This window comes from Manihot esculenta, chromosome 7, assembly GCF_001659605.2.
Source record: "Manihot esculenta cultivar AM560-2 chromosome 7, M.esculenta_v8, whole genome shotgun sequence".
Lineage (NCBI taxonomy): Eukaryota > Viridiplantae > Streptophyta > Magnoliopsida > Malpighiales > Euphorbiaceae > Manihot > Manihot esculenta.
This window is the reverse complement of record NC_035167.2, coordinates 13,906,480-13,978,568: the sequence shown is the minus strand read 5'-3', so window position 1 is coordinate 13,978,568 and position 72,089 is coordinate 13,906,480. Positions and strand designations below refer to the sequence as shown.

At 41.1% G+C, this 72,089-nt stretch overlaps 1 protein-coding gene across 1 annotated transcript; it reads left to right on the top strand.

Annotated features, from left to right (window-relative positions):
- Positions 1-13,039: 13,039 nt before the first annotated feature.
- On the top strand, positions 13,040-71,596 carry LOC122723983. The gene is made up of 3 exons (XM_043958127.1): positions 13,040-13,058; positions 70,995-71,193; positions 71,254-71,596. Exons 1-3 carry the CDS (start codon positions 13,040-13,042, stop codon positions 71,594-71,596), a joined length of 561 nt encoding a protein of 186 aa, XP_043814062.1.
- Positions 71,597-72,089: the final 493 nt, after the last annotated feature.

Sequence of the window (72,089 nt, the reverse complement as noted above, 5' to 3'; positions counted from 1 at the left end):
GTCCATGCTCCAGCAGTACCCCCATCTGTTTTGAGGTGAGTGTTAGTTGTTCTATGTGTTGCATGGATGATATGTTGTATGTTATGATTGATGCCATGCTTTATATGTTAGTTGAGGAACATTCGGGGACGAATGTTCTTAAGGGGGGGAGAATGTAATACCCGGCTAGACTCCGGTATCGGAATCCCTACCGTCCGGTGGGACCTCGGATGTCGGAAACCTCTAGAAGGGTAAAACCATGATTTTATGAAATGTTTTCATATTTTTTTTAAGTAAGAATTAAATGAGTTTTTGCATGAAAAATCTTTGGAGGAAAACCCAGGTTCGGCCGCCGAACTTTGAGGTTCGGCCGCCGAACATGCATGCTTTCGGAGGGACTTTAGGCGCCCGAAAGTTTTGAGTGAGGGAAATGCAGGTTCGGCCGCCGAACTCCAAGTTCGGCCGCCGAACCTTGCATGCATGCGGAGGCACCTTCGGCCCCCGAACGTGGCCTGGCCAGCCACTATAAAAGGGACCCTTAGCCGAAATGGGCGAGGTTTTCTCCCATTTTCGGCCACAACAAGCTTCCGATCTCCCTCTCCTCAAATCTTGTGTTCTTTCACTAGATCTCCTCCATCTTTCTTGAGTTTTAAACCCACATTGCAAGTTTTAAGCTTTAAAGGCAAGTTTTGGAGCTTTGGAAACTCAGGAGCTCTCGTGCTTGGATCTCCGAGTTGAGTCGTCTCTTCCTTGATCTTCAAGAGGTAAGAGCCGATCTTAAGCTCAATGTATGTTTTAAATGAGTTTCATGAAGTTTTAAGGGGTAGAGAAGCATGTTAGAGTTAGTTGAGCATATGTTAGGTTTATGTGATTTTTGAACAATGTGGCTTGCTTGATGTGTGTTTGAAGTGTTGTAGTTGGGGTATATGTTTGTATGAGGCCCCTAGGAACTGGTATGATGTGTATGCATGAGTAGAATCAAGTTTATGCAGGTTTTTGAGGCGTTTCGGAGGCTGTGGACACAAGGGAGCCAAGTTTCTGCCCTTCGGCAGAAACTCAGGTTCGGCCGCCGAAGTGACTTTCGGCCGCCGAACCCCCTTGTGGAGGCAGTTTCGGCTGCCGAAGCCTGCCCCCGAAACTCAAGGTTCGTCTCTGTCTGGGAGGTTCGGCCGCCGAAAGTGCCGCCGAACCTGCATGACTTTCGGCTGCAGAAGGACTTTCGGCCGCCGAACCTGCCGCCGAAAGTGCCCTGTTCAGCCATTTCTGGCATGTTTTCATGTGATGTTTTCAGGATGTTTTAGGGGGTTTTTGGGGAGCTTTTCAGAGTCACGTTCATGTATGTTTGGTGCCTCATTTGAGTCCACCTGTGTAGGTTCGGACCCGAGGAACCGAGATCCCCGGTTGTGAGATAGTTGTTCAGAGTTCGTTGCCAAGCTTCAGTTACCAGGTGAGTGGAACAACCCCTTAAGTTTTAAAGTAATTGAATAAATGAATGAATCATAAAGCATTGCCCATGCATCATTATGCCATGCAATATTAGGTTGCTTGCATTAGAATGCACGAATATGTTGCATTGCATAATTTGTTGTTGATGTGGATGAACATTGAATGATCCATTAGCCCTCGTATGACATGATAGCCTATGTGAGTCCAGGTGTGCCTGCTACGGCTCTACGCCCCTGGCACTATGATTGATGATGGAAGTCCGGGTGTGCCTGCTATGGCTCTACGCCCCCGGCATGTATAAGTAAGAAGGATAGGGGCTAAATGGTGACAAGTTCATCCTTGTTGTGAAATGTTTGTGTTATGGCGCATACATGAAAGCATGAATAAGAAAAAGAAAGAAAATAAAAGTTATTTGATTATTATAATAAAATGAATAATAATGTACCTAAAAATGGAGGAATTAAAACAAATGTTTTTAGTTTCTGCTCACTGGGCTTTTAGCTCACCCCACTCCCATTATCCCCAGAGTTGCAGGTACAGGAGAGATCAAGAAGTCGGCTAGAGTGAAGTCAAGTCTTATGTATGTAATGGCTAGAGTATGTGGACATGACATATGATAAGAATGTAGTGTAAAGTTTGAACAGTTATGTTTATGTAACTATGTCTTTAAGGATAGATTTGTGCTTGACCATAGTATATGTTAATCCCTTGGTATGTACATGATCTTATTTTATGATGTATATGTGAACCAACTCAACACAGATTATATCTTGCCTTTGAGGCTTTGATGAAATCCCACAGAGGGATTAATGTTTATGTATATGATGAATACAGTGCATGCACAGGTTGAGTTTGGTGTATGAAGAAAAAGAAAAGTTTTAATTCTTATGTATGTTTGTTGATCATGTATGGGATTAAACAGGTAAACAGGATGTATGTAGGCTTGCTACGGGTCCCGGCGGCCTTAAGCCGATCTGGATCCTAGCGCCGGTAACGGGTCGGATTTCCGGGTCGTTACAACCCCGGAGCCACCAAGATGTATCAAGATCTGAAGAAGGTTTATTGGTGGCCAGCTATGAAGAAAGAAGTGGCACAGTTTGTGTCAGCCTGCGAAGTGTGTCAGAGGGTGAAGTTGGAACATCAGAAGCCGGCTGGAATGCTTAACCCGCTACCTATTCCGGAGTGGAAATGGGAGAATATAGCTATGGACTTCATAGTGGGGTTACCGGCGGCGTCCAACAGATTGGACTCCATATGGGTGATTGTGGACAGACTCACCAAATCTGCTCACTTCATCCCTGTCAGGAGTGGCTATTCTGTGGACAAGTTGGCGCAGGTGTATGTCTATGAGATCGTCAGACTGCATGGGGTTCCTGTTTTGATAGTGTCCGATAGAGGGCCCCAGTTCACCTCTAGATTTTGGCGGAGTCTGCAGAACGCCATGGGTACTAGGTTGGATTTTAGCACTGCTTTCCATCCACAGACAGACGGACAATCAGAAAGGACCATCCAGACCATAGAGGATATGCTCAGAATGTGTGTGCTGGATTTTGGCGGTTCTTGGAGGCAGCATCTACCTTTGGTGGAGTTTGCTTACAACAACAGCCATCATGCTAGCATCGGGATGGCTCCATATGAAGCTTTGTATGGGAGGAAGTGCAGATCACCTGTTTGCTGGGAAGAAGTTGGAGAAAAGGCCTTGGCAGGGCCTGAGCTAGTGGAGATTACCAGCAGGGTAGTACCCATAATCAGAGAAAGGATCAAGACTGCTGCAAGCAGACAGAAGAGTTATGCAGACATCCGCAGAAGACAGGTAGAGTTTCAGGAGGGGGATCTGGTATTGCTCAAGGTGTCTCCTATAAAAGGAGTGGTTCGCCTCGGGAAGAAAGGTAAACTAGCCCCACGATACATATGACCCTTTGAAATCTTGGAAAAGATTGGGAATGTATCGTACAAGCTGGATTTACCTGCTTCAATGGAAAGAATCCATCCGGTTTTCCATGTTTCAATGTTGAGGAAGTTTGTGTCGGATCCGAGCAAGGTTCTTAATGAGCCTGATATGGAGGTCCAAGAGGATCTCACCTATGTTGAACAGCCAGTACGGATCATAGACACCCAGATCAGAAAGCTAAGGAACAAGGAAATCCCGATGGTGAAAGTCCTGTGGAACCACCACAATTTGGAAGAATGCACTTGGGAGACACGGGAGTCTATGCTCCAGCAGTACCCTCATCTCTTTTAAGGTTAGATCTCTATGTGTTTATGTGCTATGTATGTATGTTATGTTGTATGCTTTGCATGTGCTAGTTGAGGAACATTCGGGGACGAATGTTCTTAAGGGGGGAAGAATGTAATACCCGGCTAGACTCCGGTATCGGAATTCCTACCGTCCGGTGGAATCTCGGATGTCGGAAGCCTCTAGTAGGGTAGAAACATGTTTTCATAAAATGTTTTAATGTATTTCATGGTTTTAAGTAAGAAGGAAATGAGTTTTTGCATGAAAACAACCTTGGAGGAAAACTCAGGTTCGGCCGCCGAACCTCAAGTTCGGCCGCCGAACATGCATGCCTTCTGGAGCGCTTTTAGGCCCCCGAAAGCATAAGTGAGGAAAGTCCAGGTTCGGCCGCCGAACCTCAAGTTCGGCCGCCGAACATGGCATGCATGCGGAGGCACGTTCAGCCCCCGAACGTGGCCTGGCCAGCCACTATAAAAGGGTCCCTTAGCCGAAAACGGGCGAGCTTTTCTCCCCATTGTCGGCCAAGGTAAGCTCTCCGCCGTCCCTCACCAATCTTTGAGTTCTTCCTTCAGATCTTTCAAGATTTTCATGTGTTTTTACTTTGTTTTAAAGATTTTCAAGTTTTGAGCAAAGTTTTGGAGTTTTGAGGTTCAAGGGAACTCAACCCCTCCCATCTCCGAGTTTAGGTCGTCTCTCTCTCGATCTCCACGAGGTAAGAGCCGATCTTAAGCTCATTGCATGTTTTAAGTAAGTTTTAAGTAGATCTATGGGGTAGAATGCATGTTTAGCTTATGGTTAGGTTTATGGGTTTTATATGTGATTATGAGCAATGTGGATGTTTGATGTGTTGTAGATGGGGTTTTAGATAGTTTGAGGCCCCTAGGAGCTTATATGCTTGTGTATGTGTGTTGTAGAATAGGTTTATGCATGATTGGAAAGTTTTGGAGGCATATGTACATAGAAGAGCTGAGTTTCTGCCACTATGGGAGAAACCAGGTTCGGCAGCCGAAGGAACTTTCGGCCGCCGAACATGCTTGTGGAGGCAGCCTTCGGCTGCCGAAGCTTGCCCCCGAAAGAGGACTTTCGTCTCTGTCTTGGAGTTTCGGCCGCCGAAAGTGCCGCCGAACATGCATGAGTTTCGCCTCTGTCTGGGAGTTTCGGCCGCCGAAGGTGCCGCCGAACCTACCTGACTTTCGGCTCTGGAGGGACTTTCGGCCGCCGAACCTGCCGCCGAAAGTGCCCTGTCCAGCCCTCTCTTGCATGTTTTTCTATGATTGTTTCATGATGTTTTAGGGGGTTTTTGGGGAGTAGTTTAGAGTTATGTTCTAGTTGTTTGGTCCCTCATTTGAGTCCACCTGTGTAGGTTCGGACCCGAGGAACTGAGGACCCCAGCAGTGAGTCAGCTGCTCCAGTGTCTGGTCAGAGCTATCCAGAGGTGAGTAGAATAAACCTTTACGTTTTAAAGTAAATCAAATTGTAAAGTTTTGAGCATGTTCATGCATCATGAATGCCATGTGATGATTTAGGTTGTTTGCATTAGAATTCACGAATATGTTGCATTGCATATTTTAATGTTGATGTGGATGAATGTTGGATGATCCATAGCCCTCGATCTATGATGCGACGATGTGATATGTATGGTACGGAATGTAAGACCAGTGGGACCCATTCTACGTTCACTGGCACTATGTAAGAGAAAGACCAGGACCCATTCTACGTTCTGGCACAGTTGGACTGTTATGTTATGTTATGTAAGGGAAAGACCAGGACCCATTCTACGTTCTGGCACAGTTGGACTATGTAGAGGGCTATTGGTGACAAGTTCATGCTTGATGTGATTAGCTGTGATGTGATGCATTCCATGTTATCATATGTTTTAAATGTTTTATTATTCTGCTCACTGGGCTCTAGTAGCTCACCCCTCTCCCAATTTCCCCAGGCTTGCAGGTACAGGGTAGACCAGGAGGTCCGCAAGAGTAATGAAGTCATGTGTATGTAATAGATAGTGTGGACATGATGAATGTATTAATGTTATGTAAAAAGTACAGGTTTAGTCATGTAATGATATTGAGGATTAGAGATTGTGTTTGACTATATGTATAAGATATCCCTTTTAATACATGATCTTAGATATTTTATGATGATTATGCAAACCAACTCAACTTATGATGTATCGCCCATTAGGGCATTGATGAGATCCCACAGAGGGGTCATGAGTATGATTATGATTATGTACAGTGCATGCACAGGTTGAATTTGGTGTATGAATGAAAGAAAAGTTTTAATTTTTATGTATGTTCTTGATCATGTATGGGATTAAACAGGTTGTAGATCAAGCTTGCTACGGGTCTCGGCGGCCTTAAGCCGACCTGGATCCTAGCGCTGGTAACGGTCCGATTTTCGGGTCGTTACAAACTTCCTCCTCTATCAGTCCCCCTTCTGCTAGCATCAATAGACCTTCTAGGGTCCCTTGACACTCTTTCTCTGTTTGATCTACATGACATTGCCCTAGGCAATGTAGGAGGATGGGCGCTCGTGCCCTCATCCTCAGGTGGTACTCCAGTCAATCTTGCAGATCGACGGGTTCCTCTCATCCTGTTTTCTGAAAAACAGTACACATCACACAAACATTAGCATCATATGGTTCATGTGGAAACACATGAACCCGCATCACATATACATCATTCATATCATAGCATCAATGCACATGTATATAATCATGGCATTTCACATCATCATACAAGACAAGACTCAACATCCTATCCTAGTGGACATGATCTTCCTATTGTGCTTGACCTTCTAGAACATCTATGAGCCCGACACTCTAGGTCTGATCCTATGAACCTAGGGCTCTGATACCATTCGGTAACGACCCGAAAATCGGACCGCTACCGGCGCTAGGATCCAGGTCGGCTTAAAGCTGCCGGGACCCGTAGCAAGCTTAACATACATCCTGTGAACCTGCTTAATCCCATACATGATCGACAACATACATAAAAATTAAAACTTTTCTTTCATACATTCTATCATACACCAAACTCAACCTGTGCATGCACTGAACATAGTCATAATCATAAGCATTGACCCCTCTGTGGGATCTCATAAATGCCCCAATGGGCAATATAACATATGTTGAGTTGGTTTACAAAAACATCACAAAACATCTAAGATCATGTATAAAAAGGGATACCTTACACATTGGGTCAAGCACAATTTCTAATCCTCAATATCATTACATACATTACTATTCATAACTTTACATCATTTTAAAATTTATCATATCCACACTCTATCTATTACATACACATGACTTCATTACTCTTGCGGACCTCCTGGGCTACCCTGTACCTGCAAACCTGGGGAATTAGGGAGAGGGGTGAGCTACTAGAGCCCAGTGAGCAGAATAATAAAACATTTAAAACATATGATAACATGGAATGCATCACATCACAATCATATCACATCAAGGATGAATTTGTCACCAATAGTCCTCTACATAGTCCAACTGTGCCAGAACGTAGAATGGGTCCTGGTCTTTCTCTTACATAGCATAACATAACATTCCAATGTGCCAGAACGTAGAATGGGTCCTAGTCTTTCTCTTACATAGTGCCAGCGAACGTAGAATGGGTCCCACTGGTCTTACATTCCATACCGTACATATCACATCGTCACATCATAGATCGAGGGCTATGGATCATCCAACATTCATCCATAACAACAACAGTAGAGTATGCAATGCAACATATTCGTGAATTCTAATGCAACAACCTAGTATATCTCATGGCATTAATGATGCGTGAATCATGCTAAAATGTCCATTTATTTGCTTTAAAAACGTAATGAGTTATTCCACTCACCTCTGGATAGCTCTGACCAGACACTGGAGCAGCTAACTCACTGCTGGGGTCCTCGGTTCCTCGGGTCTGAACCTACACAGGTGGACTCAAATGAGGGACCAAACATACATGAACATAACTCTAAACTACTCCCCAAAAACCCCCTAAAACATCATGAAACAAGCATAGAAAAACATGCAAAGGAAGGCTGGACAGGGCACTTTCGGCGGCAGGTTCGGCGGCCGAAAGTCTCTCCAGAGCCGAAAGTCACTCCAGAGCCGAAAGTCAGGCAGGTTCGGTGGCACCTTCAGCGGCCGAAACTCCCAGACAGAGACGAAACTCATGCATGTTCGGCGGCCGAAACTGCCCTCCAGAGACGAAAGTCCTCTTTCGGGGGCAGGCTTTGGCAGCCGAAGGCTGCCTCCACAAGCGGGTTCGGCGGCCGAAAGTTCCTTCGGCGGCCGAACCTGAGTTTCTCCAAAGTGGCAGAAACTCAGCTCCAACATGCACAAACGCCTCCCAAACTTTTCAAACATGCATAAACCTATTCTACAACACTCCCAATCATACACAAACAAGCATACAAGCTCCTAGGGGCTTCAAACCATCAAAAACCCCAACTACAACACATCAAACAACTCACATTGTTCAAAAATATACATAAACCCATAAACCTAACAATAACCTAAACATGCATTTCTACTTCATAAACTTGTATAAAACTTATTTAAAACACATTGTAAGCTAGAGATCGGCTCTTACCTCTTGAAGATCAAGAGTAGAGGTGATCTAACTTGGAGTTGGGAGAGATTTAGCTCCTTAGGTCTCCAAGCTCAAAACTTGACCTTTTGCTAAAAAATCTTTAAAATAAGGTAAAAACTAGTGAAAATCGTGAAAGATTTGAAGGAAAGAACTCAAGATCGGTGAGGGGCGGCGGAGAGCTCACCTTGGCCGAAAATGGGAAAAAAGCTCGCCCGTTTTCGGCTAAGGGACCCCTTTATAGGTGGCTGGCCAGGCCACGTTCGGGAGCCGAAATTGCCTCCGCATGCATGCCATGTTCGGTGGCCGAACTTGAGGTTCGGCGGCCGAACCTGGACTTCCCTCACTTATGCTTTCGGGGGCCTAAAGCACTCCCGAAGTGCATGCATGTTCGGCGGCCGAACCTGAGTTTTCCTCCAAGGTTGTTTTCATGCAAAAACTCATTTTCTTTCATGCTTAAAACATAAAATACATTAAAACATTTTATGAAAACATAGTTTTACCCTTCTAGAGGTTTCCGACACCCGATATTCCACCGGACGGTAGGAATCCCGATACCGGAGTCTAGCCGAGTATTACACATTTTTTCCAAGAAAATCCATTAGTGTAATGGCAAAGTTTCCCTACATTTCGTATGTGTTGTTGGTCATGGGTTCAACTCTCACACACTACACTTCATATTTTTTCAATCTTTTAATATTTGTTACTGTAACCTGAATTCATATTACACCTTCATACTTCTTTACAAAGAAATTTGAATTATGCAGCTACATGGCAGACAAAAGGAAAGGAAAACACTGATGAGGCAAACACATTGTCTAGTTGGAGAACAAGGAAAACAGAAGAATTTGATCTCCCTGCGCTGAAAGTGCAAAAAAATCCTGACCTATCTAGCAGTTGGGATAATGCAGCTGCTTGGCAGAAAAATGTCAGTGGAAGTACTGAGGAAACTGGAATTGAGACAAACTCTTGGTCTGGTTGGGGAACAAGGAAAACCGAAGCACATGATGACCTTGCAATGAAACCTTAAGAAGAAACTAGGAGGCCCAGTGATAAGGATGATGGTGTTGCCTGGGGGAAAAGGGCTCAAGATGATGCTCAGTTGGAAAATTATGGGGCAACTTTATTGAAGTCAAATCCATTGTCTGGTTGGGGTGAAGAGACAGCTAGAATGGAGGTTACCATCTCTACAGACCAAGAATGTGCAGGTTCTAGTGGTTGGAACGCTGGTGTTTCTTGGGGGAAGGGTGGTAATGATAGTGAGAAAATAAATATGATAAATACATCAAATTGAAATAGTTGGTTTGGGTGGGATAGGAAGGCAATTGAGAATCAGCTGATATCTGGTAGGGCTTCTTCAACTGCTGAAGACTGGAGTAAGGACAAAAGTCCAACTCAAGCTGTTTAACCTTTGGAGTCATGTGTCGACAATAGCGGTTGGGGAAAATCCAAGTCATCTAAAGTGGGCTCACTAAAAGACTCTGTTAAAGCCGGGAGTTCCTTGAGTTGGGCTGAATCTCACTTGTTTTGGACTCTTTCTTTAAATTAACTTGTCATAAATTTGTGTTAGATATATAAATTGATTTTTACATCCAATCAATTAAAATTAAAATATCATTTTAATATATAAAATTATCATATTTTTAGATAATATATATATTTTAATTTCAGATAATCTATTGATTTTATATTAAATGAGTATATATATTCGAATATGTGCAATAATTTTTCATTTATGAAAAGTATGTTTGATTATGCTTGGTAGATTTATTGTAGAAGAAGCAATTAATTGTTTGTTTGATCATTTGAATCACAATGATATGCCACTAATCATTCTACTATAAATACTTTTTCGTTATATAATTTTTATTTATATTTATATTTTTAATTCTCTTAAAATATTATTTATTTTCTTTTTTATATTTATATTATAATTAAGATATAAATTGATTATTATAATTTATTTAATTTTATATTATTTTTAATATAATTTTTCATTAATTATTTATTTCTTTCCAAATGAAAATTCAAATTATTCCTTAGCATTTAATTTAAAATATATATTATTAAAAATTTTTTATTATTTTAATAAAATTTTATATGATTATTTTATATTAAAATATGTATAATTGGAAAGTTGAGGATTGTTACCAACATTCATTTAAAAAGATGATGGTTGGACACTCTCATTTCTATTAATTTGAGAGCATTTATTACTTGTTATTATAGGTAATTAAATAACCATTAAATATTTTTTTCTCTCCCTTATCTCCATCCCGCCACTCACTTTTGCTCTTCTCACCATTTTTCAATTTTCTTTGTTCTATTCTTCTTTGCTCCGTTCTTTTTTTGCTACGATAGCTTTTACGGTGAGATTGAGAGGCTTGTAAACCAAAATTAATCAATTAGAAAATTTGATTTAATGACAATAAATAATCTTCAACAAAGTATTAATATCTTTAGTACATAACAATCTCATTCTATCTAAGTCCCAATATTCAACAAATAAGACAGCAAAAAACTTCAGAATGATAAATATCTAAAAAAAAAAAAAATTATAGCTTAGGCAAGCATAAAGGTAACTAAATAAAGTTGAATGCTGAATTTTGAATAAATTAGGCTATAAATCAATTAGAGAAAAGTTAATCAAAAGGATTCAATTGTAAATGGAAAGATTAGATATATATAAATACATATACATAAAATCTACTAACCTGCCTCAATTTTTTACTATTTTTTTCGTCCTTTCTTTACTTCAGACTTGATACGTTTAGGAACTCCTTTTGTTTTCAACAACTCCAGATCAAGTATCACTATTTTTTTTTTATCATATTACCATCAATATTTTCTTTATTAATATGCTTAGAACAAATAGATCTCTCATGGTTTCTTTACATTGCTCTAAAGCCTATTTCATAACACGAGAAAAAAAATTATAACTTTCATAACTTATAGAGCCTTCTTTTTTTAATGAAATGGCTAACTGAAACAAGTCACTATAATGTTATTGATTAGGTCCAAGTTGTTTTGATACACATTTTGTTATAGAGTTGCCTTTCACATCTCTAATCCATCACTCAAAATGTAATGAGAAGGAACTGTAAATATACCTAATTGAAGGAGCACACATAATGAATGTCGACAAAGAAATCCATTATACTTGAACGAATTGCACAAGCATATAGTCTTTTCATTTTGAGTATCCTATTCCACAATGAAATCTTCATACTTTTCAAAGTCCTGAACTTGAAAATTTGTTACAAGTCCATTATCTTTTTTTGTAAGATAACACCAGGCTGCTCCTAATCTCAACTTGAAACTTCTAAAAAATGTTATAAGTGTAAATTAATGACATTTGCTTCTCGAACATAGATGGTAATCTTAAAACTAGACCTTTTTGCCAAGTGCTAAAGTTTGCTCGCTCTTTTGCTTCATTTCTATCTTGTAAGGCCACAATATATTTCTCAATGAATTATTTTAAAGTGTTTTTTTGTTCATATACTTGTTAAAAAATGAATTAATGCTCTCCCTTATCATCTGTGTATTACAAAATATCACTCGTAAGAAAAAGGGTATAATGTTTAAAAAAATAATATGATTGCAGGGAGTATGCATTAGTAAACCATAGTTTAAATAAGAAACTAAATATATCAAAGTCTTAAAAAAATGGAAAAATAATTGTAGAAATTATTCGAGCCATTATAATTCATGAACTTATTATATTTGAAAAATAAAAAAATATCATTTACTACTAAGCACCTACAAAAATATATCTCTCCTGTAGGTAGCCACCCAATGCTTAGGTCTTCGTATAATGATTGTTAGCAATTTCAAATTTTTCTATCATTTCCATCCATCTAGATTCAAATTTCACCTTACTCCGTGTTTTGAAATGCATCTTCTAAATACACTCATGAATTCTTGATGTTCACTAATCACATAACCAAGTTTTTCTGGAATTTTTCTTATGATATACCATAAGCAGTAATGATAACGTGTATTTGAAAATATTTTTCCAATTGCTACTTTCATGGCCTTATCTTGATTTGTTATAATTGCTTGAAAAGCCTTTCTATTTATGGCCTTAAGCCATGTTTCCATCAACCAAGTAAAAGTTTAGGCAATTTCATCTATAATTAAGGCACATCCTAATACGATTGACTGAAAATGATTATTTATTCCAATGAAAGGAGCAATGGACATCTTATATTTATTTGTAATATATATAGTATCAAAATAACCATCATCTCAAAATTTTGGTAATCACTCCTTCCTTTTCCATGAATCCAAAAAACATATTTCTAGCAATGTTCATTGTGGGTGAATGAATTCTGCATAATTGATTAGGGTCTTATCTTGCTATAATACTACCATAGAACCTAAATATTTTAGTATTTGATGAAGAGCGGAGGAAATGAGTCATCACCCTGATGAAAGCAGGGAACAAATAGAAGGATGTGATTGGCGCGACCTACCCTTAGTAAGGGTCCACTATCCTTCTTAATCCATAATCCAATGTGTAAGAAATATAGCCCGATGTTGAGTTGTATTTTAAGCCCACTTATATTAGGTTAGGGCTTTTATTTATTTAATAGTATATTAAATGTAGACCGTTTAAATCAGTACTTGATAGACGTACAAGATCTAAATTTACAGAGCATATAAACTAGTCCTCTCTCCACTTTAAGAGTAACGCAACAATTCCATCAAATAAATATTACATAAAAGAGGGTTAAAGGAGAGAAATTAGTTTATAGGTTATCAAGATCTCTCTATAACAATGACGAATTCAGCACAAGGTTAGTAATTTATTATGTTTTTTTTTTCTGTGGTTATTGTCATATTCAAGATCCAATTTGTAATACTCGGCTAGACTCCAGTGTCAGATTTTCAACCTTCCGACGGAATCTCCGTTAGAATTCGGAATCTCGGATGTCGAAACCTCCTAGAAGGGTAAAAATATGTTTTTACAAAATGATTTTCATGATTTTATTGATTGGTTTTGAGTTAAAGTTTTAAATTGAAAGAAAAACGTTTTTGAGGGACAAGGCCAGGTTCGGCCGCCGAACATGGTGCTGTCGCGGGAGCTCTCCTTTCGGCCCTCGAAGGTGGTCTGGCCAGCCACCTATATGAGGCCTCCAGTCTGAAAATGAGAGAGTTTTCTCTCTCCATTTTCGGGCAAAGGTGAGTTCTTGCCCTCCCTTTGATGATTTTATGTTTTTCCTCCAAATCCTTCAAATTTTCATGAGTTTTCGCTTGTTTTTGAAGTTTTAAGCTTAAATCCAAGATTTTAAAGTTTGGAGACCGTTTCTCCTCAACACCAAGTGTGGGGTCACATCTACTTTCAATCTTTAAGAGGTAAGTGTAGATCCTTGCTTTTATTATGTTTTTAAGTAAGTTTTAAAAAGGGTTAAGGGTAAAATAATGCATGAAATGGCTAGATCTAAGGTTATAGGCTGTGAGTTGGGTTTTGATGAATGTATGCTTATGTGATATTTTTATTGTTGTTGTTGGGGCTTAAGTTAGTTTTTATGCCCCTTTTGCATGTTGGAGTAAGTATGCTTATTGTGGGAAGTTGGGTGTGAGGATTTGAGAGTTTTGGGGTTGAAATGCATGAGGCAGAATCGGGTTCGGCCATTCTGGAGAACCCAGGTTCGGCCGCCGAAGTAGGGTTCGGTCGCCGAACCTGCATGGGAGGCAGCCTTTTGGCCGCCTAACATGCCCCCAAAAGCATACACTTTCGGATCTGGAAGGGAGTTTCGGCCGCCAAACCCGCCCCCGAAAGTCCCTGACTTTCGGATCTGTGGAGGACTTTCGGCTGCCGAACCTGCCCTTGAAGGATCCCGACTCTCGGATCTGTAGAGCACCTTCGGCCGCCGAACCTGCCGCCGAAAGTCCTCTGCCCAGCCTTCCTTTGCTTGATTTATATGCATGTTTGGTGATGTTTTAAGGGGTTTTTTGGGGAGTTGTTTAGAGTCTTGATAGAGTTGTGTTTGGTCCCTCACTTGAGTCCACCTGTGTAGGATCAGACCCGAGAGACCGTAGAGGCCAGCAGTGAGTTAGCTGCCACAGTTGTAGTCGAGCATCAGCCAGAGGTGAGTAGAACTAAACTAATCTATTGTTTTTAAGTAATCAAACTTTTGAGCATGTTCATGCATCACAAATGCCATGTTTATAGGATGTTTGTATTAGAATTCAAGAATATGATGCATTGCATAATTTATTGTTGATGTGGATGGATATTGGATGACCCACTAGGTCTCGAGATGTTATGATATGATATGATACGGAAAGACCAGGGCTTGCCCATTCTACGCCCCTGGCACGATGTAAGGAAAAGAGCAGGGCTTGCCCATTCTACGCCCCTGGCACAGTGCGATATGTTATGTTATGTTTAAGAGGAAGTCCTGAGGAGCTCCGTCGAGAGCCGGGCATTATTTGGAATATGTAGAGGGTTACTGGTGACAAGTCCATCCTTGCTGTGTATTGTTTGTGTTGTGATGCATTCCATGAGAGCATATGTTTATTAAACTGTTTTTACGTTCTACTCACTAGGCTCTTGTAGCTTATCCCTTTCCCCTAACCTCAGGTTTGCAGGGTCAAGAATAGCTCAGGAAGTCGGCTAGAGGCTGGTATAAGCTCATGTAATAGAATAGTGGTGGACATATACTATGTAATGGATTAGATTTGTGCTTTGCCCTAGTTTATGTTTTGTATATCCCTGTTTATCATGATCTTTATGTAAAAGTTTTAATGATAAGTTATGATGAACTAAGCTTGAGGCATGTGATGTTTACCATACTAGAGCGTTTGATGAGGGCTCTAGTGTGGATTTTATGTATACAGTTTATGGTGCATGCACAGGTTGAGCTTGGTATATGAAAAGTTTAAATTTTTTTATGAAAATGTATGATCATGTATGGGATTTTATCAGGTACACAGGATGCATAGTAGGCTTGCTATGGGTTCCAGCAACCTTAAGTCGATCTGAATTCTAGCGCCGGTAGCGGTCCAGTTTCCGGGTCGTTATAGAGTGGTATGAGAGCCCTAGGTTCATATGGTCGGACTTAGAGTGTCGGGCTCATAGATGTTATAGAAGGGCAAGCACAATAGGAAAAATCATGTCCGCTAGGATAGGATGTAGAGTCCTGTCTTGATGATGATGTGAAATGCCATGATAGTATGCGTGTGCATTAATGATATGTATGAATGTGATGTGGGTTCATGTGTGTCCACATGAACCATATGATGCTAATGTTTATGTGTTGCATGTCATTTTTCAGAAAACAGAATACGAGGCACTCATCGATCTGCGAGATTGACTGGAGTTTCACCTGAAAATGAGGGCATGGATGCCCTTCCCCCTGCTCTTCCAAGAGCAAGGTCTAGTAGAACCAGCAGAGGAGAAACATCAAGAGACCCTAGAAGGTCTTTTGATGTAAACAGGAGGAGTACCGATCCGGGTAGAATGTCAGCGGATGTGAGGGAAACAGAGGAAGATGATTAGAGAAGAGATGGGAGTCTGGGTATGAGTATGTCAGAGGAGGGTATGGGAGAGTCACAAAGAGGCGCTTAGGCCTTGGTTTTGCTTATCCACCCCAATACCAACCCTATCCACAGGGACCGGGGTATCCGATGGGAGGCACATCGGATTTCTCAAGTTATAACCCATATCCCTCATTCATGCCCTATCCTCTCTTCTACCCACCATATCCACCTTACCCGATGTTTTCACCCCCACCCTTCTATCAAAACCCAGCAAACCCTAACCCAGGGAATGTTGCACCACCTCCTCCTCCCCCAGTAGAACCAGTAGCTCTTGAACCCAATCATCCAAACCCAATCCATCAGCTGGGAGCAAGGTGAAAATGACAGACTATTTGAAGCTGGATGCTCCCAAGTACAAAACAGGTGATGATCCGTTTAAGTACCTCAAAACGGTGAAAACGATAACTGATGAGTTGGGGGCTAGTGATAGCAGAGCCATTCAGATGGCGGGGTTCACTTTGAAATGTAAGAAAGCGACAAAATGGTTCAAGAACTATGTGGACCCGAGACTGGATAGCTTATCCTGAGAACAGTTTGCAAATGAGTTTGCAGGATGGGCTTTTCCAGATAGTTCTAGGGAGCTGAAAGTAATAGAGTTTGAGCAGCTGCGATAAACTGAAGACATGAGTGTAGATGAGTACACAGATAAATTGTTAGTGTATATGCCCTAGGCCATTATCTTGGACCTTTTTGTATGTCATTTTGGTTATTAATAAAAGAGGTTTTTATCATTATTATTTGTTTGCATGTTACATAATAATGATTATCATCCCTGGTTACTTATTATTATGTTGATAATAATAAAATATAACTAGTATGATTATTGATTGATAATCATGAGATGATTATGTATATGTTGATATAAATCAATAATCATAAATACTTGTTAGAGAACAAAGTATTGGATGGACCCGCATTGAGATCACTACATGGGTCATTGTCATAAGTGAATCTCAAAGTAGTTATGTCTTAATCTTTTGACTTGAGATTGTCATAGTTTCCAACATAAGGACTGTTATGTTTTGACATAATCAAACGTTGTCTTTAATCGGACAATCATAAAGGTTATGATTGAGCATAATAGAAATTATGTAGAGGAAAATGAACAATCAAGATAGGATTTGTCCCTCTCTATGAGAGAGATATCTTCTGGGCCCCTCGATAAGTGAGACTGAGAAATGCATGGCCGTGCTCAAATGAATTGATAGTGTGATCAATATCATTTGAATTTATCAGTCTACTTAGAGATCGAGAAATCATAAGTTTGAACATTATAAGTTTGACATTGACCATGACTTATGTTCAAACTAGATATCGTGAGACAAAGGGATTAATACATGTTCTATTTAATAGGCTTTATCGGACTATTGATCCTCATATTAGTTGGGTAGTCATAATGTCTTGCTAGAGGCCACTTATGACTTATAGGCCTTGTTGGACTGGGCCTATTGCCAATTAATATGAGCCTATTGGGTCACACACAAGAACGTTGTTGATGTGCTATATTAATGGGTTAAAAGCCCATTAGTATAATTAATAATAATAAAGTGTTATTATTATTAATATTATTATTAATATTAATTATTAATATAATTAATAATAATAATTTATTATTATTAATAATAATAATTTATTATTATGAGATAATAATATTTAAAAGATCTGCAGTCTATCTGTAAATGTTACAGATAAAGGACTCTATCACATAAAGATATTTGAGTATCTGTGAGATTGTGATAGTGGGTTCTAAGCACAACTCTTTTAGGAAAAGAGTTGTGGGAAAATAAAAAGACTGAGGCCTATAAATACTCCTTCTACAGATTGAGTAGGTGGGTTTTTTTTGGGTTGTAAAAGTTTTGAGAAAACTCAGTCTAAAAGATTGTAGAACATAGAGCACATAATCTATCCATCTTGAAAAGAGCTAGCACTCTAGAAGGATAGAAGACGTTCGTGTGGATACCATAGAGGGTGTTCGTTTGAAAAGGCAGCACCATCAGTCCGCCAGTGTATCTTCACTACGAGATTAACAGGTTAGTCTCACATCTTTCTTATGATTTAAACGGAGCACTCGGATTCTGGGAAAGGAAATCCAAAATTTTATTTTTCCGCTGCGCAATTAGATTGCAATTAATCTCCGGATTTCCTAACAGTGGTATCAGAGCCTACTTGTGCTTTTCGTTTAAATTAATTATGCCATAATTGATATTATATATGCGATATATGTTTATTAGAATGGCATAATAATTATGGTTAAATTTATGGATGAATGATTGGATCATTTAGATTGTTAGAAAAATTAAATTAAAATTTTTCTTTTTGGATAAAGAATCAAAATTATTTTAATTCGTTGTTTTAAGTTTTAATTGTTAAAATTAAAACAACGACATTAAATTAATAAAATTAAAAAAAAAAAAAGGGAGGATTCACGATGAAAGTCATTGTGAACCCAGAAATTACCGCGGCTGGGACAAACAGGCAAACCGGAGAATGTCTCCGCTGCCGGCGTTGGCTCAGACATTCGGCGGACGCGCAATCGTTGCGCAATTCACCGGACGTCGAGCAGGAAACTAAACGGTCCCGCACCCGGAGAGTCGCGCGTCCCGAAGGTCCTCGCGCCCCAGGGTCATGCGCCCAGTGGGTCGCGCGCCCCAGGGATCGTGCCCCAGGGATTGCGCGTCCCGGAGCTGGTGGATCGCGCGCCCTGGAGGGCCGGGCAACTGGAGGATCACGCCTCTAGGTGGGTAGTGCGCCCGGGGATCGCGCGACCCGTGGATCGCGCGACCCGTGGATCGCGAGCCCAGTGGTCGCGCATTGGATCGCGCACCGGTGGTTCTCCTGCCGTTGAGTCGCGCGTCGGGGTGGCAGCGACGGCCGGAGTGTCCGGCGGGCTTCTGGACCTTCGGGCAGAAGCTGGGGGAAGAAGATGATGCCCCAAAATTACGATTTTGCCCCTGAAAATAATTAATAAAAAAATAATAATAATAATAATAAGAAAATAATATTTTAAAATTATTTTCTTTTAGTCTTTAAATTAGATTTAAAAGACTATATTTTATTATTATTATTTGTAGTCTTTAAATTAGATTTAAATGACTATATTTTATTATTTTCTTTTAGTCTTTAAATTAAATTTAAATGACTATATTTTGTCATGTGTTAGTATGAGATACTATGCATTATTGTCTATATATATATATATATGCATATAGGATGCTATAATATATATATGCAAGACAAAATAATTATAAGAAAATAGAAAATAAATTATTTTATTTTAGTCTTTAAATCAGATTTAAATGACTATGTAAAATAATTTTATTATTTTGTTATACATTAGTATGAGATACTATGCATGATGGTTTATATATGTATGCATATTGGATGCTATAATATATACACATGCGAGACAAAATAATTAAAATTAAAATTGAACCCTCACTCCAAAATTTTAAGTTTTAATGCCTCCCATATATTAAAAACCTATCAAGACTAAGATCACCAAAATGCAGGTTTTGCCAAAGCAAAGTGCATTAGGTTATCCTAGTAAGGTAGGATGAGTAATGGTTACTCATTTATTTAATATTGGTTCAGCTTAATTAGGCTATCAAAACGGTTTTGGGCCTAAGGCATTAGATGGGGTATAACATGCATTTGACATATGATGTCAATACCTCATAATCTAAGAGTTACATTAGATGTAATTGGTAAGGGGTTACCTACCTAAATAACTTAATTCTAAGCGTCATGCCAAAGCTGACTTAGAATTAGGTGAAATATGGATCTTAGCCCGCTAAAATATTATTATTTTGAGGGTTATATTTTAGTGGGAGATTATTATCACCTCAATATTAATTTGTTTATTAAATTAATTATATTTGCATATTTTTGTAGATTATTATGGCTGCTAATAACAATTCCACCTTATCACTGCGATCCATCCTTGAGAAGGATAAACTGAAAGAAAATGGGACTAATTTTATTGACTGGTTTAGAAACTTGAGAATTGTTCTCAAGCAAGAGAAAAAGTCCTACGTGCTTGATGAAGCTATCCCAGAACTACCTCCTGTTGATGCTACTAATGCTGTTAAGAACAAGCATAAGAAGCATATGGATGATTCTAATGACATTGGATGTCTTATGTTGGCAACTATGTGCCCAGAACTTCAGAAGGATCTGGAGCACCTTGAGGCCTATGAGATGAGTGTCCATCTCAAACAAGCTTTCCAACAACAAGCTAGGCAGGATAGATATGAAACTACCATTGCATTGCATGATTGCAAAATGGCTGAAGGTGATTCAGTTAGTGCTCATGTTTTAAAGATGAAAGGCTACATTGATCACCTTGCTAGGCTTGGCTATCCTCTGAGTTTAGAACTCTCCACGGATTTGATCCTACATTCTTTACCTGGCAGTTTTTCTCAGTTTGTCATGAACTATAACATGAACAATATGGAGAAATTCATTCCTGAGTTGCATGGGATGCTAAAAACAGCTGAGGTAAATATCAAGAAAAGGTCTACCCAAATTTTAAATGTCAATAAGGGTAAGCCCATGAAAAATAAGGGGAAGCCCAAGTCTAAAGGTGGTAATGGGCCTAAGGGACGAGGCAAACCTAAATGGCAATCCAAGGCAAAAGTTCCTAAGGAAATAGTTCCTAAGGAAGGAATCTGCTTCCATTGCAAGGAACCAGGGCATTGGAAGAGAAATTGCAAACTTTATTTGGATAAGTGTAAGAAGAAGAAGAGTAGTGAGACTACGACTTCAGGTATTTATGTTATAGATATTAATTTATCTATTTCTACTTCATGGGTATTAGATACCGGATGTGGCTCTCACATTTGTACAAATGTGAAGGGTCTTAAAAGGAGTAGAAAACTGAAAAAGGGCGATGTGGACCTACGTGTAGGCAATGGAGCAAGAGTTGCTGCCATAGCTGTAGGGACATATGAACTTGTGTTGCCCAATGGGCTGTTGCTAGTTCTAAATAATTGCTTTTATGTTCCTACTTTGAGTAGGAATATTATTTCAGTTTCAGTTTTGGACGATGAAGGTTTTTCATTTCTTATCAAGGATAAGAAATGCTCCATTAATAAAGATGATTTGCTTTATTGTATTGCAAATTCATATGATGGCCTTTATGTCCTTAATCTAGATGATTCTAGAGACAACAATATCTATAACATAACTTCTAAGAAAACTAAGCCAAATGAGTTAAACCCAACATATTTATGGCACTGTCGTCTTAGCCATATAAATGAGAATCGCATATCTAAGCTCCATAAAGATGGTTTATTAGATTCATTTGATTTTGAATCATTTGAAAATTGTGAATCTTGTTTGCTAGGTAAGATGACAAAGGACCCTTTTACTGGACAAGGTCAAAGGGCTTCAGACTTATTGGGCTTAATACATACAGATGTATGTGGCCCACTAAGCATTAGTGCTAGGGGAGGTTATCAGTACTTCATCACATTCACTGATGATTTCAGTAGGTATGGCTATGTCTACCTAATGAAACATAAGCATGAATCTTTTGAAATGTTTAGAACTTTTCAAAAATGAAGTACAAAATCAACTTGGTAGAACTATTAAGATGCTTCGATCTGATCGAGGTGGTGAATATTTGAGCCAAGAGTTTGATGAACATCTTAAAAACTGTGGAATTGTTTCACAATTAATTCCTCCAAGAAATCCACAATGGATTGGTGTTTCTAAAAGGAAAATTCGAACTTTATTAGATATGGTTCAATCTATGATGAGTCAAACAGATCTCCCTTTATAGTTTTGGGGTTACGCCTTGGAAACAGCTGTATTCATTCTGAACCAAGTACCATCGAAAGCAGTTGAAAAGACACCATATGAGTTATGGACTGGGAAAGTGCCCAGTTTGTCTTTCCTTAAAGATTTGGGGTTGTGAGGCTTATGTGAAACGCCCAGTTTCAGATAAGTTAGCTCCAAAATTTATCAAGTGCAATTTTGTGGGGTATCCTAAGGAAACCAAAGGATACTATTTCTATATTCCCTCAGAGAACAAAGTGTTTGTTGCTCGAAATGGTACCTTTTTGGAAAAGGAATTTATCTCTCAGAGATTCAGTGGGAGTATAGTGCGACTTGAGAAAACTCAAGCACCACAAAAGAGCATTGAACCGCCGATAGAACCACTTTCAGAACCACAAACAGTTGTGGAAACTGAAAGGGTGACACAAGTCCCATGCATATCTGATAGGACACGTCATCAGCCTGAGAGATATGGATTTCTCATGACTGATAATCGTGAACCTTTACTCATTGATGAAGATGAACCTTGTGTTTACAAGAAGGTTAGTGGGAGTGCAGTTGTGTTACTAGTTCTATATGTGGATGACATATTACTCATTGGAAATGATATCCCTACCTTGCAAAAGGTTAAGACTTGGTTTGGGAATTCTTTTTCAATGAAGGACTTAGGTGAGGCCGCATATATCCTTGGTATTAAGATCTATAGGGATAGATCCAAGAGGATAATAGGTCTGAGTCAAAGTACTTATATTGACAAGGTGCTGAAAAGGTTCAGCATGCAAGATTCCAAAAGAGGATTCTTGCCCATGTCTCATGGTATTCATCTCAGCAAGAATCAATGTCCTATGACATCTGATGAGCGAGAACAGATGAATAAGATCCCTTATGCTTCTGCTGCTGGATCTATCTTATATGCCATGTTATGTACTAGACCAGACGTCTCATATGCCTTGAGCACAACAAGAAGATATCAGACAGATCCCGGTGAAAGTCACTGGACAGCTGTTAAGAATATCCTAAAGTACCTTAGAAGGACTAAGGTTGCATTCCTAGTTTATGGAGGTTTGGAAGACGAGCTAGTTGTAAATGGTTACACAGATGCTAGTTTCCAAACCGACATAGATGAGTTAAGATCGCAGTCAGGATTCATATTCATTTTTAAATGGTGGAATTGTTAGTTGGAAGAGTTCCAAGCATAGCACTATAGCAGATTCTACAATAGAAGCTGAGTATATAGCAGCATCAGATGCAGCTAAAAAGGGCAGTCTGGTTGAAGGAATTCATCTCAGAGTTGGGAATGGTTCCCAGCATTGCAAAACCTATGGACCTTTATTGTGATAATAACGGTGCCATAGCACAGGCAAAGGAGCCCAGATCTCACCAGAGATCTAAACATATACTCAAACGATATCACCTTATTCGAGAGATCATTGATAGAGGAGATATCAAAATATGCAAAGTAGACACAAATGACAACATTGCAAATCCACTGACCAAGCCTCTTTCACAGATCAAGCATGATCAGCACGCTAGGTCTATGGGTATTAGATACTTATATGATTAGGCCTAGTGCAAGTGGGAGATTGTTAGTGTATATGCCCTAGGCCATTATCTTGGACCTTTTTGTATGTCATTTTGGTTATTAATAAAAGAGGTTTTTATCATTATTATTTGTTTGCATGTTACATAATAATGATTATCATCCCTGGTTACTTATTATTATGTTGATAATAATAAAATATAACTAGTATGATTATTGATTGATAATCATGAGATGATTATGTATATGTTGATATAAATCAATAATCATAAATACTTGTTAGAGAACAAAGTATTGGATGGACCCGCATTGAGATCACTACATGGGTCATTGTCATAAGTGAATCTCAAAGTAGTTATGTCTTAATCCTTTGACTTGAGATTGTCATAGTTTCCAACATAAGGACTGTTATGTTTTGACATAATCAAACGTTGTCTTTAATCGGACAATCATAAAGGTTATGATTGAGCATAATAGAAATTATGTAGAGGAAAATGAACAATCAAGATAGGATTTGTCCCTCTCTATGAGAGAGATATCTTCTGGGCCCCTCGATAAGTGAGACTGAGAAATGCATGGCCGTGCTCAAATGAATTGATAGTGTGATCAATATCATTTGAATTTATCAGTCTACTTAGAGATCGAGAAATCATAAGTTTGAACATTATAAGTTTGACATTGACCATGACTTATGTTCAGACTAGATATCGTGAGACAAAGGGATTAATACATGTTCTATTTAATAGGCTTTATCGGACTATTGATCCTCATATTAGTTGGGTAGTCATAATGTCTTGCTAGAGGCCACTTATGACTTATAGGCCTTGTTGGACTGGGCCTATTGCCAATTAATATGAGCCTATTGGGTCACACACAAGAACGTTGTTGATGTGCTATATTAATGGGTTAAAAGCCCATTAGTATAATTAATAATAATAAAGTGTTATTATTATTAATATTATTATTAATATTAATTATTAATATAATTAATAATAATAAGTGTTATTATTATTAATAATAATAATTTATTATTATGAGATAATAATATTTAAAAGATCTGCAGTCTATCTGTAAATGTTACAGATAAAGGACTCTATCACATAAAGATATTTGAGTATCTGTGAGATTGTGATAGTGGGTTCTAAGCACAACTCTTTTAGGAAAAGAGTTGTGGGAAAATAAAAAGACTGAGGCCTATAAATACTCCTTCTACAGATTGAGTAGGTGGGTTTTTTTTGGGTTGTAAAAGTTTTGAGAAAACTCAGTCTAAAAGATTGTAGAACATAGAGCACATAATCTATCCATCTTGAAAAGAGCTAGCACTCTAGAAGGATAGAAGACGTTCGTGTGGATACCATAGAGGGTGTTCGTTTGAAAAGGCAGCACCATCAGTCCGCCAGTGTATCTTCACTACGAGATTAACAGGTTAGTCTCACATCTTTCTTATGATTTAAACGGAGCACTCGGATTCTGGGAAAGGAAATCCAAAATTTTATTTTTCCGCTGCGCAATTAGATTGCAATTAATCTCCGGATTTCCTAACATAAATTTCTGGAGTTGCTGCAGTTTGTGGGGTAGGCATGTAATACGGATCAGAAGAAAGCTAGGAGGTATACCATGAGACTACACCCAAGGTATTCCTCATTGTTCTTAGCAGTAGAGAGGGAGAGTTTCCACACAATTATGGATGCAGCACGGAAAATGGAGGCTAGTGCCATTATTCAGGGGATAGTAAAGCAACAGGTGGCACAGTCCTCAGGTTCCAAAACCCCGGGTACAGGGAACATTGATCTCTTCTCTCTGAATGCAGCCGCCTCAGAAAGCAAAAAGTGGAATAGATCCACCAAGAAGCCGAAGAAGAATAAGTTCTGGAATTGGTTGAAGTCAGGTCTGGGTATGGGTGGTGGTTCTAGCTCTGGTTCGGACAGCTCTGGGTGTATGAGGTGCGGTAAGCCGCACAAAGGGGTTTATCGGTTTGGGACTACAACATGTTTCAGATGCGGGCAGGAGGGGCATATGGCACGTGAGTGTCCCAATGCAGTTATGATGGCTCAGTCCCAGCGGACAGCTTTCGGTAGTGTGGCCCAGCCAGCAGCTCCAACCATGTCACAGGGCAGAGGTCGAGGGAGAGGGACAACCTCTTCTTCAACAAGTTCCCGAGGGAAAGGTCCATCAGCTCCAGTACGGATCTTCACCATGACTCAGCAGGAGGCTAACACATCGAACACGGTGGTGTTAGGTAATCTCACTATTGGATGTTCTGATGTGTATGCTCTTATGGACCCTGGTGCTTCTCATTCTTTTGTTGCTCCGAGAGCCATAGACAGAGTGGGTTTGATAGCTTCTGGGCTAGAGTGTCCTCTTTGGGTCAGTGGGCCCAAGTGTGATCCATCTATGGCAGAGTCAGTCTGCCGATACAGTCTAGTTTTTGTTGAGGGTAGATGCCTTCCAGCTGACCTTGTGGTTCTAGATTTGACCGATTTTGACGTCATTCTAGGGATGGATTGGCTTTCTACTCATGGTGCTACCTTGAATTGCAGAGACAAGGTAGTCAGGTTCGGAGACCAGGATGGATCAGAGGTAGTCTTCAGAGAAGACAAAGTAGGGATGCCTAGAGGTTTGATATCAGCCCTTCAGGCTCGTAGGTTGCTTAGGAGGGGTTATTAGGGGTTTCTTGCTCATGTCAGAGAGCTTAACAGTCAGGTCAGGGAACCAACTTCAGTGTCCGTAGTCAAAGAGTTCCTAGATGTTTTCCCAGACGAGCTGCCAGGTTTACCACCTGCTAGGGAGATAGAGTTTGAAATTAAAGTGATGCCAGGAACCAAACCCATCTCTATTCCTCCCTACAGGATAGCGCCTGCAGAGTTAAAGGAGTTAAAGGAGTAGTTGCAAGAGTTGGTAGACAAGGGTTTCATCCAACCTAGTACCTCACCTTGGGGTGCTCCGGTCCTGTTTGTGAAAAAGAAGGATGGATCCCTAAGACTTTGTATCGACTATAGACAGTTGAACAAGGTCACTACCAAGAACAAATATCCGCTACCCAGAATTGATGATCTATTCGACCAGCTATCAGGAGCCGGTTGTTTCTCCAAAATAGATTTGAGATTCGGGTACTACCAGTTGAGGGTCAGAGAAGAAGATGTGCCAAAGACAGCTTTCAGGACCAGATATGGGCATTTTGAGTTCCTAGTGATGTCGTTCGGGCTGACTAATGGCCCTGCAGCATTCATGGACCTCATGAACAGAGTTTTTAGTCAGTTTCTGGATCACTTCGTTATTATCTTCATTAAAAATATCTTATTGTATTCCAGGAATGCAGAGGAGCATGCCCATCACCTGAGGACAGTGTTGCAGACCCTGAGAGAACACAACTTGTATGCCAAGTTCTCTAAGTGTGAGTTCTGGTTGAGGAGCATTTCTTTCTTGGGGCATGTAGTGTCAGAAAGGGAGTTGAGGTAGATCCCAAGAAAGTTGAAGCTGTAGCTAACTGGCCTAGACCCACTACAGTGACAGAGATCAAAAGCTTTTTGGGTTTGGCAGGTTACTACAGGAGATTTGTCCAAGACTTCTCCAAAATTACCGCTCCTATGACTAGGTTGACCAAAAAGAATCAGAAGTTCGTTTGGTCATAACAGTGTGAAGAAAGTTTTAAAGTGCTGAAGATGAGACTGACGTCAGCACCGGTGTTAGCTCTGCCTACAAGTGATGAGGATTTTACAGTGTTTTGTGATGCATTCCGAGTGGGACTAGGTTGTGTATTAATGCAGAATGAGAGGGTAATTACTTATGCTTCTAGGCAGCTGAAGAAGCACAAGTTGAATTATCCTACACATGATCTAGAGATGGTAGCTGTGATCTTTGCACTCAAGATGTGGAGGCATTACCTGTATGGGGTAAAATGTGAGATCTTTACATATCATAAAAGTTTACAATACATCTTGAGTCAGAAAGAGTTGAACCTGAGGCAGAGAAGATGGGTAGAGCTGCTTAGTGATTATGATTGCAAGATCTAGTATCATCCGGGTAAGGCAAATGTAGTGGCAGATGCCCTCAGCCGGAAATCACTTGGTAGTTTATCCCATATTACAGCAGAGAAAAGACCGATGGTGAGAGAATTCTACAAGCTCATCAATGAGGGTTTACAACTAGAGTTATCTGATACAGGTGCACTAGTGGCTCAGATGAGAGTGACGTCCATGTTCCTGGAGCAAGTGGCACAGAGACAGCATGAGGACCCCGAGTTGGTGAAAATTGCCAGGACTGTTCAGTCAGGCAAAAATGAGGAGTTTAGATTCGACAACAAAGGAATCCTCTGTTATGGGAACAAATTATGTGTACCAGATGACGTAAGTCTGAAGGGAGACATTATGAGGGAAGCTCATAATGCGAGGTACAGCATTCACCCTAGAGCCACCAAAATGTACCAGAACCTGAAGAGAGTTTATTGGTGGCCAGCTATGAAGAGGGAAGTGGTGCAGTTTGTGTCAGCTTATGAGATCTGTCAGAGGGTGAAGCTGGAATATCAGAAGCCAGCTGGGATGCTCAACCCACTATCGATTCCAGAGTGGAAATGGGAAAACGTGGCTATGGATTTTGTGGTGGGATTACCGGCAACGTCCAACAGATTAGACTCTATATGGGTAATAGTGGACAGATTGACCAAGTCTGCTCACTTTATCCCTGTCAGGAGTGGCTACTATGTGGACAAACTGGCACAAGTATATAGTGAAGAGATTGTCAGGCTGCAGGGGGCTCCAGTATCAATGGTGTCAGATAGGGGACCCCAGTTTACCTCCAGGTTTTGGCGGAGTCTGCAGAATGCTATGGGTACAAGGTTGGACTTTAGCACTGCTTTCCATCCACAGACTGACGGATAGTCAGAGAGGACCATCCAAACGATAGAAGAGATGTTGAGAATGTGTGTGCTAGATTTTGGCGGTTCTTGGAGGCAGCATCTACCACTGGTGAAGTTTGCCTACAATAACAGTTATCATGCTAGCATAGGGATGGCTCCTTATGAAGCTCTATATGGGAGGAAGTGCAGGTTACCTGTCTGCTGGGAAGAAGTGGGAGAAAGGGCTTTGGCAGGACCAGAGTTAGCTGAGATCACCAGCAGGGTAGTGCCTATTATCAGAGAAAGAATCAAGACTACTGTGAGTCGGCAGAAGAGCTATGCAGATGTCTACAGGAAACATGTTGTGTTCCAGGAGGGAGATATGGTGTTGCTCAAGGTGTCTTTTATGAAAGGGGTGATTCGTTTTGGGAAGAAAGGTAAACTAGCTCCAAGGTACATCAGACCCTTCGAAATCTTGCAAAAGGTTGGGAATGTATCTTATAAGTTAGATTTGCCTGCTTCTATGGAAAGAATCCATCCGGTTTTCCATGTTTCCATGTTATAGAAGTTCATGTCGGATCCGAGTAAGGTTCTTAATGAACCAGAGGTAGAGATCATAGGAGATCTCACCTATGTTGAGCAGCCAGTGCAGATCGTAGACACACAAATCAGAAAGCTGAGGAACAAGGAAATTGCGATGGTGAAAGTCCTTTGGAATCACCACAACATGAAAGAGTGCACCTGGGAGACCCGGGAATCCATGATTAGACAGTACCCCTATCTCTTTTGAAGTAAGTGTTTTATGTTTTTATGTGCTTTCTTGACGTTATGTTTGCTTGTGTGTTGTTTGAACATTCAGGGACGAATGTTCTTAAGGGGGGAAGAATGTAATACCCGGCTAGACTCCGGTGTCGGAATTTCAACCTTCTAACGTAATCTTCATTGGAATCCGAAATCTCGGATGTCGGAACCTCGTAGAAGGGTAAAAATATGTTTTTACAAAATGATTTTCAAGATTTTATTGATTGGTTTTGAGTTAAAGTTTTAAATTGAAAGAAAAATATTTTTGAAGAACAAGTCCAGGTTCTGCCGCCGAACCTTATGTTCGGCCGCTGAACATGGTGCTGCCGCGGGAGCTCTCCTTTTGACCCCCGAAGGTGGTTTGGCCAGCCACCTATATGAGGAATTCAGTTTGAAAATGGGAGAGTTTTCTCTCTCCATTTTCGGTCAAATGTGAGTTCTTGCCCTCCCTTTGATGATTTTATGTTTTTCCTCCAAATCCTTCAAATTTTCACGATTTTTCGCTTGTTTTTGAAGTTTTAAACTTGAATCCAAGATTTTAAAGTTTGGAGACCATTTCTCCTCAATACCAAGTGTGGGGTCACATCTACCTTCGATTTTCAAGAGGTAAGTGTAAATCCTTGCTTTTATTATGTTTTTAAGTAAGTTTTAAAAAGGGTTAAGGGTAAAATAATGCATAAAATGGCTAGATCTAAGGTTATAGGCTTTGAGTTGGGTTTTGATGAATGTATGCTTATGTGATGTTTTTGTTGTTATTGTTGGGGCTTAAGTTAGTTTTTATGCCCCTTTTGCATGTTGGAGTAAGTATGCTTGTTGTGGAAATTTGGGTGTGAGGATTTGAGAGTTTTGGGGTTGAAACGCATGAGGCAGAATCGAGCTCTGCCATTCTGGAGAACCCAGGTTCAGCCGCCGAAGTAGGGTTCGGCCGCCGAACTTGCATGGGAGGCAGCCTTTTGGCCGCCTAACATGCCCCAGAAAGCATGCACTTTCGAATCTGGAAGGGAGTTTTGGCCGCCGAACCCGCCCCCAAAAGTCTCTGACTTTCGGATCTTTAGAGGACCTTTGGCCGCCAAACCTGCCCCTGAAGGACCCCGACTTTCGGATCTGTAGAGAACCTTCGGCCACCGAACCTGCCGCCGAAAGTCCTCTGCCCAGCCTTCCTTTGCTTGTTTTATATGCATGTTTGGTGATGTTTTAGGGGGTTTTTTGGGGAGTTGTTTAGAGTCTTGATAGAGTTGTGTTTGGTCCCTCACTTGAGTCCACCTGTGTAGGATCGGACCCGAGAGACCGTAGAGGCCAGCAGTGAGTCAGCTGCTACAGTTTTAGTCGAGCGTCAGCCAGAGATGAGTAGAACTAAACTAATCTATTGGTTTTAAGTAATCAAACTTTTGAGCATGTTCATGCATCACGAATGCCATGTTTATAGGATGTGTGCATTAGAATTCACAAATATGATGCATTGCATAATTTATTGTTGATGTGGATGGATATTGGATGACCCACTAGCCCTCGAGATATTATGATATGATATGATACGGAAAGACCAGGGCTTGCCCATTCTACGCTCCTGGCATGATGTAAAGGAAAGACCAGGGCTTGCCCATTCTACGCCCCTGGCACAGTTGCATATGTTATGTTATGTTTAAGAGGAATTCTTGAGGAGCTCCGTCGAGAGCCAGACATTATTTGGAATATGTAGAGGGTTACTGGTGACAAGTCCATCCTTGATGTGTATTGTTTGTGTTGTGATGCATTCCATGAGAGCATATGTTTATTAAACTATTTTTATGTTCTGCTCACTAGGCCCTTGTAGCTTATCTCTTTCCCCTAACCTCAGGTTTGCAGGGTCAAGAATAGTTCGGGAAGTCGGCTAGAGGCTGGTATAAGCTCATGTAATAAAATAGTGGGGGACATGTACTATGTAATGGATTATATTTATGCTTTGCCCTAGTTTATGTTTTGTATATCCCTGTTTATCATGATCTTTATGTAAAAGTTTTAATGATAAGTTATGATGAACCAAGCTTTAGGCATGTGATGTTTACCATACTAGAGCATTTGATGAGAGCTCTAGTGTGGCTTTTATGTATACAGTTTATGGTGTATGCACAGGTTGAGCTTGGTATATGAAAAGTTTAAATTTTTTATGAAAATGTATGATCATGTATGAGATTTTATCAGGTACACAGGATGCATAGTAGGCTTGCTACGGGTTCCAGCGACCTTAAGTCGATCTGAATCCTAGCGCCGGTAGCTGACGCGGAACCCTATGGCACAAGCCTCAAACCCACACGCACAAGTAGATACGGAATCCAAAGATCTGATAAACCCACCTCCTATGGCACCCCAAACTTAGAGAAGCTGAAACACCAATGATCGAAGGATTTAGATGAGAATCCGACAAACGCCACAATGAATAGTTGATAAGTTAGCCAAGATTCCTGGTGCAATTGATGAAAGCAAATCCTCACTCTCACTCAAAGCAATACACGCCAAAGGTATGAAAGAAATTTTGAAAAGTTTGATTAAAAGCTGCCTCTTACAATTGTTTCTTATCCTTATATAGTAAGGAGAAAAACAAATAAAACTCTAAACACTCTTCTTGGGTCTGACTTAAACACCTAAGGCCCAAGCCCAATCACACACTAAAATAATGCATAAGTATTAAAACATAAGCCCAAAACATGGCCCAACACTCTAAAACTTAAAAGATAAAATATGGCCAGAATACAAGCCCAAACAAAGCTAAAATAAAACAAGTGTTAAATCATAAAAATATAGCAAGCCCATCATATCAATGCTGAATAAATTAGACAGCGCTATCTCCATTACACACCTTAAGCAAGGTGAGTAGCTTAGGTGTGTCTTCAAGCTTCACGAGACATTTGCCAAAGGCAAGCTCAGTCAATTCTTGTGTTACTTGTTCTTGAATGTGTAAGTTCATAGCTGCTTCAAGCTTCTTAGCTTTGCTCATTGTCACTGGTCCACTAGGGAGCACCAATGGATCCTTGCTTCCTTGATTCTCATGTGATTGGGTTTGCTGGTTCGTATCATTCCCTCCTTCCTCGAAAAGATTTGTCCTCAAATCTGGAACATAGTCAAAAGGAGACAAGTCAGACACATTAAAGGTAGCACTAACCCCATACTCACCTGGCAAGTCTATTTTATAAGCATTGTCATTGATTCGCTCTAAGACTTGAAATGGACCATCACCACGAGCATCCAGCTTATTCTTCCTCTGATTTGGAAATCGTTCCTTTCGGAAGTGCACCCAAACCCAATCACCAGGAACAAACACCACTTTCTTCCGTCTCCTATTTGCCCTGTCAGCATACACCTTGTTCCTCTTTTCTATGTTAGACCTAGCCTTCTCATGTAAGGACTTCACCAATTCTGCCTTTTTAGCACCATCTAAACTAGCAAGCTCATGTAAAGGTAAAGGAACAAGATCAAGTACAGTTAGTGGGTTAAAACCATAAACAAGCTCAAATGGAGAAAACCCCGTAGAAGAATGTATGCTACGGTTATATGCAAACTCAATGAAAGGCAAGCAATCTTCCCAAGTGTTCAAATTCTTACCCACTATAGCTCTGAGTAAGGTACCAAGAGTTCTATTCACCACCTCTGTTTGGCCATCTGTCTGTGGATGACAAGTAGTAGAATATAAGAGTTTAGTACCCAACTTACCCCACAATACTTTCCAAAAATGAGAAAGGTACTTTGTATCTCTATCTGACACAATTGTCCTTGGCACTCCATAAAGTCGACAACAACAACTATGCTATCTCTACCACCCCTAGTCCTAGGTAAGCCAAGCACAAAGTCCATAGAAATATCCATCCAAGGTGAACTAGGAACAGGTAAAGGCATATAAAGACCATGAGGCATAGACTTAGACTTTGCCTGTCTACATGCAATACAAGAAGCACACACTTTCTCAACGTCTTTGCGCATTGAAGGCCAATAAAAATGCTCAAATAAGGTGTCATAAGTCTTATGTACTCCAAAATGCCCCATCAAACCACCGCAATGAGATTCAAGCACAAGCAAATCACGCATAGAGCATCTAGGTACACACAATTTCTTACCCTTAAACAAGTAACCATCATGCCTATAAAAAGAGTTAAAAGCTCCATGCTCACAAGCCACAAACACATTGCCGAAATCAACATCATTAATGTACAAGTCTTTAACATGCGCAAAACCAAGCAATTTAGAACTCACAGCATTAATTAAAGCATACCTCCTAGACAAAGTATCTCCAACCACATTGTCTTTCCCATGCTTATACTTAATCACATATGGAAATTGTTCAATAAACTCAACCCACTTACCATGCCTCTTATTCAACTTGCCTTGTCCCTTCAAGTGTTTTAAGGACTCATGATCCGTATGTATCACAAACTCCTTGGGCAGGAGATAGTGTTGCCACACGTCCAGTGCTCTCACCAAGGCCTACAACTCCTTTTCATAGGTTGAATAATTGAGATGTGCTCTGTTCAACTTCTCGCTGAAATAGGCTATTGGTTTCTTCTCTTGCATCAACACAGCCCCAATACCTACACCAGAAGCATCACACTCAATTTCAAAAGTTTTATCAAAGTTAGGTAAAGATAATATAGGAGCAGATATTAACTTCCCTTTTAAGCAGTCAAAAGCTTTCTGTTGCTCCTCTCCCCATTTGAACCTAACTTCCTTCTTAATAATTCCTATGAGTGGTGCTGCAATCGTAGAGAAATCGCGCACAAACCTCCTGTAAAAGCTTGCAAGGCCATGAAAGCTCCTCACATCTGAAATAGATTTAGGAATAGGCCACTCCTTTATAGCTTTCACCTTTTCTTCATCTACCTCAATGTAATACCCGGCTAGACTCCGGTATCGGAATTCCTACCGTCCGGTGGAATCTCGGATGTCGGAGACCTCTAGAAGGGTAGAGGCATGTTTTATAAAATGTTTTCATGTATTTTAATGTTTTAAAGTATGAAACTAAATGAGTTTTTGCATGAAAATAGCATTGGAGGAAAACCCAGGTTCGGCCGCCGAAAGTCAAGTTCGGCCGCCGAACATGCATGCGTTTTGGAGGCACGTTAGGCCCCCGAAAGCATGAGTTAGGGAAGTTCAGGTTCGGCCGCCGAAAGTCAAGTTCGGCCGCCGAACATTTGCATGGATGCGGAGGCACATTCGGCCCCCGAACGTGGCCTGGCCAGCCACTATATAAGGGGCACTTAGCCGAAATGGGCGAGCTTTCTCCCATTTTCGGCCACAGCAAGCTTCCGACTTTCCCTTTGCAAACCTAGTGTTCTTCCTCCAAATCCCCACCATTTTTCTTGAGTTTTAAACTCACATTGCAAGTTTTGAACGTTTAAACCAAGTTTTGGAGCTTTGGGAACTCAGGAGCTCATTTTCGTGGATCTCCAAGTTTAGGTCGTCTCCCTCTCGATCTTCAAGAGGTAAGAGCCGATCTTAAGCTCCTTATGTGTTTTCAATAAGTTTTATGCTAGATCGATGGGTAGAAATGCATGTTAGGTTATATGTGGAGTTATGGGTTAACCTTGATGTCTTGGACAATGTATGTTGTTTTTGTGTGTTTGAAGTGTTGTAGTTGGGGTATTTGATGTTTTGAGGCCCCTAGGAACTTGTATGCATGTTTTAACTGAGGTATATGCATGATTGGTGAGTTTGGAGGCGAAAATGCATTTGGGAGCCAAGTTTCTGCCCTTCGGCAGAAACCAGGTTCGGCAGCCGAAGGCACTTTCGGCCGCCGAACATGGCTGGTGAGGCAGGCCTTTCGGCTGCCGAAGTTGCCCCCGAAGGGAGACTTTCGTCTCTGTCTGGGACTTTCGGCCGCCGAAGGTGCCGCCGAACATGCATGAGTTTCGTCTCTGTCTGGGAGTTTCGGCCGCCGAAGGTGCCGCCGAACCTGCCTGACTTTCGGCTCTGGAGGGACTTTCGGCCGCCGAACCTGCCGCCGAAAGTGCCCTGTCCAGCCATTTCTTGCATGTTGTTATGTGATTGTTTCATGATGTTTTAGGGGGTTTTTGGGGAGTATATTAGAGTTATGTTTATGTATGTTTGGTCCCTCATTGGAGTCCACCTGTGTAGGTTCGGACCCGAGGAACCGAGGACCTCAGCAGTGAGCCAGCTGCTACAGAGTTTGTCAGAGCTAGCCAGAAGTGAGTGGAATAAACCTTAAGTTTTAAATAAATGAAATATGAATTTTGAGCATGATCCATGCATCATGAATGCCATGAGATATAATAGGTTGCTTGCATTAGTATTCACGAATATGTTGCATTGCATTTATGATGTTAATGTTGATGTGGATTGGTTATTGGATGATCCTTTAGTCCTCCTATGATATGATTGATGTTATGGCATGTTATGGTATGGAAGTCCAGGTTGTACCCATTCTACGTCCCTGGCACGATGTAAGAGAAAGTCCAGGTTGTACCCATTCTACGTCCCTGGCACAGTTGGTCCATATGATATGTTATGATAAGGGAAAGACCGGTTGACCCATTCTACGTCCCGGCACAGTTGGACCTATGTAGAGGACTATAGGTGACAATACCATCCGAGATGTGATTTGTTGTGATGTGTTGCATTCCATGAAAGCATAAAATTTTAATATAATGTTTTATACTATTCTGCTCACTGGGCTTTGTAGCTCACCCCTCTCCCCTAACCCCAGATGTGCAGGTACAGGGTAGATCAGAAGGTTAGCCAGAGTTTTGAAGTATGTCTTATGTATGTAATAGTTAGTTTGTGGACATGACAATTGATGAAATGTAAAAATATTCAGAATGTTATGTAATGAGGTTATTGAGGATAGAGTTGTGCTTGACCATAATGTATTGTTAATCCCTTTTGTCTATACATGATCTTATGTTATGATGTTTATGTAAACTAACTCAACACAGGCTGTTTTGCCTTTAAGGCATGATGAGATCCCACAGAGGGACTATGTTATGTATATGTTCAGGGTATGCACAGGTTGAGTTAGTTGATGACAGTACGTATGAGGAAAAGTTTTAAATTTTTATGTATGACTGTTGATCATGTATGGGATTAAACAGGTTTACAGGTTACATGTCAGGCTTGCTACGGGTCCCGGCGGCCTTAAGTCGATCCGGATCCTAGCGCCGGTAACGGTCCGATTTTCGGGTCGTTACACTCAATTCCCTGTGCACTCACAACAAAACCAAGGAAAACAAGTCTATCTATACAAAATGTGCACTTCTTAAGTTTAGCATACAATCTCTCTTGCCTCAAAACCTGTAGAACCAACCTAACATGCTCAATATGTTCGTTGAGAGACCTGCTATAGATCAAGATATCATCAAAGTAAACAACTACAAATTTTCCTAAGTATGCACGCAACACATGATTCATTAGCCTCATAAACGTACTAGGTGCATTTGACAAACCAAAAGGCATAACTAACCATTCATACAAACCATACTTTGTCTTAAATGCAGTTTTCCATTCATCACCAGGTTTCATCCTAATCTGATGATATCCACTCATAAGATCAATTTTTGTAAAGTACCTGGCACCATGAAGCTCATCCAACATGTCATCTAGCCGAGGTATAGGATGCCTGTACTTCACTGTGATCTTGTTAACTGCTCTACAATCAACACACATTCGCCAAGTGCCATCTTTCTTTGGAACAAGCAGCACAGGAACAGCACATGGACTTAAACTCTATCTCACCAATCCCTTCTCCATAAGCTCGTCAATTTGCCTTTGCATTTCCTTTGTTTCCATTGGATTGCTTCGGTAAGCTGGTCTATTTGGAATGCTAGAAGCAGGTATGAAATCTATCTGATGCTCAATCCCCCTCAACGGTGGCAATCCACTAGGTAGCTCATCTGGAAAGACATCAGTGAATTCCTGCATCATAGACTTAAAACTAGAAGGCAAAGAAGAAAGGTTAATATCAGTGTCAGCAAATAAAATCTCCTTATATCTTATAAGCAACATGGGCTGCCCTAAAGATATAGCACTCTTAGCCTCTCTCGCTCTCACATAAAATGTTTGTTTTGCCTTCCCCTCTTGCATCTTTTCTCTCACCAATGGGCCATTTATTGGTCTTGATTCTTTTCCTGCCTCTTTACCCTCAGACTCACACTTTTCTCTCATTTTTACCACAGAACTCAAGCTCTCACTCCCCTTTGTAGCCAAGGCCGAAGCCTCCCTCTCCCTCTCCAGCATCTTTATTTGATTAGCATATACCTCTTGAGGTGATAAAGGAGCGAGTATAACCTTCTGTCCTTCATAAGTAAAGGAGTACTTGTTATTGAACCCATCATGTTGCACCTTTCTATCATATTGCCACGGCCTACCCAACAACATATGGCTTGCCTGCATAGGTACCACATCACACAAGATCTCATCCTTGTACTTACCAATAGAAAATGGTATAAGCACTTGGCGTGTAACCCTAACCTCACCACAGTCATTCAACCATTGTAATCTGTATGGCTTAGGGTGTTTAATAGAAGCCAAACCCAATTTCTCCACCATATACACACTAGCCACATTTGTGCAACTACCCCCATCAATAATGAGAGTACACACTTTTCCATTAACCAAACACCTAGTGTGAAATATGTTTTCCCGTTGTTCTAGGCTTTCTTCCTTAACCTGGATATTCAAAGCACGCCTAGCAACAAGCATCTCACCACGTTCAGCAAGCAACACATTATCAACAAACACATCCGAATCATCACAATCATTATGAGCATCAATCAATTCAGTCATATTAGCATATATCTCATCATCACTATGATCAGAATCAGACACTACACCCCCATCAGCAGTTGCTATCATAACTCTTTTATTAGGACATTGAGATGCAATATGTCCTTTTCCCAAACATTTAAAACATTTTATCTCTCTATTAGGGTTAGAAGAGTTAGAAGTACCTGATTGTTCCTTGTTATTCCCTTGAGAAGGTCCTTTGTTAGTGGGGACCGAATCTTTGCCCCCTTGGATTGGGCCTTTGTAATCTTTCTTTTCTCCATTTCTATAGCCTGGAAATCCACCACCACTATTTGAGGACTTGTATGTGAGTTTAAGATTATTTCTGCCCTTGTGTCGCCTTTCTATTTTCATTGCTTTATCTACCATATCCTCCATGGTATTGTATTGGTACATGTCAAGTTCTTCAGCAATGTAGTGGTTAAGACCACCTAGAAATCTGGACATCAACATTTGCTCATCCTCCTCAATATGAGCCCTAGCCATCATCATCTCCATCTCCTTGTGGTATTCTTCCACACTCTTTCCTCCTTGCACCAGTCTTGCCAACCTGTTGTACAAATCCCTATAATAGTGCGAAAGAATAAATCTTTGGCGCATCAACTCTTTCAAGTAGTCCCATGGTGGAACTGCCCTTAAACCCTTATTCCTCCTAGTGGATTTCAATTGATCCCACCAGAAAGAGGCATAACCCGTGAACTCAACAGCGGCAATATGAGACTTCTTCTCCTCGGTATAGTTATGAAACTCAAATATTTGCTCAGTTTTTCTCTCCCATTCAATATATTCTTCAGCATTGTTATTCCCTTTAAATTCAGGAACTTTCATCTTTATGGAGCTCAAGTCACCATCAATTGTGTTGGTTTGGTATGTCTCGGTGTCATCATCATTTCTGCCAAGTCTAGCATCTCCACCTCTATTCCACCCTACGCCGGCTCTAGTACCTCCATGAACTTCTCCTCTCCCCCTTCCTTGTCCGACAGTATCTTCTGTATCATCAACTTCACCTCGAACTTGAGGTTCTCGGACTTGTGGTCTATCGGGGTTAAGAATTCGATGGGCCATTCTTGTAGAAGTGGAAGCCTGTGAGACTTTCAAACTCTCCATACTTACGGTCATCCTCTCAAGAGCCCTACTGAGCCTTTGTAACTCACCACTGACTGATTTCTTAAAGATCTCATAATCGTTACCCATGTCCGATTCACTTTCACCAGTACTATCCACCACATTCTTGTCTTTACTCATCCTACCTTAAATCAACAAAGAACAAAGAGAACTAGCAAATATTGTGTTAGAAAGGAAAGCACTCAAGTGTCTGCACACTTACCACTCTTTTGCTGATTCTTCAATTGCACTTCAGAAAATAAGGTCAACCAACTAACCACAAGGTGCGTTTACTGAAGCAAAGAAGAAAACCTAAAGAAAGAAGGAAGCGCGCAAAAACTAGAAAGAAGACACTGACAATTTGGAAAGTAACACACAAACTAGGTGTTGTGCTACTTGAAAAATATCACCTAGAGTATAGACACAAGCAAACAATACTCCAGCAATGTCAAGGAAGTAAAAGAAAGCTTAAACCAAAACGAAACTTTGAATTCAAATAAAAACGAATCTGGACAAAAGTTTGAATTTAATTCGCTTCAACGCAAATTAAATACGGATCTATTTAAATCTACCCAAAAAGGCAAGTATCAAAACCCCACAAATAGGCTAAAAAAAAAAATATCTCACTCAGTGCAGCATCATGGACGAAAATGGGCATTAAAAGATGGATTTGACACCAAATCGATTTAGATACAATTGCCTTAAATGTGCACCTTAAGAAATAGGCAGGTTTGTTTTGTCTCCTAATCTGGATTCAACGCAATTTAAAATTCAAAATTGATTTCCATAAACTACAGCAATCAATTGAGATAGGCAAGGAAATATGGATGAAAAAGGAAGCATATCACAATTTCGGCCAGATCAAGATAAATATGGCAAAGGAGAATTTTTTTTTCGTTTTTTTTTTCATTTTTTTTTTTTTGGATTTCAAATTTTTTTTTTCCCAAAAGAGATTATGTGATAATTTATCAAGAAGGTGCAGTCATGGATACAGAAGCTTTCAATGAAATCAACAAGAAAGACAAGGAAAACTCAAAAAAAAAAAACTCTAGATCCTGAGATAAATAAGAATTTACCTCACTTTGGCTCTGATACCAACTGACGCGGAACCCTATGGCACAAGCCTCAAACCCACACGCACAAGTAGATACGGAATCCAAAGATCTGATAAACCCACCTCCTATAGCACCCCAAACTTAGAGAAGCTGAAACACCAATGATCGAAGGATTTAGATGAGAATCCGACAAACGCCACAACGAATAGTTGATAAGTTAGCCAAGATTCCTGGTGCAATTGATGAAAGCAAATCCTCACTCTCACTCAAAGCAATACACGCCAAAGGCATGAAAGAAATTCTGAAAAGTTTGATTAAAAGCTGCCTCTTACAATTGTTTCTTATCCTTATATAGTAAGGAGAAAAACAAATAAAACCCTAAACACTCTTCTTGGGTCTGACTTAAACACCTAAGGCCCAAGCCCAATCACACACTAAAATAACGCATAAGTATTAAAACATAAGCCCAAAACATGGCCCAACACTCTAAAACTTAAAAGATAAAATATGGCCAGAATACAAGGCCAAACAAAGCTAAAATAAAACAAGTGTTAAATCATAAAAATATAGCAAGCCCATCATATCAATGCTGAATAAATTAGACAGCGCTATCTCCATTACACACCTTAAGCAAGGTGAGTAGCTTAGGTGTGTCTTCAAGCTTCACGAGATATTTGCCAAAGGCAAGCTCAGTCAATTCTTGTGTTACTTGTTCTTGAATGTGTAAGTTCATAGCTGCTTCAAGCTTCTTAGCTTTGCTCCTTGTCACTGGTCCACTAGGGAGCACCAATGGATCCTTGCTTCCTTGATTCTCATGTGATTGGGTTTGCTGGTTCGTATCAGTAGCGGTCTGGTTTCCGGGTCTGTAACGACCCGGAAACCGGTACCCCTTAGTAACGGTCCGAACCATCACTGGCACTAGGATCCAGATCGGCTTAAGGCCGCCGGGACCCGTAGTCAGCCAACTAGACTCTCTGTGTACCTGATAATCCCATACATGATACAAACTGACTCAACAATCCTGTAAAACTCTGTAGGCTTAACTGCTGCTACTCAGATATGTCAATCTGAAATGGCCCTCAGGGCCTATACCAGGGACTACTATCTGCTGTGGGTCAAGGGATTGAAACCCTTTTAATCTATAACACATCCCATTGGTATCTCATCAAAGCCATACGTTAAGCCCAACTCACACATTTCTCATCAAGAAACGTAAAACAGGATGCATGTACAAAGGGATTAATCATACATCACACTATGGCAACGACACTAGAGAAAGCACAAGTCTATCCAGTAACTGATAGTACATATCGATACATTACATGACAACTAATCTTTTAATGACATCATGTCCACTATGCTATTACAAACATACATTCATGCATCACTGTTCTCTGTACTCTTGCTGACTTTGACTTCCCATAGCTATCTCAGAACCTGCAAAACTGGGGTTAAGGGAGTGGGATGAGCTACTACAGCCCAGTGAGAAGGAACAGGCAAAACAGTTCATTAATTACATGTTCTCATGAAATGCATCACATCACAACATATCATCAAAAGGATGAACTTGTCACCAATAGCCCTTCAGTGTATACATATAACAATATGTCCAACTTGCCAGGGGCGATTAGGCCTCACCTGGACTTCTCTTCCCTGGCTCTATCACAAGGCCAACTGTGCCAGGGGCGATTAGGCCTCACCTGGACTACTCGATCTGAGTCAGGTCAAACTGTCTATCTCATAGTACCAGGAGCGACCTGGACTATCCAGGGGCGACCTGGTATGGCTACCTCATGCCATAACTCTATATCTGTACTCTGTGCTCTATCAAGGGCTAAGGATCATCCAACATTCATCCGCACAAATATCATCTTATGCAATGCGTCATATTCGTGAATGCTAATGCAGCACAACCTAACACATAACATGGCAGTTTATGATGCATGGATCATGCTAGAATCGTGTCATTTCTCAAAATAAAATATTCAGTTTAGTTCCACTCACCTGTAGCCTCTGCTTGGCTAACTCTGGGCTAACTAGCTCTGGACCAACTCTAACTCTGAAGCAGCTACTACTGCTAAATACCTCGTTTTCTCGGGTCCAATCCTACAATGGAGGACTTAAATGAGGTACCAAACATACTATATATAACTAATAAACATCTCTTATACACCTTCCCAAAACCCCTCTAAAACACCTCAAAACATGCATGCAAAACAAGCAAAGGAAGGCTGGACAGGGCACCTTCGACAGCACCTTCGGCGGCCGAATGTCTCCTCCAGAGACAAAAGTCAGGCATGTTCGGCGGCCTAACTTGGACTTTCGGCGGCCGAACCTGAGTTCAGCCAGAACTCAGTTTCGTGCACAAGGACGCCTGCCAGTCCCTCTATCACCTGCTCAACCCTCAATACATGCATTTAACCCCTCTAAAACATGCATAAACACTTGAACAAGCATAAAGGAGCTTAAAACAACTTAAACTCCAACAAAACAAGCTCACAAGGCACACATCAAACATAAAGGATTCATCAACCCTATATGCCTATCTCATGCAAACTCATGCCTAGATCCCTTTTCCCTTTACAAAACTCATAAACCACCATAAAAACCATGGATCAACACTTACCTCTTGAAGAACAAAGGCTAGTATGATTCAAACGCAAAGATATGGAGAAACCAAGCTTCACAAGCATCAAACTCCAAAACCTTGGTTAAAGCTCATAGCTTTTCAAAACAAGGGGCAAACTCATTAAAACCTTGAAAGAGTTGACGAAAAAACCATGAAAACACTTTAAGGAGATCAAGAACTTACCTAGGCCAGAAGGAGAGAAGAAGTCTCCCCCTTTTTCTGCCACTCGGTGCCCTTATAGATGAGCAACCGCCTCAGGTTCGGCGGCCAAACCTGCATGCGAAACCATGCAACGTTCGGCGGCCAAACATTGCCTTCGGGGGCCGAAACTAGGGGACTTTCGGCGGCCGAACTTTAACTTTCGGGGGCCGAACCTGCATTCTGCCTCCTTGGCCTTTTCTCTTCCAAACTCAATCATTTTCACTCTAAACCTTTAAAATACTTGAAAATATTTTAGAAAACCTTTCTCTTACCCTTCTAGAAACCTCTGACATCCTTGAATTCCACCGGACGGTAGAAATTCCGATGTCTGAATCTGCCGGGTATTACATTCTTCCCCCCTTTAAGACCATTCGTCCTCGAATGGTCACACAATAAACACACATGTAAATAAGAAAGTAAGGAAAGCCTAACACCTTCCTCTGCAAAGAGACACAGAGATTACTGACGGAAACCCTCTCGGGTTCTCTATACTCCCTAACTCTGTTGACCCTTAACTGCTTAATCTGTGTTCACACTGTACACTGATTGCTAACGTTTCTTTCTCTTTGACTCTTCTTCGCTGTCTTCATACTCTTCTGTCCTTGCCTCTAGCTTTACCTGTCTATCTATTTTAGATTCAAACAGACATGCCCCAAAACCGAACTCGTCTGATAGAACTTGGCCTCGATGCCGTGTTCTCGTAAATTCTACACTACGTCATAGATAATGGGCATGTTTCTCTTTGGACTATCTCTAGCGCTCTCGCTCTCTAGCTTTTGAGCTATCTGTTTCTATAGGATAAACTGATAAACGACTTCTGACTGAGGGCAGCTAACATCTCATCTGCCTCACTCAGTAATATCTGTCTTGTATACTCAGAGTCGCTGAGCAGTTTATTGTACCCTTTACTTCTGGTATAGACTCTTTACTACAACTTTGATCTCAGCTCTATTCAATTGCTTTTCTCTACCTCTCAGCACATAGTGTCCGAATCTCAGATCTATCATCATCAATTCGACATAAGAACACCTGTCCTTGGTAGTGATTTTGCATCAACTGCTCACAGTCGTTACAAAATCTCAAGGTTTCATCCTTCGTTTCTCACACCAACACTGGAACATTTTAGGGTGAGGTACTGGGTCGGATAGAACCTTTATCTACCAAGCTTTTCTATACTACTCTGACTATGCTCTCTCTGCAGGTGCCATCCTGTAGGGTAGAAGGAAAGAAATAGGTCCGCGTCCAGACACCATTTCTATTCCACACTCTGACTCCCTGACAGATGGTAAACCTGACAGCTTGTCTGGGTACAAACATCTAGAACTCATTCACAACGGGCATGGAGACTGATTCCTTGACTACTATACATGCGCACAAGAGCTAGAACCCTTTGACAACCTTTCCTGTGTAACCGATGAGCCTAATGGGCTGACATTAACTTCTAGGCACCCCTATACTGTCCCTCTAACGGACTGCCTCAGATCCATCTTAGCCTCTGAACTCTGCACTCTCCTACCTTGTCTCTGCAGACACGGGTAGTACTATGAGTAGTTAGCCAATCCGCCCTAGATTGACATCACCAGTCAACTCTAGAACCATAAGGTCAGCTGGATTGCATCTACTCACCACAAACTCTAAGCTGAACTGACTGCCGCTGCCGCAGATGGATCATACTCGGGTCCACTAACCCAGAGAAAACACTCGAAGCCCAGAAGTCATCAAACCCCCCTCTATCTAAGGCTCTCAAGACAACAGGGAAAGAAACATCAGGGTCCACGGTAACCTACACATCTGAACACCCTCACGTGAACGTATCTGACGTCACCGTGTTCGATGTGTGAGCCTCCTACTGAGTCAGGATGAAGATCCAAGCGAAAGCTAACGAATCTTCCCTCAGGAATCTACTGACGAAACTCTTTTCTCTGCCTCACCTACTACCTAATCCCAGATTAAACTGAAAGCTCCTCCTAAACTTACACGTATTTTTCCTCTTTTCTTTTTCTGTTCTCTTCTAGTTTACTTACTCTTCTCTTTTCCTTCATCTGCTCTCTTTCACTTCCTGTTATGCTGTTCTTACTCTCTTATTTCTTATTTTGTTCTCTGACTTATTGATTCTCCTTGAGGGCTGCACTCGGAGATGAGAGATCATTCTCCCTATACCTGGATAAAATCCAAGGCCAGAGCATCTCATAGCAACACTCTTAAGCAGCTTTCCAGGCTTACTAACTCTAGTTACTTACTCGTTTGGCTTTTTCTATCTCCCTCACTCTACTGGTGTCATCCTGCAGAGAAGACGAAGAATGGTTCTGGGTTTAGACATCAGTCCTATATCCCATTCTAGTCTTTTAGCAGGTGGTAAACCTGACGGCTTATTTGGAACAACATCTCAAACTTTTCTATGGCTGCGGGCACGCAACCTGGTTCCCCTCCTAATCTGACGAACTGCTATACTCTCTGACAGAAGCACGAAACCTCTGATAACCTCTCTTAACTAGTTTACGAGCTTAGAGGGCTGAGATTACATTTCAGGCATCTCTACACTGTCCCCTCAACATACCACTTGTGAGCCACCCTGATCTCTAAGCCTGACGACTCTGTCTCTGCTATCTCAAGCAAGACTATGAGTAGCTAGCCCATCCACCCCTAGAATGATGTCAATCAATCACTCTAGAACCACTAGGTCAGTTGGAAGGCACCTACTCACAACAACTAACACTAAACTAGCACTGAACTCAACTGGCAGACTACCTCTGCCGCTGTTGGGTCTATTGACCTAAAGAGGACAGTCTAATCCCTCAAGCACGAAGGAAAACAAAGCATCAGAGTCTCGAAGAGTAGACACATCAAAACATATGGAAGTGAAAAGTACCTGTTACCGCCCTGTCCGATGTGTCAGCCTCCTGCTGCGTCAAAGCGAAGATCCGTGCTGGTACTGACGGACCTTCACCTGGGGAACCTATGGAAGAAGGAGTGATCTCGCTCCCTCTGCCTCTGCCCAACGCCAAGGCTAAAGCTCCTGGCTGAGTCACTCTGTCTGAGGCTGTCTGCTGGGACTGTGTTATCAAAGTCGCGGTGGAACACTCACGTGCTATGTGCCCCTCCTGTCCGCACCTGAAACATGCTGTTGTCCCTACTAAACAGACTCCCTTGTGCGGCCTACCGCACCTCGGACATTTGGAGTTGTTCAAACCAGAGCTCGATCCCTCACTTATTCCCAGACCAGACTTGATCTGCTTCCAGAACTTGTTCTTCTTTGATCGTCTGAGGCCTCTACCTCCCTTCTTCCTTTCTATACCAGCCTCGTGCAGAGGGGAGAGATTCACATCACTTATCCCTGCAAGTTTGGCACTAGCTTCTCTCTTCTGTGCCATATCTACTATATCATGGAACCTCTTCCTTGTGCTATCTGGAAAAGCCCCTTCGGCAAACTCTGTTGCAAACTGCTCCCAGGATAAGCTTTCTACCCTCGGGTTCACATACTGGTTGAACCATTCCCTTGCCTTTTCACATTTCAATGTGACCCCTGCCATCTGAATGGCTCTACGCTCACTGGCTCCCAACTCATCAGTTATCATCTTGACCATTCTGAGATACTTAAAAGGGTCATCACCAGTCTCAAACTTGGGAACATCTAACCGCAAATAGTCTGTCATCTGTACCCTACTTCCTCCAGGTGAACTTGGCTTAGGTATTTGGACAACTGGGGCTACTGGTTCTATTGGTGGTGGAGGAGGTGTAACATTCCCTGAGGTAGGGTTTGCTAAACTTGGATAACCAAAGAAGAGTGGAAACATGGTATACTGTGGATGTGGCGGTGGATATGGCGGATAAAAGGAAGGATAGGGCATAAAGGTGGGATATGGGTGATAACTAGGAAACTCTGATGTACCTCTCATGGGTACTCTGCCCCCCACTGGTAGGGTGGATACTGAGGTGGAACAAATCTCGAGGCCTGAGTGCCTCCTTGAGACTCACCCATATCTCCTCCTAACCTGCTCCTGCCAAAGCTACCATCTCTGCTCTGCACATCCTCCTCTAGGACTCTCCTAAACCCTGACATACCACTCTGCACAACTCCCCTTCTACTCTCATCACTAGACCTTCTAGGGTCCCTTGATGTACCTTCTCTGCTTAAACTATCTGATGTTGCCTTTTGCAGAACTGGGAGATGAGCATCCATGTCCTCATCCTCCGACGGAGCTCCAGTCAATCTAGCAGATCGACGAGTTCCTCTCATCCTACCGCTGAAAAGCACAACATCACACAAACATATCATCAAATAATCCATGTGAAAACACATGACTCCTTAACACATATCAAGTAGACCAATAATGCACATATCAAACATATCAATAATGCACATGCAGCTCATCATGGCATTTCACATCATCATGCAAGACAGGACTCCACATCCTATCCTAGTGGACATGATTGTACCTATTGTGCTTTCCCACCTATATAAGACAACACCTCTTTCCGATGTGGGAATCTGATCCTTGAGCATCTTCGCTCAACACACCGTACTCGACGATCTACACGTCTGACATCTTAACCTCTTTCCGATGTGAGATAGCTCTGATCCCTGAGTATACTGACTCAGCACATCGTACTCTAGAGGCCCTATGCTCTGATACCAATCTGTAACGACCCGGAAACCGGTACCCCTTAGTAACGGTCCGAACCATCACTGGCACTAGGATCCAGATCGGCTTAAGGCCGCCGGGACCCGTAGTCAGCCAACTAGACTCTCTGTGTACCTGATAATCCCATACATGATACAAACTGACTCAACAATCCTGTAAAACTCTGTAGGCTTAACTGCTGCTACTCAGATATGTCAATCTGAAATGGCCCTCAGGGCCTATACCAGGGACTACTATCTGCTGTGGGTCAAGGGATTGAAACCCTTTTAATCTATAACACATCCCATTGGTATCTCATCAAAGCCATACGTTAAGCCCAACTCACACATTTCTCATCAAGAAACGTAAAACAGGATGCATGTACAAAGGGATTAATCATACATCACACTATGGCAACGACACTAGAGAAAGCACAAGTCTATCCAGTAACTGATAGTACATATCGATACATTACATGACAACTAATCTTTTAATGACATCATGTCCACTATGCTATTACAAACATACATTCATGCATCACTGTTCTCTGTACTCTTGCTGACTTTGACTTCCCATAGCTATCTCAGAACCTGCAAAACTGGGGTTAAGGGAGTGGGATGAGCTACTACAGCCCAGTGAGAAGGAACAGGCAAAACAGTTCATTAATTACATGTTCTCATGAAATGCATCACATCACAACATATCATCAAAAGGATGAACTTGTCACCAATAGCCCTTCAGTGTATACATATAACAATATGTCCAACTTGCCAGGGGCGATTAGGCCTCACCTGGACTTCTCTTCCCTGGCTCTATCACAAGGCCAACTGTGCCAGGGGCGATTAGGCCTCACCTGGACTACTCGATCTGAGTCAGGTCAAACTGTCTATCTCATAGTACCAGGAGCGACCTGGACTATCCAGGGGCGACCTGGTATGGCTACCTCATGCCATAACTCTATATCTGTACTCTGTGCTCTATCAAGGGCTAAGGATCATCCAACATTCATCCGCACAAATATCATCTTATGCAATGCGTCATATTCGTGAATGCTAATGCAGCACAACCTAACACATAACATGGCAGTTTATGATGCATGGATCATGCTAGAATCGTGTCATTTCTCAAAATAAAATATTCAGTTTAGTTCCACTCACCTGTAGCCTCTGCTTGGCTAACTCTGGGCTAACTAGCTCTGGACCAACTCTAACTCTGAAGCAGCTACTACTGCTAAATACCTCGTTTTCTCGGGTCCAATCCTACAATGGAGGACTTAAATGAGGTACCAAACATACTATATATAACTAATAAACATCTCTTATACACCTTCCCAAAACCCCTCTAAAACACCTCAAAACATGCATGCAAAACAAGCAAAGGAAGGCTGGACAGGGCACCTTCGACAGCACCTTCGGCGGCCGAATGTCTCCTCCAGAGACAAAAGTCAGGCATGTTCGGCGGCCTAACTTGGACTTTCGGCGGCCGAACCTGAGTTCAGCCAGAACTCAGTTTCGTGCACAAGGACGCCTGCCAGTCCCTCTATCACCTGCTCAACCCTCAATACATGCATTTAACCCCTCTAAAACATGCATAAACACTTGAACAAGCATAAAGGAGCTTAAAACAAATTAAACTCCAACAAAACAAGCTCACAAGGCACACATCAAACATAAAGGATTCATCAACCCTATATGCCTATCTCATGCAAACTCATGCCTAGCTCCCTTTTCCCTTTACAAAACTCATAAACCACCATAAAAACCATGGATCAACACTTACCTCTTGAAGAACAAAGGCTAGTATGATTCAAACGCAAAGATATGGAGAAACCAAGCTTCACAAGCATCAAACTCCAAAACCTTGGTTAAAGCTCATAGCTTTTCAAAACAAGGGGCAAACTCATTAAAACCTTGAAAGAGTTGACGAAAAAACCATGAAAACACTTCAAGGAGATCAAGAACTTACCTAGGCCAGAAGGAGAGAAGAAGTCTCCCCCTTTTTCTGCCACTCGGTGCCCTTATAGATGAGCAACCGCCTCAGGTTCGGCGGCCAAACCTGCATGCGAAACCATGCAACGTTCGGCGGCCAAACATTTGTTGGGAAATCCGGAGATTAATTGCAATCTTATTGCGCAGCGAAAAAATAAAATTTTGGATTTCCTTTCCCAGAATCCGAGTGCTCCGTTTAAATCAAAAGAAAGATGTGAGACTAACCTGTTAATCTCGTAGTGAAGATACACTGGCGGACTGATGGTGCTGCCTTTTCAAACGAACACCCTCTATGGTATCCACACGAACGTCTTCTATCCTTCTAGAGTGCTAGCTCTTTTCAAGATGGATAGATTATGTGCTCTATGTTCTACAATCTTTTAGACTGAGTTTTCTCAAAACTTTTACAACCAACCTACTCAATCTGTAGAAGGAGTATTTATAGGCCTCAGTCTTTTTATTTTCCCACAACTCTTTTCCTAAAAGAGTTGTGCTTAGAACCCACTATCACAATCTCACAGATACTCAAATATCTTTATGTGATAGAGTCCTTTATCTGTAACACTTACAGATAGACTGCAGATCTTTTAAATATTATTATCTCATAATAATAAATTATTATTATTAATAATAATAACACTTATTATTATTAATTATATTAATAATTAATATTAATAATAATATTAATAATAATAACATTTTATTATTATTAATTATACTAATGGGCTTTTAGCCCATTAATATAGCACATCAACAACGTTCTTGTGTGTGACCCAATAGGCTCATATTAATTGGCAATAGGCCCAGTCCAACAAGACCTATAAGTCATAAGTGGCCTCTAGCAAGACATTATGACTACCCAACTAATATGAGGATCAATAGTCCGATAAAGCCTATTAAATAGAACATGTATTAATCCCTTTGTCTCACGATATCTAGTTTGAACATAAGTCATGGTCAATGTCAAACTTATAATGTTCAAACTTATGATTTCTCGATCTCTAAGTAGACTGATAAATTCAAATGATATTGATCACACTATCAATTCATTTGAGCACGGCCATGCATTTCTCAGTCTCACTTATCGAGGGGCCCAGAAGATATCTCTCTCATAGAGAGGGACAAATCCTATCTTGATTGTTCATTTTCCTCTACATAATTTCTATTATGCTCAATCATAACCTTTATGATTGTCCGATTAAAGACAACGTTTGATTATGTCAAAACATAACAGTCCTTATGTTGGAAACTATGACAATCTCAAGTCAAAGGATTAAGACATAACTACTTTGAGATTCACTTATGACAATGACCCATGTAGTGATCTCAATGCGGGTCCATCCAATACTTTGTTCTCCAACAAGTATTTATGATTATTGAATTATATCAACATATACATAATCATCTCATGATTATCAATCAATAACCATACCAGTTATATTATTATCATCATAATAATAAGTAACCAGGGATGATAATCATTATTATGTAACATGCAAACAAATAATAATGATAAAAACCTCTTTTATTAATAACCAAAACGACATACAAAAAGGCCCAAGATAATGGCCTAGGGCATATACACTAACAATCTCCCACTTGCACTAGGCCTAATTATACAAGTATCTAATACCCGTAGACCTAGTGTGCTGATCATGCTTGACCTGTGAAAGAGGCTTGGTCAGTGGATTTGCAATGTTGTCATTTGTGTCTACTTTGCATATTTTGATATCTCCTCTGAATAAGGTGATATCGCCTGAGTATAATTTTAGATCTCTAGTGAGATCTGGGCTCCTTTGCCTATGCTATGGCACCGTTATTACCATAATAAAGGTCCACAGGATTTGCAATGCTGAGAACCATTCCCACCTCTGAGATGGATTCCTTCAACCAGACTGCCCTTTTAGCTGCATCTGATGCTGCTATATACTCAGCTTCTATTGTAGAATCTGCTATAGTGCTCTGCTTGGAACTCTTCCAACTAACAATTCCACCATTTAAATTGAATACGAATCCTGACTGCGATCTGAAGTCATCTATGTCGGTTTGGAAACTAGCATCTGTGTAACCACTTACAACTAGCTCGTCTTCCAATCCTCCATAAACTAGGAATGCATCCTTAGTCCTTCTAAGGTACTTTAGGATATTCTTAACAGCTGTCCAGTGACTCTCACCGGGATCTGTCTGATATCTGTTTGTTGTGCTCAAGACATATGAGACGTCTGGTCTAGTACATAACATGGCATACAAGATAGATCCAATAGCGGAAGCATAAGGGATCTTATTCATCCGTTCTCGCTCATCAGATGTCATAGGACATTGATTCTTGCTAAGATGAATACCATGAGACATGGGCAAGAATCCTCTTTTGGAATCTTGCATGCTGAACCTTTTCAGCACCTTGTCAATATAAGTACTTTGACTCAGACCGATTATCCTCTTGGATCTATCCCTATAGATCTTAATACCAAGGATATATGCAGTCTCACCTAAGTCCTTCATTGAAAAAGAATTCCCTAACCAAGTCTCAACCTTTTGCAAGGTAGGGATATCATTTCCAATGAGTAATATGTCATCCACATATTGAACTAGTAACACAACTGCACTCCCACTAACCATCTTGTAAACACAAAATTCATCTTCATCAATGAGTAAAAGTTCACGATTATCAGTCATGAGAAATCCATATCTCTCAGGCTGATGACGTGTCTTATCAGATCTGCATGGGACTTGTGTCACCCTTTCAGTCTCCACAACTGTTTGTGGTACTGTAAGTGGTTCTACTGGCGGTTCAATGCTCTCTTGTGGTGCTTGAGTTTTCTCAAGTTGCACTGTACTCCCACTGAATCTCTGAGAGATAAATTCCTTTTCCAAAAAGGTACCATTTCGAGCAACAAACACTTTGTTCTCTGAGGGAGTATAGAAGTAGTATCCTTTGGTTTCCTTAGGATACCCCACAAAATTGCACTTGATAAATTTTGGAGCTAACTTATCTGAAACTGGGCGTTTCACATAAGCCTCACAACCCCAAATCTTTAAGGAAAGACAAACTGGGCACTTTCCCAGTCCATAACTCATATGGTGTCTTTTCAACTGCTTTCGATGGTACTTGGTTCAGAATGAATACAGCTGTTTCCAAGGCGTAACCCCAAAACTATAAAGGGAGATCTGTTTGACTCATCATAGATTGAACCATATCTAATAAAGTTCGAATTTTCCTTTTAGAAACACCAATCCATTGTGGAGTTCTTGGAGGAATTAATTGTGAAACAATTCCACAGTTTTTAAGATGTTCATCAAACTCTTGGCTCAAATATTCACCACCTCGATCAGATCGAAGCATCTTAATAGTTCTACCAAGTTGATTTTGTACTTCATTTTGAAAAGTTCTAAACATTTCAAAAGATTCATGCTTATGTTTCATTAGGTAGACATAGCCATACCTATTGAAATCATCAATGAATGTAATGAAGTACTGATAACCTCCCCTAGCACTAATGCTTAGTGGGCCATATACATCTGTATGTACTAAGCCCAATAAGTCTGAAGCCCTTTGACCTTGTCCAGTAAAAGGGTCCTTTGTCATCTTACCTAGCAAACAAGATTCACAATTTTCAAATGATTCAAAATCAAATGAATCTAATAAACCATCTTTATGGAGCTTAGATATGCAATTCTCGTTTATATGACTAAGACGACAGTGCCATAAATATGTTGGGTTTAACTCATTTGGCTTAGTTTTCTTAGAAGTTATGTTATAGATATTGCTGTCTCTAGAATCATCTAGATAAAGGACATAAAGGTCATCATATGAATTTGCAATACAATAAAGCAAATCATCTTTATTAATGGAGCATTTCTTATTCTTAATGAGAAATGAAAAACCTTCATCGTCCAAAACAGAAATTGAAATAATATTCCTACTCAAAGTAAGAACATAAAAGCATTTGTTCAAAACTAACAAAAGCCCATCGGGCAAAATAAGTCCCTACAGCTATGGCAGCAACTCTTGCTCCATTGCTTACACGTAGGTCCACTTCGCCCTTTTTCAGTTTTCTACTCCTTTTGAGACTCTGCGCATTTGTACAAATGTGAGAACCATATTCGATATCTAATACCCATGAAGTAGAAATAGATAAATTAAAATCTATAACATAAATACCCGAAGTCGTAGTCTCACTACTCTTCTTCTTCTTGCACTCATCCAAATAGAGTTTGCAATTTCTCTTCCAATGCCCTGGTTCCTTGCAATGGAAGCAGATTCCTTCCTTAGGAACTATTTCCTTAGGAACTTTTGCCTTGGATTGCCATTTAGGCTTGCCTCGTCCCTTAGGCCCATTACCACCTTTAGACTTGGGCTTCCCCTTATTTTTCATGGGCTTACCCTTATTGACATTCAAAATTTGGGTAGGCCTTTTCTTAATATTTACCTCAGCTGTCTTTAGCATCCCATGCAACTCAGGAATGGATTTCTCCATATTGTTCATGTTATAGTTCATGACAAATTGAGAAAAACTGCTAGGTAAAGAATGTAGGATCAAATCCGTGGAAAGTTCTAAACTCAAAGGATAGCCAAGCCTAGCAAGGTGATCAATGTAGCTTTTCATCTTTAAAACATGAGCACTAACTGAATCACCTTCAGCCATTTTGCAATCATGCAATGCAATGGTAGTTTCATACCTATCCTGCCTAGCTTGTTGTTGGAAAGCTTGTTTGAGATGGACACTCATCTCATAGGCCTCAAGGTGCTCCAGATCCTTCTGAAGTTCTGGGCACATAGTTGCCAACATAAGACATCCAATGTCATTAGAATCATCCATATGCTTCTTATGCTTGTTCTTAACAGCATTAGTAGCATCAGCAGGAGGTGGTTCAGGGATAGCTTCATCAAGCACGTAGGACTTTTTCTCTTGCTTGAGAACAATTCTCAAGTTTCTAAACCAGTCAATAAAATTAGTCCCATTTTCTTTCAGTTTATCCTTCTCAAGGATGGATCGCAGTGATAAGGTTGAATTGTTATTAGCAGCCATAATAATCTACAAAAATATGCAAATATAATTAATTTAATAAACAAATTAATATTGAGGTGATAATAATCTCCCACTAAAATATAACCCTCAAAATAATAATATTTTAGCGGGCTAAGATCCATATTTCACCTAATTCTAAGTCAGCTTTGGCATGACGCTTAGAATTAAGTTATTTAGGTAGGTAACCCCTTACCAATTACATCTAATGTAACTCTTAAATTATGAGGTATTGACATCATATGTCAAATGCATGTTATACCTCATCTAATGCCTTAGGCCCAAAACCGTTTTGATAGCCTAATTAAGCTCAACCAAAATTAAATAAATGAGTAACCATTACTCATCCTACCTTACTAGGATAATCCTAATGCACTTTGCTTTGGCAAAACCTGCATTTTGGTGATCTTAGTCTTGATAGGTTTTTAATATATGGGTGGCATTAAAACTTAAAATTTTAGAGTGAGGGTTTAACTTTTAATTTTAATTATTTTGTCTTGCATATATATATATTATAGTATCTCATACTAATATATGACAAAATAATAAAATTATTTTATATAGTCATTTAAATCTGATTTAAAGACTAAAATAATTTATTTTCTATTTTCTTATAATTATTTTGTCTTGCATACATATATTATAGCATCCTATATGCATATATATATATATAGACAATAATGCATAGTATCTCATACTAACACATGACAAAATATAGTCATTTAAATCTAATTTAAAGACTAAAAGAAAATAATAAAATATAGTCATTTAAATCTAATTTAAAGACTACAAATAATAATAATAAAATATAGTCTTTTAAATCTAATTTAAAGACTAAAAGAAAATAATTTTAAAATATTATTTTCTTATTATTATTATTATTATTTTTTTATTAATTATTTTCAGGGGCAAAATCGTAATTTTGGGGAATCATCTTCTTCTCCGGAAGACGCCCTTGCCGCCGGAGAGCAACCAGTAGCCCGCCGAACGCTCCAGCCGCTGCCCCAAGATCCAGCAGCCCGCTCCTCGTCGCCAGCAAGGATTGCCGTCGACGGTGAGGTCGACCACCAGATCGCGCAACAGTTGCGCAACTCCGATCATCCATTCGCAGTCGAGCTCGAAACGGCACCGGCGGCTCGCGATTCGCAGAAATCACGAGGAGCCGACACACATCTCGGCTTCGAAGCCCCGGCGGCCCACCGGACGAATCCTTGGCCGCTCAAGCCGCCAGCCCGAGAAAACACGCAACCCACCGGGCGCGCGACCCATGGGGCGCACGTTCCTCCGGTCTCGCGGCCCTCCGGGCGCGCGACCCTGTGGTCGCGCGACCCACTGGGCGCGCGCTCCACCAGTCGCGCGGCCCCTCCGGGGCGCGCGACCCACTGGTCGCCGGCCCTCCGGGGGGGCGCGATCCTCCGGTATCGGCAATCTGGGTTCACGATGACTGTTCATCGTGAATACAGTTGCAAATCCATTTTTTTTTTCTATTATTGTTGTTTTAATTTAACAATTAAAACTTAAAACAACAAATCAAAACAATTTTGATTCTAGATGTAAAAGAAAAATTTTAATTTAATTTTTCTAATAATCTAAATGATCCAATCATTCATCCATAAATTTAACCATAATTATCATGCCATTCTAATAAACATATATCGCATATATAATATCAATCATGGCATAATTAATTTAAACGAAAAGCACAACCTGGCTCTGATACCACTGTTGGGAAATCCGGAGATTAATTGCAATCTAATTGCGCAGCGGAAAAATAAAATTTTGGATTTCCTTTCCCAGAATCCGAGTGCTCCGTTTAAATCAAAAGAAAGATGTGAGACTAACCTGTTAATCTCGTAGTGAAGATACACTGGCGGACTGATGGTGCTGCCTTTTCAAACGAACACCCTCTATGATATCCACACGAACGTCTTCTATCCTTCTAGAGTGCTAGCTCTTTTCAAGATGGATAGATTATGTGCTCTATGTTCTACAATCTTTTAGACTGAGTTTTCTCAAAACTTTTACAACCAACCTACTCAATCTGTAGAAGGAGTATTTATAGGCCTCAGTCTTTTTATTTTCCCACAACTCTTTTCCTAAAAGAGTTGTGCTTAGAACCCACTATCACAATCTCACAGATACTCAAATATCTTTATGTGATAGAGTCCTTTATCTGTAACACTTACAGATAGACTGCAGATCTTTTAAATATTATTATCTCATAATAATAAATTATTATTATTAATAATAATAACACTTATTATTATTAATTATATTAATAATTAATATTAATAATAATATTAATAATAATAACATTTTATTATTATTAATTATACTAATGGGCTTTTAGCCCATTAATATAGCACATCAACAACGTTCTTGTGTGTGACCCAATAGGCTCATATTAATTGGCAATAGGCCCAGTCCAACAAGACCTATAAGTCATAAGTGGCCTCTAGCAAGACATTATGACTACCCAACTAATATGAGGATCAATAGTCCGATAAAGCCTATTAAATAGAACATGTATTAATCCCTTTGTCTCACGATATCTAGTTTGAACATAAGTCATGGTTAATGTCAAACTTATAATGTTCAAACTTATGATTTCTCGATCTCTAAGTAGACTGATAAATTCAAATGATATTGATCACACTATCAATTCATTTGAGCACGGCCATGCATTTCTCAGTCTCACTTATCGAGGGGCCCAGAAGATATCTCTCTCATAGAGAGGGACAAATCCTATCTTGATTGTTCATTTTCCTCTACATAATTTCTATTATGCTCAATCATAACCTTTATGATTGTCCGATTAAAGACAACGTTTGATTATGTCAAAACATAACAGTCCTTATGTTGGAAACTATGACAATCTCAAGTCAAAGGATTAAGACATAACTACTTTGAGATTCACTTATGACAATGACCCATGTAGTGATCTCAATGCGGGTCCATCCAATACTTTGTTCTCCAACAAGTATTTATGATTATTGAATTATATCAACATATACATAATCATCTCATGATTATCAATCAATAACCATACCAGTTATATTATTATCATCATAATAATAAGTAACCAGGGATGATAATCATTATTATGTAACATGCAAACAAATAATAATGATAAAAACCTCTTTTATTAATAACCAAAACGACATACAAAAAGGCCCAAGATAATGGCCTAGGGCATATACACTAACAACATTGCCTTCGGGGGCCGAAACTAGGGGACTTTCGGCGGCCGAACTTTAACTTTCGGGGGCCGAACCTGCATTCTGCCTCCTTGGCCTTTTCTCTTCCAAACTCAATCATTTTCACTCTAAACCTTTAAAATACTTGAAAATATTTTAGAAAACCTTTCTCTTACCCTTCTAGAAACCTCTGACATCCTTGAATTCCACCGGACGGTAGAAATTCCGATGTCTGAATCTGCCGGGTATTACAGGGTCGTTACACAATTAAAGACATGATTGCTTGTAGTTAATTTAAGGTTTATGTTGTTTTGATTGCACTTAAATGATTTTGATCGCAATCAATTATTAACAATTTTGCATGTGGTATCAGAGTATAGTTTTAAATTAATAATAATTCACAGATTTATGTTGGATTATATCTTGATGTTTTACAATTACAACAATTTGTTATTTGGAATGAAATTTGTACTGATGATGATGTAAAGTATAAATTAATAAAATTATAATGATGTAAACGTGTTGACGATGTAATGATGATCACGTTTCTCGAGTCTCAAATGTAATGTTTTCCCTTTACAATTGTGAATTGATTAATATAATATGTTAATGTTTTTCTTAACAATGATGTGAGCGTGATATATTAATTTTTGAATTTTCTTGTGGCTTTTGCTGTAACGACCCCAAAATGGACCGTCACCGGCGCTAGGATTCAGGTCGGCTTAAGGCCGCCAGAACCCGTAGCAAGCCTGCTATACTCTCTGTGTACCTATACAACTCATACCTGATCATACAATTTCTGTGAAAATAAAAACTCTGTTCTCTAAACCAAGGCTTAACCTGTGCATGCACTATCTCTGTACTCTGTACTCATGTACGCTGTACTCTGTACCCCTGACTAGAGCTTGCTCTAGATGGGTTAATTCATACCTGTTAAGCCTAGTTTTTCACATACAGTAAAACATATATACATATACCGATCATGTACAAAACATACATCACTAAGTCAAGCACAGTTCTAACTTTATACACAACTATTACATCTCTTTAATATTACATGTCCACTCTAAGCTATTACAAATCTCTTTACTCTTTCTGTACTCCGCTGGACTGTCCCTGTACACTGTACACTGAACCTGCAAAACTGGGATTAAGGGAGTGGGATGAGCTCTATAGCCCAATGAGTAGAACAATAAAACATCTCAGTAAAATATGATCTCATGGAATGCACCATAGCACAAACAAGCCACATCAAGAGTAAACCTGTCACCACATAGTCCCAGTAACTCTGTGCCAGGGCGTAGAATCGAGCACCTGGTCTTCCTGTCATATATGTATATGTGTATATAACACCTCTGTACTTACCATTGCCAGGGCGTAGTCACAGGCTCCTGGACTTTGCTATACCTGCCAGAGCGTAGTCAAAGGCTCCTGGACTTCTCTATACCTGCCAGGGCATAGTCAAAGGCTCCTGGACTTCCTGTCTGAGACTATTGGATCATTCAACATTTACTCACATCACCAAATAATGATGCAATGCAACATATTCGTGGATACTAATGCAATCAACCTATGGCATAATCATGATGCATGGGATATGCGAAAACATTCCATTGTGCAAGTAAAAGATTTAAGTTTAGTTCCACTCACCTCTGGCTAACTGGACTGACTCTGCAGGCTCTGCAAACTCTGGAGCAGAACTCACTGCTGCTCTCTCTGGTTCCTCTGGTCTGTACCTATACAGATAGACTGACATGAGGGACCAAACTAGCTTATGACCAACTCTATTAAACTCCCCAAGAATCCCCTTAAAATCACTCTAACATCCATGCAAAGCATGCAACAGAAAGCTGGACAGAACACTTTCGGCGGCAGGTTCGGCGGCCGAAAGTCCTCTCCAGAGACGAAACTCAAGCACCTTCGGCGGCCGAACTTCCACTTTCGGCTGCCAAACCCTTTCGGGGGCAAGTTTCGGAGGCCAAAAGGCACTCCAGAGACGAAAGTCTCCAACCTTCGGCGGCACCTTCGGCGGCCGAACTTCCCTCCAGAGCCGAAAGTCCAAAAGCTCGAGGGCAAGCTTAAGCAGCCGAAGCCACCTCCTCACACCTCTTCAGGGGTTCAGCGGCCGAATGTACCTTCGGCTGCCGAACCTGAGTTCATCAGCAGGGCAGAAACTTGCCCTGCCTCTCGCCAAATGCATCAAATTCCTCTCCAACTTCACACCACACTTTCTCAACTTGCATACACTCATGTATCTGCTCAAAGGGGTCACAAACTACCTAAAAACCCCAAACACACAACACAAACAACACAAAAACAAGCTCTATGCACAAAATCATCAAAACCTCTCTTTTTAACCTATTCATGCAACTCTCTCCATAAACCCCATAAAACCTTCAGAAAACATAAAAACAAGCTTAGGATCTTCACTTATCTTGTGAAAACAAGTAGATGAATGATCCTCACGTGGAGTTTTGGAGCAACTTTCCTTCAAACTCTCCAAACTTCACAACTTTGAGTTTTTAGCTTAAAACCTTCAAAAGATCATAAAAACGAATCAAATCTTTGCATGATTTCATGAAAACATGAAAGAAGACTCATAAAGGGCAGGATCGCACCTCAGAAGACAAAAGAAACGGTGTTCTACCGCTTCAACCGACTGAGGGCCATTTATAGGTGGCTGGCCAGACCACCTTCGGCGGCCTATCGTGAAACCGAAAGCCATGCATGTTCGGCGGCCGAACCTCAACTTCGGCGGCCGAACCTGGCTTTTCTGCCTTGGTTCATTTCACTCAAAAACTCATTTCCTTATACTTAAAACTTAATGAACATATCAAAACATGAGAGAAAAACAGAAATCAAACCCTACTAGAGACCTCCGACATTAGAAACTCTATCGGAAAGTAGAATTCCGATGCTGGACTCGAGTCGGGTATTACATTCTCCCCCCCTTAAGAACATTCGTCCTCGAATGATCCAAAAAAACAAACAATGAACACGTAAAAAGGAGGAAACTAACCTCAAAACAAATATGGATACTGCTGGAGCATAGACTCCCGCGTCTCCCAGGTGCACTCTTCTAGATTATGGTGGTTCCACAGAACTTTCACCATCGGAATCTCCTTGTTCCTTAGCTGTCTGATCTGTGTGTCCAAAATCCGCACTGGCTGCTCTATATAGGTGAGATCTGTATGAATCTCCACCTCAGGCTCACTCAGAACCTGATTCGGATCTGACACAAATTGCCGTAGCATAGAAACATGAAAGACCGGGTGAATTCTCTCCATAGAAGCAGGTAAATCCAGCTTATACGACACATTTTCGATCCTCTGCAACACCTCAAAGGGTCCAATGTACCGTGGAGCTAATTTACCCTTTTTCCCAAAACGAACCACTCCTTTCATTGGAGACACTTTCAGCAATACCCAATTACCCTCCTGGAAATCTAACTGCTTTCTGCGAACGTCTGCATAACTTTTCTGTCTACTCTGCGCTGTTCTGATTCTCTCTCTGATCATAGGCACCATTCTACTGGTAATGTCTACTAACTCTGGCCCTGCAAGAGCCTTCTCTCCTACCTCTTCCTAGCAAACAGGGGATCTGCACTTCCTCCCATACAAAGCTTCATAAGGAGCCATCCCTATGCTAGCATGATGGCTGTTATTGTAGGCAAACTCCACTAAAGGTAGATGATGCCTCCAAGAACCGCCAAAGTCTAACACACATAGTCAAAGCATATCTTCTATGGTCTGGATGGTCCTTTCTGACTGTCCATCAGTCTGTGGGTGGAAAGCAATGCTAAAATCCAATCGCGTGCCCAGCGCACTCTGCAGACTCCGCCAAAAGCGGGAGGTAAACTGAGGTCCTCTATCTGAGACTATCGACACTGGAACTCCATGTAATCTCACGATCTCGTCCAGATAGACCTGTGCCAACTTATCCACAGAATAGTTACTCCGTACTGGAAGAAAATGAGCAGATTTCGTGAGTCTGTCCACAATCACCCATATAGAGTCTATCCTGTTGGACACTGCTGGTAAACCCACTACAAAATCCATGGCTATGTTCTCCCATTTCCACTCTGGAATCGGTAATGGGTTAAGCATTCCTGCTGGTTTCTGATGCTCTAGTTTCACCCTCTGACAAACCTCACAGGCTGTCACAAACTGCGCCACTTCTTTCTTCATGGCTGGCCACCAATAAACCTTTTTCAGATCCTGATACATCTTGGTGGCTCCTGGGTGAACACTATACCTCGCATTATGAGCTTCCCTCATAATGTCTTCCTTCACACTGTCCCTATCTGGTACACAAAGTCGACTCCCATACCGAAGGATCCCTTTGCTATCAAATCTGAACTCTGCACTGTTGCCTGACTCAGGGTCCTCATGCTGTCTCTGTGCGATCTGCTCCAGAAACACAGGTGTCACTCTCATCTGTGCTATCAACGCACCTGTACCAGATAACTCTAGCTGCAATCCTTCTTCTAAGAGCTTATAAAGCTCCAACACAAGTGGTCTCCGCTCTGCTGCTATATGGGATAAACTGCCTAGTGATTTCCGGCTTAGGGCGTCTGCCACAACATTCGCCTTACCCGGATGATACTGGATCTTACAATCATAATCACTGAGCAATTCAACCCATCTTCTCTGCCGCAAATTCAGCTCTCTCTGACTCAAGATGTACTGTAAACTCTTGTGATCAGTGAAGATCTCGCATTTAACCCCATAGAGGTAATGCCGCCACATCTTAAGTGCAAAGATAACTGCTGCCATCTCGAGGTCATGGGTGGGGTAATTCAACTCGTGCTTCTTTAACTGTCTAGAAGCATAAGCTATCACCCTATCACTCTGCATCAAAACACAACCCAATCCCACTCGAGATGCATCACAGAACACTGTGAAGTCCTCATGACTCACACAGGCAGAGCTAACACTGGTGCTGTAGTCAATCTTCTCTTGAGCTCCTCAAAGCTCTCTTCACACTGGTCTGACCAGATAAACTTCTGGTTCTTCTGAGTCAGTTTGGTCATAGGAGCTGCTATCTTTGAGAAGTTCTGAACGAACCTCCTGTAGTAACCTGCCAGGCCCAGAAAGCTTTTAATCTCAGTCACTGTCGTGGGTCTAGGCCAGTTAGCTACAGCCTCTATCTTCTTGGGATCTACCTCAATACCCTCTGCTGATACCACGTGTCCCAAGAAGGTAATGCTCCTCAACCAAAACTCACACTTCGAGAACTTGGCATATAAACCATGCTCTCTCAGTGTCTGCAGAACTATCCTCAGATGCTGGGCATGCTCCTCTGCATCTCTGGAATACACTAAAATATCATCGATGAAAACAATGACAAAGTGATCCAGAAACTCACTGAATACCCTGTTCATGAGATCCATGAATGCTGCAGGGGCGTTAGTCAACCCGAACGGCATCACTAAGAACTCATAATGCCCATATCTGGTCCGGAAAGCTGTCTTAGGCACATCTGTCTCTCTGACTCTCAACTGATGATACCCAGATCGCAGATCTATTTTAGAAAAACAACCTGCTCCAGCTAGCTGGTCGAATAGATCATTAATCCGAGGTAAAGGATACCTATTCTTGGTAGTGACTTTGTTCAACTGTCTGTAGTCGATACAAAGTCTGAGGGAGCCATCCTTCTTTCTGACAAAAAGCACTGGAGCACCCCAAGGTGAGGTACTGGGGCGGATGAAACCTTTATCTACCAAGTCCTGCAACTGCTCTTTTAACTCTTTTAACTCTGCTGGCGCCATCCTGTAGGGAGGAATAGAGATAGGTCTGGTATCTGGCAGCAATTCAATTTCAAACTCTATCTCCCTACCAGGTGGTAGTCCTGGAAGTTCGTCTGGAAAAACATCGAGAAACTCTCGGACCACTGGTACTGTAGCTGGTTCCCTCACTTGACTGTCTAGCTCTCTCACATGAGCTAGAAACCCCTGACAACCCCTCCTAAGCAAACGACGAGCCTGAAGGGCTGAAATCATACCTCTGGGTGTACCTCTCCTGTCTCCTCTGAAGACACACTCTGACCCATCCTGGTCCCTGAGACTCACTATCTTCTCTCTACAGTCCAACGTAGCACTATATGCAGATAGCCAATCCATCCCTAGAATGACATCAAAATCTGTCAAGTCTAGAACCACAAGGTCAGCTGGAAGGCATCTACCCTCTATAAACACTGGACTGAACCGACAGACTGACACTGCCACTGATGGGTCACATCTAGGTCCACTGACCCAGAGAGGATACTCTAACTCAAAACTGATCAAACCCAATCTCTCTATGGCTCTCGAAGCAATAAAGGAATGAGAAGCACCGGGGTTCATCAAAGCATACACATCTGAACACCCAATGATGAGATTACCTGACACCACTGTGTTCGACGTGTTAGCCTCCTCCTGTGTCACAGTGAAAATCCGTGCTGGGGCTACCGGATTTCCACCTCGGGAACCTGCTGCTGAAGTAGAGGTTGCCCCTCTCCCTCTACCTCTGCCACTACTCTGAGGCATGACTGAAGCTGCTGGCCGAACAACTGGCTGTACCACACTGCCTGAACTCATCTGCTGGGATGGTGCAAAAGTCATCTGCGGACAATCTCGAGCAATATGCCCTTCCTGTCCACATCGAAAACAAGCTGTAGATCCCAACCGACAAACTCCTCCATGTGGTTTTCCTCATCGTCTGCATACTAGAGCTGTGCCAGAGCTTGAGCCACTACCTATTCCCAGACCTGACTTCACTTTACTCCAGAACTTACTCTTTGTTCCTTTTGCTCTATCCCATCTTTTACTGCCTGACGTGGGGGCTTTAGAACCCGAAGCCTGTGCCTTTGACTGTTTCTGAATATTGGCACTAGCTTCCATTTTCCTGGCTGCGTCCACTATCGTGTGGAAACTCTCCTTTTCTGCTGGAAGAATCAAGGAAGAATACCTGGGATGCAGTCTCATAGTATATCTCCTTGCCTTCTTCTGATCAGTATCATAGGCTTGACCCACATACTGAAGTAAATCCAGGAATTTATCTATGAATTCATCAACACTCATCTCATCTGTCTGTCGCAACTGTTCAAACTCTATTACTTTCATCTCCCTGGAACTGTCAGGAAAAGCCCACCCTGCAAACTCATTGGCGAACTCTCCCCAAGACATACTGGTCATCCTGGGTTCCACATAATTCTTGAACCTGTAACGACCCGGAAATCCGACCCGTTACCGGCGCTAGGATCCAGATCGGCTTAAGGCCGCCGGGACCCGTAGCAAGCCTACATACCTCCTGTAAACCTGTGGAATCCCATACATAGCAACATATACATGATCTGTAAAAAATTTTCTTTTCTCTTATCCAAGCAAAACCTGTGCATGCACAAAATCATACATAAACCCCACACTGGAGTCCTCATCAAATACTCCAATGGGGTATCATCATCATACATAACAGCTTGGATAATCATGGTCATTAACATCATTACTCATTAAACACTCTGTACATAATGGGGATTCACACACCTCTAGGTCAAGCACTACTATAATCCTCAATACATCAACAAATCATTCATTACATGGTCATAAATACTCATTACATCATGTTCATGTCCACTACTATCTATTACAACATACATGACTTAACTTCACTCTAGCCGACTTCTTGGTCTCTCCTGTACCTGCAACTCTGGGGATAAAAGGAGTGGGGTGAGCTACTAGAGCCCAGTGAGCAGAAACTAAAAACATTTGTTTTAATTCCTCCTTTTTTAGGTATATTATTATTCATTTTATTATTTTTATTATCATATAACTTTTTCTTATTCATGCTTTCATGTATGCGCCATAACACAAACATTTCACAACAAGGATGAACTTGTCACCATTTAGCCCCAATCTTTCTTACTTATACATGCCGGGGGCGTAGAGCCGTAGCAGGCACACCCGGACTTCCATAATCAGTCATAGTGCCAGGGGCGTAGAGCCGTAGCAGGCACACCTGGACTCACATAGGCTATCATGACATACAAGGGCTAATGGATCATTCAACATTCATCCACATCAACAACAAAGTATGCAATGCAACATATTCGTGAATTCTAATGCAAACAACCTACTATTGCATGGCATAATGATGCATGGGCAATGCTTTATGATTCATTCATTTATTCATTTACTTTAAAGCTTAAGGGGGTTGTTCCACTCACTTGGTAACTGAAGCTTTAACAACGAACTCTGAACGACTATCTCACAACCGGGGGTCTCGGTTCCTCGGGTCCGAACCTACACAGATGGACTCAAATGAGGCACCAAACACACATGAACATGACTCTAAAATACTCCCCAAAAACCCCCTAAAACATCCTGAAAACATCACATGAAAGCATGCAAGAAATGGCTGAACAGGGCACTTTCGGTGGCACCTTCGGCGGCCGAAAGTCCTGGACAGAGACGAAACTCAGGTAGGTTCGGCGGCACCTTCGGCGGCCGAAAGTGCCAGACAGAGACGAAAGTCTCTTTTCGGGGGCAACTTCGGCAGCCGAAAGGCCTGCCTCCCCAGCCATGTTCGGCGGCCGAAAGTACCTTCGGCTGCCGAACCTGGTTTCTGCCAAAGGGCAGAAACTTGGCTCTCTTAGCACATTTCGCCTCCAAACCTTCCAAACATGCATATTGTTCAACCAAAGCATGCATACTAGTTCCTAGGGGCCTCAAACATGCATATACCCCAACTACAACACTTCAATCAAGCTACATTGTTCAAAAAGTTATCAAAAAACCCATAGGTTTAACATATACCCTAACATGCATTCTACCCCTTAAAACTTCATAAAACTTGTTTAAATCATACATTGAGCTTAAGATCGGCTCTTACCTCTTGAAGATCGAGGGTTGAGGAGATCTAGACTTGGAGATGGGAGAAGTTCCAACTTTTGGTCTCCAAGCTCCAAAACTCGTTCTAAGTTCAAAGATCTTCAAAACCAAAGTTATAAACTTGTAAAGATCATGGAAAAAGGAAGGAAAAACTCAAGATTGGGGAAGGATGGCGGAATGCTCACCTTGGCCGAAATGGGGAGAAAAAGCTCGCCCATTTTCGGCTAAGGGACCCTTTTATAGTGGCTGGCCAGACCACGTTCGGGGGCCGAATGTGCCTCCGCATCCATGCAAATGTTCGGCGGCCGAACATGAGGTTCGGCGGCCGAACCTTGACTTCCCTCACTCATGCTTTCGGGGGCCTAACGTGCCTCCAAAACGCATGCATGTTCGGCGGCCGAACTTGACTTTCGGCGGCCGAACCTGGGTTTTCCTCCAAAGATTTTTTTATGCAAAAACTCATTTAATTTCTTACTTAAAAACATGAAATACATGAAAACATTTCATAAAATCATAGTTTTACCCTTCTAGAGGTTTCCGACATCCGAGGTCCCACCGGACGGTAGGGATTCCGATACCGGAGTCTAGCCGGGTATTACAGAACCATTCTCTGGCCTTCTTGTATTTAAGTGTAAACCCTGCCATCTCAATGGCTCTACTATCATCAGCTCCCAATTCACTGGTTATCATCCTAACTGATCTGAGGTATTCAAATGGATCATCTCCCGTGTTATACTTAGAAGCATCCAATTTCAAGTACTCCGTCATTTGGACTTTACCTCCAGATGAGCTAGGTTGATGTCTGTCAACAACAGGGGCTACTGGTTCTGGTGGTGGTATTGGGTCATTTGGTTCTGGGTGTGCTGCACTTGGATGGGTAGGGGAAGGTGGATACATAGGGTATGGTGGATAATAAGGAGGATAAGGCATATATGGCATGTAAGGGGGATATGGGATAAAACTAGAGTACTCCGACATACCTCCCATCGGATACTCTGGGTCCTGCGGAAAGGCTGGAGAGCCAAAACCTGAGGCCTGAGCACCTCCCTGCGACTCTCCCATACCTTCCTCAAATCTGCCTATACCCATACTATCATCTCTAGACTGGTCAATCTCCATATTCTCTGGCCTTCTTGTATTTAAGTGTAAACCCTGCCATCTCAATGGCTCTACTATCATCAGCTCCCAATTCACTGGTTATCATCCTAACTGATCTGAGGTATTCAAATGGATCATCTCCCGTGTTATACTTAGAAGCATCCAATTTCAAGTACTCCGTCATTTGGACTTTACCTCCAGATGAGCTAGGTTGATGTCTGTCAACAACAGGGGCTACTGGTTCTGGTGGTGGTATTAGGTCATTTGGTTCTGGGTGTGCTGCACTTGGATGGGTAGGGAAAGGTGGATACATAGGGTATGGTGGATAATAAGGAGGATAAGGCATATATGGCATGTAAGGGGGATATGGGATAAAACTAGAGTACTCCGACATACCTCCCATCGGATACTCTGGGTCCTGCGGAAAGGCTGGAGAGCCAAAACCTGAGGCCTGAGTACCTCCCTGCGACTCTCCCATACCTTCCTCAAATCTGCCTATACCCATACTATCATCTCTAGACTGGTCAATCTCCATAGCCTCCCTCCTTTCCTCTGATCTTCCTCCCCTAGCTGTACCTCTTCTGCTCTCGTCTACGGACCTTCTAGGGTCTATTGACGTACCTTCCCTGCTAGATCTCTGAGACCTTGCCCTCGGGAATGCAGGAGGACGAGCAGCTGGTCTCTCACTCTCTGGTGGGACTCCAGTCAATCGAGCTGATCGACGAGTTCCTCTCATCTTTACAAACATCATATATCAGTAATACACATGCAAAACTCATGGCATAGCATAGCAGATAGGACTCAAGACCCTATCCTAGTGGACATGATTTCCTATTGTGCTTGACCACTTCTAACCTGTATGAGCCCAACACTGTCTTTATAGGTCCAATCATGTGAACCTAGGGCTCTGATGCCAATCTGTAACGACCCCAAAATGGACCGTCACCGGCGCTAGGATTCAAGTCGGCTTAAGGCCGCCAGAACCCGTAGCAAGCCTGCTATACTCTCTGTGTACCTGTACAACTCATACCTGATCATACAGTTTCTGTGAAAATAAAAACTCTTTTCTCTAAACCAAGGCTTAACTTGTGCATGCACTATCTCTGTACTCTGTACTCATGTACGCTGTACTCTGTACCCCTGACTAGAGCTTGCTCTAGATGGGTTAATTCATACCTGTTAAGCTTGGTTTTTCACATACAGTAAAACATATATACATATACCGATCATGTACAAAACATACATCACTAAGTCAAGCACAGTTCTAACTTTATACACAACTATTACATCTCTTTAATATTACATGTCCACTCTAAGCTATTACAAATCTCTTTACTCTTTCTGTACTTCGCTGGACTGTCCCTGTACACTGTACACTGAACCTGCAAAACTGGGGTTAAGGGAGTGGGATGAGCTCTATAGCCCAGTGAGTAGAACAGTAAAACATCTCAGTAAAATATGATCTCATGGAATGCACCATAGCACAAACAAGCCACATCAAGAGTAAACCTGTCACCACATAGTCCCAGTAACTCTGTGCCAGGGCGTAGAATCGAGCACCTGGTCTTCCTGTCATATATGTATATGTGTATATAACACCTCTGTACTTACCATTGCCAGGGCGTAGTCACAGGCTCCTGGACTTTGCTATACCTGCCAGAGCGTAGTCAAAGGCTCCTGGACTTCTCTATACCTGCCAGGGCGTAGTCAAAGGCTCCTGGACTTCCTGTCTGAGACTATTGGATCATTCAACATTTACTCACATCACCAAATAATGATGCAATGCAACATATTCGTGGATACTAATGCAATCAACCTATGGCATAATCATGATGCATGGGATATGCGAAAACATTCCATTGTGCAAGTAAAAGATTTAAGTTTAGTTCCACTCACCTCTGGCTAACTGGACTGACTCTGCAGGCTCTGCAAACTCTGGAGCAGAACTCATTGCTGCTCTCTCTGGTTCCTCTGGTCTGTACCTATACAGATAGACTGACATGAGGGACCAAACTAGCTTATGACCAACTCTATTAAACTCCCCAAGAATCCCCTTAAACTCACTCTAACATCCATGCAAAGCATGCAACAGAAAGCTGGACAGAACACTTTCGGCGGCAGGTTCGGCGGCCGAACTTCCACTTTCGGCTGCCGAACCCTTTCGGGGGCAAGTTTCGGAGGCCAAAAGGCACTCCAGAGATGAAAGTCTCCAACCTTCGGCGGTCGAACTTCCCTCTAGAGCTGAAAGTCCAAAAGCTCGGGGGCAAGCTTGGGCAGCCGAAGCCACCTCCTCACACCTCTTCAGGGGTTCGGCGGCCGAATGTACCTTCGGCTGCCGAACCTGAGTTCATCAGCAGGGTAGAAACTTGCCCTGCCTCTCGCCAAATGCACAAACTCCTCTCAAACTTCACACCACACTTTCTCAACTTGCATACACTCATGTATCTGCTCAAAGGGGTCACAAACTACCTAAAAACCCCAAACACACAACACAAACAACACAAAAACAAGCTCTATGCACAAAATCATCAAAACCTCTCTTTTTAACCTATTCATGCAACTCTCTCCATAAACCCCATAAAACCTTCAGAAAACATAAAAACAAGCTTAGGATCTTCACTTACCTTGTGAAAACAAGTAGATGAATGATCCTCACGTGGAGTTTTGGAGCAACTTTCCTTCAAACTCTCCAAACTTCACAACTTTGAGTTTTTAGCTTAAAACCTTCAAAAGATCATAAAAACGAATCAAATCTTTGCATGATTTCATGAAAACATGAAAGAAGACTCACAAAGGGCAGGATCTCACCTCAGAAGACAAAAGAAACGGTGTTCTACCGCTTCAACCGACTGAGGGCCATTTATAGGTGGCTGGCCAGACCACCTTCGGCGGCCTATCGTGAAACCGAAAGCCATGCATGTTCGGCGGCCGAACCTCAACTTCGGCGGCCGAACCTGGCTTTTCTGCCTTGGTTCATTTCACTCAAAAACTCATTTCCTTATACTTAAAACTTAATGAACATATCAAAACATGAGAGAAAAACAAAAATCAAACCCTACTAGAGACCTCCGACATCAGAAACTCTATCGAAAAGTAGAATTCCGATGCTGGACTCGAGCCGGGTATTACATTTGCGGCAATAGGTTAAATTGAATTCAAATAATAGTTATAACTAGGGTTATGTTTAATTATCATATTGATCCCTAATTTTGATTAAATGATGTATTGTATCCTGAATTTAAATTTATATAAATATAAATTATTGACACCATTATATGACCTTTTGAATAAAATTAATTTGTTAGTCACCAAAGTGGCCGAATTAATTTTTGAATGAATAGTCATATAATTCATGTATTATTGTAAATGCTATTATAAATATTTTATTAGTTGATAGAAATTAAGGATTTTACCCAAAGGTAAAATCAATATTCTGTGGCTAATAAATATAAAGTAAAAAATTAATATACTCTTGGCACATATATGTATATATCATATATATATATATATATATATATATATATTTGTTGAGGTTTATTTTATTTTTATAAAGTTTGAATGGTATTACAATTAAAGTGATGATATGTATTGTTGTGTTTACCCAAAGAAAACATGTAATATATTTAATACGTTTTCTACTTGTTTGAATCTATTAATTAGTGAGCATTTATATGTTTGCAGCTGTTAAACTTCGCTTTCTAGCTTCCACTGTTATCTTGTTCACTAGTGTGAATTTCGCTGAATGGAGCGAACAAGTCACACTTTATTTAGGTGCTTTGGATCTTAACTTGGCACTATTAGAGGATAAGCATGTTGACCTTAATGACAATAATACTGAGACTGAAAAGGCACACCATAAAGCATGGACAACATCCAATAGGTTATGCTTGAATTTTATGTGAATGACAATTGCCAACAACATTAAGTTTACTCTTCTCAGTACTGAAAATCAAAATGCTAAAGATGTTCTTAAACTGGTGGAAGAAAAGTTTCATTCTGCTAATAGGGCACTTGCAGGGACACTTATGGCTAAACTTACGACTATGAAGTTTGATGGGTCAAAGAGTATGCAGCAATATGTCCTTGACATGACAAATACTACAGCAAGACTTAAGTCACTGGGTATAATAGTGGATGTCTCCTTCTTAGTACAATTTATCATGAACTCACTTCCTACTGAATACGGGGCATTTCACATCAATTATAACGTATTGAAGAATAAGTGGAATATTGATGAATTGTCCAATAAGCTTATTCAGGAGGAAGAAGAATTAAAGAAATAAAGAGTTCATTCAATTAACCTGATGGAAAAAGGAGCTGGAAAGAAAGTGTAATACCTGGCTAGACTTCGGTATCAGAATTCCTACCGTCCGGTGGAATCTCGATTGTCGGAAACCTCTAGAAGGGTAAAATCATATATTCATAAAATGTTTTAATGTATTTTATATTTTTAAGTAAGAAAGAAATTGGTTCTTAAATGAAAAAGACCATGGAGGCATTTCTAGGTTCGGCCGCCGAACCTCAAGTTCGGCCGCCGAACGTGGCATAGTTTAGGGGGGCACGTTAGGCTTCCGAATGTGGCTCATGTTCGGCCACCGAACCTCATGTTCAGCCGCCGAACATGCATGCGTTTTGGAGTCGCCTTCGGCTTCCGAAGGTGGCCTGGCTAGCCACCTATAAAAGGACCCATGGCCAAAAATAGGCGAGCTTTCTCCCCTATTTTCGGCCAACGGTGAGTCCATGCCCTCCCATGGTTGGTTTTGGTGATTTTCCTCA

What these genes read in the sequence shown, in the direction of transcription:
- LOC122723983 (XM_043958127.1), top strand. An exon ending in GCATGGACAACATCCAATAG is followed by an intron (nt 71,194 to 71,253) that starts GTTATGCTTGAA and finishes TACTCTTCTCAG; the next exon opens with TACTGAAAATCAAAATGCTA.